This window comes from Convolutriloba macropyga, chromosome 2 (assembly GCF_964194025.1).
Source record: "Convolutriloba macropyga chromosome 2, txConMacr16.3, whole genome shotgun sequence".
Taxonomy (NCBI): Eukaryota; Metazoa; Xenacoelomorpha; order Acoela; family Convolutidae; genus Convolutriloba; species Convolutriloba macropyga.
In genome coordinates, this window is record NC_134469.1 from 48,875,548 (window position 1) to 48,947,636 (window position 72,089).

The 72,089-nt window shown below is 36.5% G+C and overlaps 1 protein-coding gene across 2 annotated transcripts; it reads left to right on the top strand.

Moving 5' to 3' along the window:
* Positions 1 to 5,591: 5,591 nt before the first annotated feature.
* On the top strand, positions 5,592 to 48,130 carry LOC142358722 (macoilin-like). Of its 2 annotated transcripts, none has more exons than XM_075410260.1 (10): positions 5,592 to 5,746; positions 5,955 to 6,096; positions 6,165 to 6,424; positions 10,620 to 10,768; positions 10,944 to 11,587; positions 22,181 to 22,611; positions 22,795 to 23,145; positions 23,392 to 23,515; positions 40,883 to 41,048; positions 47,289 to 48,130. In XM_075410260.1, the coding sequence occupies exons 1-10, from the start codon at positions 5,664 to 5,666 to the stop codon at positions 47,843 to 47,845; spliced, it is 2,907 nt and encodes a 968-aa protein (XP_075266375.1). In that variant the 5' UTR covers positions 5,592 to 5,663; the 3' UTR covers positions 47,846 to 48,130. The 2 variants fall into 2 exon arrangements, with proteins under 2 accessions (XP_075266375.1, XP_075266374.1); XM_075410259.1 differs by having other exon boundaries at positions 5,594 to 5,746; positions 10,944 to 11,632.
* Positions 48,131 to 72,089: the final 23,959 nt, after the last annotated feature.

Sequence of the window (72,089 nt, forward strand, 5' to 3'; positions counted from 1 at the left end):
TTGCCCGCCCCCATTGTTTTTTACGTCCCAATTGCTGCACAGATCTTTGCTGAAATGCACAAGATTTAGTAATTGGCACGTCTAGGACAAATAATATTGAAGGCATCGCAGTCGGAGCAAACATCCACTCATATCGCGGAGCTAATTTAATTGACCTCTTCAATGTAGTCAACCAGTATCCTCTCCTCAATTTGAGATCAGTTTGCATTGTCGCAGGATTCAATGATCACCACAACTCATGCTCTCACCTCATTGAATGCTACCGAGTTCTGTTTGATATCATATGTTATAAATTCCGACTGCTTATTGTGTCACCTAAAATAATTGCCACTTCAAATAATAAAATTGCTAACAGGAAAACATATTTCATGAGCTTGGCTCTGGATCAATTTTTCAATTTTATGCAGTTCTTTTGATCATTTCACCATATTTTTTCTTCAGGAAGTCTGTATTTTGTTGAGATGGAACTAATTTCTGTTTCTACAATAACCATTTGTTTACCTTGTATTAACATAGTATGGTATTCTTTTGCAATTAATTATATGCAAAGTTATATTCATCTTTATCAATAATCTACACTCGGTAAACAGCCTCCTTCTGACAATGTCAGATACTCAAACCCATTGTTCTAAGTGTTATATTCACGTCCGAGGAGGGGGAGTCTGGTGCTACGTTTGCGGTACATATATGCATATCAAATGCAGCGGCCTGTCAACTAAAACGATCACAATCAAAACTTCATTTGCAAAGACAGCAGTGAACCTGCAAAAATTGACCCTCAACAAACAGCTAAACATGACCCATCACCCTCAATTGAGACACCCCCGGAACCATGCGACTTTTGGAAAAATTTTCAAGACGAACAAATAGAAACACTACGGAAAATATACAAAGAAATAGTTCCCTGGAAACCAATTTTTTTACCATTAGCAAATATAAATTACGCTTCAAAGTTTCAGATGTTATGAACATCATTCTCACCAGGACGCTTGAAGATGGGCCTTCTACTAAATGCTCTATTATTTGCAAAATGATAATGCCAAGTTTAGTTCTCGCAAGATCCAAAAGTGAAAAGGATGCTTCAATAACAAAAACTTTATCTAGAAGGCTCGATCTGTGGATCAAGTATAAATTCGACGACCTTTCTATTGAGGCCAAGACACTTCAGGAACGCTTAAGGAAATTAAAAAGAAAACGAGAAGTGGATGAAATTAAAACCTTTCACAAACAAATGGAGTCTGGTGAGATAGGGAAAGCTTTAAGATGTCTTTCAGACAATGCAAAAGGTGGTGTGCTATCAACATCCGATAAATTACTATCAAAGGAAAAACCTGCACCGTAATCGATCTTCTACAAGAAAAGCATCGATTTAGTCAGAAAATTGATCTTAAATACAAAGTAACTGACCTGACAAATTGGGATTTGCCGTTCCATCCTTCTATTTGTGAAAAAAAATAATGGCTCTGAATTAAAACGCGCCGCAAGGAAAACAAATGGCATCCGGTCTTGACGCTGGCGAATGGAGTTGACTTTTGAAATCAAACAAATCCTCCTCAATCGATCTTTGCAAAAGAGTGTCCAGACTTGCAATCAGAATTGCCAGCGAAGAATTAAATTTCTTGAATTTTTATAACGCTTGTCGTCTGATTGCACTAGGTAAATGCCCTCGGGTTTGACAAATTGGCATTTGGGAGCTCTTAAGACGAATTATAGGTAGGATTATAGTGACGTGCTTTAAACGGGATCTACATATACTTGGGGAAGCGCACAAATGTGCCTTGGACAAAATAGTGGCATCGAACATTCTATCCATGCACTCCGGCGGCGCTTTCTTGAAGATCGCTCTGAAAGGATCCTACTGATTGATGCAAGGAAAGCGTTTAATAGCTTGAGTAGAGATTTGGCTCTAAAAAACATCAGAAAGGTTTGTCCCTCAATTTATACAGCAATCAGAAACTCGTATAAGACCCCATCAGACCTCTTCATTGATAAAAGAGTTATCAATTCTCTAGAAAGAACAATACAAGGTGATCCAATAGCCATTGCAATGTACGGAGTTGCTACCCTTCCTCTCATCGACATGCTCGAAGATCAATTTTTGACTCATAAATGGTATGCAGATGACGGTAATGTGGCCGGTAGCCTAAGCTGGTAGATAATTTCTATGAAAATGGCGGTGCTTCATCTCAATAAAAATTTCATCTTATTACAAAACGTGATTTCATCTTATTACAAAACCTGATTTTGTTCAGAAGGCGAACAAAGTTTTTTCGGAATTAGACGATGATGTTATTGAAATTCATCGAGTTCTGGGTTCAGTTATTGGTTCTGATGAAAGTTGTAACAATTTTCTGAAAAAAAAGTCAGTGAACTGCTCTAGCATGCTTGAGAAGCTCGTCAAACATAGTAAGGTGTCCCGTCAGAATGCGTACAAATCATTTACGAACAAATTGCAACACAAATTGATTTTATTGCAAGGATTACTCCAAACGCGGACAGTCTGCTGAGGGAAGCCGAAAAAAAATTTGGTTAAAATCTTATAACTACAATGTTGAATCAGCCCTTTTACAATGACAGATGCCGGCAGGTTTTCTCTCTTCCTCTTAAAGAATTTGGGCTAAACATTCTTCTTCCTGAAGACAGGGCAAACGAATATCAAAGATCTATTCGAACTTTTGAGCCGTTACAGAATCATTAAGCTATACATGCAGAGTTTCTTCAGGAAAAAATCCTTCAGAAAATCAGAAAAGAAAGAGTTCTTATCAATTATAAAGACGCATATTTCCTAGATTTGGCTATGGAAAAAAGAGCATCATGCTGGCTAATGGCACTTTCATTGAAAGATATTATTTTGATTTAACCAAGGGACAGTTTACAGATGGAAATGCTTCTAGATATGGATGGGATCCCGTAAAATTGCCATCAAGATGCGCATGTGGAGAAAACTATTGTAGCGCATGCTCTTCGTTGTCCAAAAGGTGGCTATACGCACATAAGACACAATGACAACTGTGACTCTTTTGCCAACCAGCTCAATGAGGTCTGCGATGATGTCGAAGTAGAGCCCTGTCTTCAGTCTTTGCAAGGGGAAACCTTCGCAAATAGAACTACCACTATTGATGACAACGCTGAACTAGATACCAAAGCTAATGGTTTCTTCGATTCACGCTTCAGCTGAACGTTCTCTGATGTGAAATTGTTTATTCCGTATGCGAAGAGTTGCCCAAGAAGCATGTTAGATTCCAATGAATATCAAGAGTCCATCAAGAAGCTGAAATACGAACAAAGGATTACGATGTCGAGAAAGCCACCTTCTCTCCGTTAATCCTCTAGTGTACAGGAGGAGCTGGTCCGTAAGCATCAAAAGCCATACAGAGATTGCCTTCCAGGATCAGCGATAAGAAAGAAGATTCATATTCGGACGTGATCACGTACATAAGGACAAAATTAAGTTTCGCTCTTTTGCGTAGCTCCATACTCTGCTTCTGTGATGCTCCATGCGCCGGCGCCCTGCAGTAGAAGCGTCAATAGGAACCATTGTAAAGGAAGGGAGGCTGTTGTGCAAAATGATTTATATTTTCTCTAATCTAATCTTGATTCAAAATCACTACACATTATACTTTAATCGCTATTTACCATATCTATTTTGTTTATAATTCTGATGCTTTTTTTCCTTATATTTTGCATCTGATGCTTTAATTTTTGACTACTGTCAGAATTTATAAATACACATAGGAGTTGACTTCCCGCCCCGAGTTGACGGACTACCCTTTTAGAGGAGGGGCTTTCTCTTAATTGACCTTTTTTTACGCCCCAGTTACAAAAAATATGTTGTATAGCTTGTCACTATGTAAGAAAATAGCATATGCTCCTGGGGAGCGTAAAAATAGAAGCTAAGTAAGGTGGGCGGGGGGGGGGGGGGGGTGTAAAACAGAATGTATCACAAATAATATTCTTTATAATAGCTTTAATATTCTGTATGCTTGACAAAATTCTATACTAATTTATACTAATCTTGAATTTCAGCAAGATTTTGTTGAAATTTGCGATTGTTTTCAAAATTTTTGAATATTGTCTTTCTCTGAATTTAACGATATATTACTGGCCAACGAAGCTTTTCAGGTCTTGCAGATTGGCTACTTGACATAACTCCAGAGACTAAAATAAGTTTTCAACATTTTTCAATGCGAAATCTGGAAGCTTTCATTTTAAATTTTGCAATTTTTTGCTAAGTTTTAAAATATCAGTTTTTATTTTAACAAGGCTAGATAACTAAAAGTTGCAGAGTCAAAGCAAGCTAAGGTTATGTTTTATTTATCGCTTCTGTTTGCTGTCAGCTCTGGTTCTCAGCAAGCTAGTGTCCCTGGCCCTTTATTGTTAATCTTTTGAATGAGCTGCATGCAGGTGATTTGAAGTTGTTATAGGTTTACTATTTTGGAGACCTAAAAGTGATAATAGCAACCTTTTTAGTTGGTCATTGAGAAGTTAATCGAGTTTCGGCCTAATAAATGCAAAGTGTACAATGCATCTGGTCTTCAAGTATTGGCGCATCGAAAACATTAAACTAAGGAGTCTCAGACTTAAGGTTGCTTAATACTGAAAATCGAAGTCGGACTTAAACTTAAGTTTGACAAGTGTGGACAAATTTTTTGACACAATGGTGGAGTTCCTTCTACTTTACTTCTGAACTTGGTGTTTTACCATCGGTACTCGGAGTTTTGGAAGAGACTCCGCTCAAAATGTTGCTCTGGGTTTGTAAGCTCGGCTATGTATCCATTTGTTATCAACTTGCGGGTGTCAGTTTAAGTCGTCGCCTTCGGAAAACTTGACATGAAATGTTGGTTGAACGCCACATAAAATTCAAACATTAAGAGTCTGCACAAATTCAATTGTTGAGGATGGGGCAAAACTACTTTAAAAGTTTAAAAGCGATAACTGATTTCCGAGGCTCCACAAACTTCCTTACTTCCATTGGTGTAGTTGATTTTTGACACCTCTTTGAACGTTTCTTGCAATCGTTATAATGTTTTCTGAGACCATTTGACCGTTTTCTTTTGACCATTCTTGACCATGCACTTATTAAGTATTGATTGCTGTGATGATTGCAGATCATAGTTGTCACTATGCTGTGTACTTTTCTAGATTGTCGCGTCCTTTTTTACTGTGCATTCTTTTTATCTGGAATTCAGGTGTTTTAAGTCATAAGAACGATCTATAATAAGCTGAATTAACACCGATTTAAGCTCCTTCGTACCCGCACTTCCGTTACAAGCTACCTTCCCCCGGTTTGAAGCAGGTTATTTAAGCCTCCAGTGCAGAGCAATTTGTTCGACGTGAGTCAGTTTCTATAACCTATGGCGCCGTTCTTCGAGAATGGTCGAAACAATGGAGGTATTCATATTTTCAGGTATATGTTGGAATCAACAAAACCGGAGAAAATGGCAGTAATGCTCGCTGTTCTGTTTCAAAAATCTCATAAATAGCGTGTTTCTTTCATTTTTCGAATTTTCAACATCGAAATATGTAGGCTTTATTGATCAATATGTCGCAGTTCAGATACTGTTCAAATGTCGAGAGCAGCTATTTTTTTTTTAGCATTTAGTTGTTTTTCTCTGGTGAATCGCAAGAATGTGTTTTTAGAATTCTATGATTTTCTGTCTGCGATGATTAAACGAAGATTAGATCCTACAAGGAACAACAAGAGACCCAATCCGCGTCCCAAGAAATCTGAAACTATTTACAATAGGTGAGGGTTGTTGCTTCTTTTTTTTTAAGAAAAATGAAAGTTAATAAGGCCCGTATTCTGTATAAACGCAGCTTATTGTTTTCTCATTGGTAAAGAGTTGTTAACCTTCCTTAGATACTATGCGTTGGAAGCAAAAAAACTAGATATTGTGCGTTTTGAAGCAAATTTTATAATGGTTTTGATATAGTTTAAAATATTTTGTTTACAGCACCCTCTTGTATCTCAAGTTTGTACTGGTATGGGGAGGAGTTCTGTTAGCTGACTTCATGCTTGGCGTGCGATTTGAGTACCTGTGGCCCGTGTGGCTTTTCTTGCAATCCGTACACGACACTTACAAGTATCAAGGCCTGGTATGTATTGTTTCTGTTATATATTTATTCACTTTATGAAAATCATTAACTGTTTCTTGATCTTTCAGGCATTCAGTTTGTTCTTCAGTTGCTTGAGCTTAACTTCGGATATTCTATGTTCGTATGCCATCAAAGACGACTGGATTTTTTTCCTTGCCAGTTCGTATGTTTGGGTGCAATATGTGTGGCATACGGAACGAGGAGTATGCTTTCCCACTATTTTCCTGTGGTTCCTCTTCGTTTGGGTAGAGGCGGCTGTCCGATTAAAAGACATCTCCAAAGACATGAGTCATCGTGTCAATCTTTGTAGACCGTTTGCCGCACACAGGTATTAATAAATTGAATTTTTTAAATTGGTATTGGGGCAATTAAACCCCTGTCAAAAATACCCAATAAATAAACATTTTAATTTTTGGACGAATTATGCCTTGCTTATGTCTTAATTTTCATAAATCTTTAATTTGAAAAAAAAATGTCTCATGAATAGCCCCAAAACGGCACTGAGGATTATTGGGATCATCGTCGTTTCTTTTTACAATTCAGAAAGTTTTATTTATATTGCAGCGTTTTTTCGGCTCGAAGAAGTGAACGATTTTTCTACGACTCGAATAGATGAATTATTATCATATCCATTTTTCAAAATCGGTCCAGTGGATCTGAAACACGATGTAAAAGCCAATAACGCACTTGATGATTTTTTGATGTTCGTGTTGTTGAAACGAATAAAGAACGGAGAGAATAGAGAGTGGTGATTTTGTTCATGCCCGTTTTCGAAAAACAAGCGAGTGTAAGAATTTGCGTTAAGCGAGTGTTTCTTCAATCACGTTAGGCTTTTTTGAAGCGTTTTTTCAAGTTTTTCTAAACACTAGCGTTTTCAAGTTTTTCATAGATCAGAGTTTTCCTAAAACAGGGTTTTTCATAGATCAGAGTTTTCCTAAAACTAATTTAGAATCAGTTGTTTGTTTGGAAGATTTTTGGCTACTTAAAGCATCAATTACAGGTTTAAGCTATTTTTTATTTCGCCTTTTAAATAAATTTTATTTCTATTTTGTCTATTATTTATAGCCGCGAAACGATAGCGGCTATTATTGAGGACATCGTGGTTTTTTTATTCGTCTCCATCTATGATTCTTGCGACCATTGACTTTTTCAATTTCAGCTGCTTCTATAAGGCCTAATCAAACAATATTGTGTTTTATGAGTAAAGCGCATGGCGTTTATGACTTCGACAAATAGTTTTCGTAAATTTTTATTGAATTCTTGATCTTCAAGCATTTGTTGGTTTTTTGTATTCTAATAAAGTCTAATTAATGAAATTTATATTTGTGTATCTAGGGAACTATTAAAATTTATCTTATCCAGATACAATCTTTTTTTGGTAATATTACTCGATAAATATCTAAAGTTAATCATTTAATTTTGATAAAATGACTTTTGGTCAAATTAACTACTTCGATAACATTTGGTATATTCTTTGCTTTAATGGTGACGCAGGAATGAGGCCATTTTTTTCTGTTTGGATTTTTCTATTTCAGAAATTATCAGATTTTAATGGGGCGCTAAATCTTTTTTAAATACGTTCGCCCTCGTTTTTTTGTTGGTTACAGTTCAAAATGATTTCAAAACAGACCTGAATTTTCTAAATTTAAAATTTAATGGTAAAAGGGAGGCCAATGAGCATAAATAATAATTTCAGTGAAAAGCATACGGGTTTATGGTTTGAACATAGTTTGCATAAAATTGTTCGAGAATTAAGTTTTCAATAAAAAATGTTCGAGTTCTGCCTGTATTAAGTGTTAATGTGTAGTCTTTTGATTTAGTCTCACTAATGACGTGTACAACTGTCCTCTAAAGTAGTAGAAAACTTAAATTATTCAGTTTTTATTGTTGGAAACTGATAGTTGTCATGTTTAACGGTTTTAAGAATTTGATTTAAAAAAATAATGGTTTTTTGAGATTTGTCAATTTAGATATCATTTTTGCAATCTTGAAGCGCAGTCTCATTAAAAAGATGGATCGCATTCTGTTTCAAGTGAGTGAAAGTGTAGTCTCAGTTGTTTTAACATTTAATTAAATGTTTTGTGGCGTTGATACTATGAGTTTTCATAAATTGTGTTTATATTGACGTCTTCCAATTTTCAGGTTCTCTTTTGCTGTCTTATCCCATCATCATTTTATTGGCACGTTAATGACAAGTTGAATATCACAATATTGGCGTTGAAATATGGAGCAATTGATTTTATTCAATGTTTTTAGGGAATAGATTTTGATCTTATAGTCTCCGATACCCTTTCCTCGCTGTAGCAGGAGGCACGTGCTAAAAACTGTAACTTAAGAAACACCAAGTCATAATGTTGATTATATAGATGTAATTCAATGGTTAGGAAATGGATGACTTTTTCATGAAAGCAAAAGAAGATTTGTGAAGCAAATCTCACGAAAATTTTAACTGTTGCCAAGGAACAACAGTGGGCAAAGGGTAGCCCAGGCATATCGTGCCAAAGTAACTATAACTCAAGGGTCTTTTTTGAAACCCCACCAGCACTGGCGTTAGTGAAGCAAGCTGATTAGTTTGCTTCTCTGACGTCCGGCCACAGCACCACCCACACTACACATTCAATATTAACTGAAGGCGGAACACCGCACAGTTTTTTTCGGGTGCACTCAGTTTGCTTCACTGACGCCAGTGTTGGTGGTGTTTCCAAGAAGACCCTTGAGTTATAGTTACTTTGGCACGATATGCCTGGGCTACCCTTTGCCCACTGTTGTTCCTTGGCAACAATTAAAATTTTCGTGAGATTTGCTTCACAAATCTTCTTTTGCTTTCATGAAGAAGTCATCCATTTCCTAACCATTGAATTACATCTATATAATCAACACTATGACTTGGTGTTTCTTAAGTTACAGTTTTTAGAACGTGCCTCCTGGTACACTCGCAAAACTAAGCTGATTTCGTGATTTTTGCCTGTTTTTTTTTGTAGTCCTATGACATTCTGGATAATGACAGGTCTCAAAGGTTTTGCATAAAAGTATAATTGAAGCCATGGAATGATTTCAGTTAATAGCTAATTGCTTTCATGACTGAATTTAATTGTTTTGAAAAGGTGTAAACGTATTCTGACCTTGACGTATTCTCATTTGGCTGGGTTTTTTTTTATTTTGATGCTATTTTGACCTTTTCATTAAAGTTTTTCAAAAAAATGTGTAGACATGTAAAAATATAGCAATTTTTTGTTTGACCTTGAAGCGATATAATGGATAAATCAATTATTTTCGAACAACAATTGATTTTTGAAAGTTGTCCATCTTCCTCATTTGGTGGATATTTCAGTCAAAAACGGGGTGGGAACTTTATAATGGCATCTCTGTGGTTTTTTGTTTCAATTTTGAAAGTTTTACAAAAAAAACCTGGCAAATCAGTATGAAAAGCGTAATTACGGGCATAATCTTCAGTAATTCACGGCTGGCTGCGAATAAAGGACCGAATATGAGTTCATTTGCTCCTTGTCCGTACAATAAGGGGCCCCGTAATAATAATGAGATCTTGCTTGAAGCGGATTTAAGATTAATGAATTTTAAGTGGAAAAAAAGTATTCAGAGATTATCAGGTTTGTAAAGTTTTAAAGTTAATGTATCTTTGGGCTTTCTTAAAATCATGTTGGATTAAAAGGTTTTGATCAATTGTGTTGCTAGAGAAACTATTTGAAGGGACACCCGGAAGGAAATCGAAAGAAAGCCAAAAATAGAAAATTGAGTGGAAGCATTCAGATTCTTTAACGGCGTTTTAATCATTCAATGTGCGATGGAAGGTTTTTTCAGCTGTTAGTGGTTTTTAGAACCTGTCAAATCTTACTCTTTTGTGAATTTTAAAGAGAAAAAAGTTCTCTTACATTAAATTTTCTGAAAACATTGTAGCAATTATTTGGGCAAACGTTAGTCTTCTCCGCGATAACTTGCTGCATCTTTTTTGTCTCACTGCTATGACTTCTCGTCCTCGAAGTCTTTTGCACGGGTATATCCCGAGGGCATTAGGTTGCTATGCCTTCCCTAAGAGCTTTGTTAGTCTCTAAGTGAAAGATTCACCGAATCTGCTGCGTAGGCATAATTTTGTGCTTTAAAGGGCATTATTGATAAGTTAGAGCCTTTCGTTTTTTTCTGCTCTTCGCCCTTTTGTGCTGCTCGCCCAGTGAGGCCAGCCTCTCCAATAAGCTAACTACAAACAAAATTTTTAAATGTCATCGATGTATGTATCTATTTTGTCCTTGGGTCCCTCTGGAGTTTTGTATCCCTCGACATCCGTGATGAAAGACAGACATAAAAAAGAAAAAGGGACAAATATCTGGTGTCCTACTTTCTGCCATTTTGAGCAAAACCATTCATCCTGTTTTGGGATTGCCCTTCAAATTTGGGATTGCCCTTTTGGGATTTCATTATTAAAGTTTATCATCACTCAAATGTGCCTCCTCAGGTTTACTTTTAGTATTGGATATCCTACTTTTAGTTAAAACAAGTTTTACTTTTAGTATTGGATATCCTGTAGTGACATTGGGATTTGGATTCAAAAGCTACATCACTTACAAACTGCGACTTCGAAAACAACTCGAAGTTCAGAAAGAAAACGACTTTTACTTTCAACTGCTCAAACAAGCCCTGCCGAAACAACATCCGCCGTGTAAGTATTTTCCAACGTGTATTTCAAAAGGAGCACATACACTAATAAAAAGCAATCGTGTAGCCCAGATTAGAGATTGTTCTTGATGCAATTCAATTAGCATGGTCTTTGTTGCCATTCAATCCAATGTTGATTGAATGTTCTTTTATGATTTTCTCAATGGAAGTTGTTTCAGTTGCCCCTGAGGACTATCCTGCGATTGACGACGAAGGCATACATGCCAATGGCCATATACATCATCCTCCCGGCATTACCCATCAACCCACACCCTGCTGGAACATCGGAGGCAATCGTGATGCAGCTCCTAGCACTGCTGAAACGAGAACCAGGAACTGGGTGCAAGGAATTGCTTTTGATGCAGCGACCAATTCTACAAATCGCAATGTCCGCAATTTATCCACAGACGCTGCTCAAGCACCAGCCTCTAATTCAAACACTACAAGTGGTCACGGGGGAGGCTTTTTCCCATTCTTAAGGAACTCAAAAGCCAGCAGTAACTCTGAAAACGCTTTACATAAAAGCAACAGTCAGGTCAGCCAGCATGGTAGCACGGGAGGGAATGCTGCAAACGTTGTTAAAAGTGTTAGTGGATACACTAATTCACAGAGCCACAATTCCCAGCAGGTTACTTGCAATGGAACAGCCAGCCATACTGTCTCAAGTGGCAACCCTACACAAGTACCGGCTGTTAATCAACACTTATCAAATGGGAGCGCAAGCAGTACTTCAACGCCCAGCACTCTGACAAATGAGAGGACTGCGGCAACAAACACTGCTTCAAATCCAAAAATTCCAGACACCATGAAGGCATTAGCAAAGGTCCTAAACACTTGCTTAACAACATCCAATAACACACTACATGAGGTAACTTTCAACCTCTTCCCATATCCCCAAATCGGGATTACACGAATTGAAACGAAACGCAAGACAAACTATGATTCTTTGTGGGTTTCCAATAATCTCAAAGCAATATGATTGCTATACATGTTATGTTTGTTGCCAACATTTTTGTACGCTATGAAAAACTTTGTAATAATAATAATAATAATAATAATAATAATAATAATAATAATAATAATAATAATAATAATAATAGCCGTGAAACAAAGAATAGGAGATACTAAGGTTATCATTGGTCTATTTTTCAATCTATATTTGTCGGCTGCGTAAATTTTTCTTTTGACGAATTCTTCGCATTTCAGTTTCTCTGCAATTGAATTTTGTAGGTTATTTGTTAAACTCGGTTGGTTTTTCGGTCTGTTGCCTTCAAGTCCAGAATGTATAAATCGAAGAAGAAATTCAGGAATCTGCTGGCTACATTGAAATTTTGTATCCCAAAAAAGATTTTCTCATTAGCATCTGTTTTACATTGTTGACGTGTGACTATTATAAATCTTGCAGCAAGAATTGCACTCCAATGTTGACTTTTTGTTCCCACATACTTGACCCCCTTCTTGGGCATCCCATACAAACGTAAATGTTATCATTTTATTGATGTGTCCAGAAATTAAACAAGTTTCGGAATTTATCGTTTTTGAAAAATGCTCGGAAAAATTTTTGGCCAATTTTATCATTTTGCTCGTTCTCGTTGTTACAATGCTGTTTTCTAATGAATTTTATGAAAACTTGCTCATTTTGTTAGGGAGAAATATGGTTTCTCTGAATATGGATTTTCTACTTTTGCATGATCAAGTTTGACTGCTATACCTTATTAACAGTAATTTGTTGAATTTAAATAAATTAGTTGTAGTAGACAAGAACTCAATTACCTTCAACAGGATATCCAATAATTAAAATAACACAAAAAAGCGTATGCACTTTATAGTTTTAGACTTGTATTAAATCTATTCAATTATATACTATTCAATTTTCTCCTATTCTCTCGTCCTTGTTTTAGTAGCTTGTAGTCACTTATTTTTTAATGTGAGTATTACTCCCACCTTACTGATCTGAACCACATATTCGGGCCCATATTATAGCTTTTTGAATCTTAGTTATTCTTAATAACACTTAACTGCCACTCTCAGACAGCGTACTATTCTTTTGTGGAATAAAGAAGGCAATTTCTGAAAGATTTTTTTTTTGACATCCGATGTGAATTGTGTACTTGTTTATTCGACATAATTCTAAAATTGTTATCTGTGATGCTTAGCCTAACGAATTTGAAAATTTGCTGTTTTCTGATTACGCTTTGGGTGAGATGTTGGTTGATCATTTCTGTTTGCTCAGATAAATTTTCGCTGAGATATTTTACTCAGTTGAACATTTTGTCTCTTAATATAGTAATTTGTAGGAGACATTTGTCAGATTTGACTAAAAGAAAATTTTTAGGCCCTCATCCCCTCATACCACCTATTGCTTACAACACTACGCCCCAGCTGTGTACTACCGAAGCATACTACCAGCTGTAACGGGAATGAACAGGTGGAGACGGGAGGGCTTTTATTCTCTGAACACACCCCTAAAGATCTGCTAGTCTCTAAGTGCAATTCATCAAGGCTACTGCGAATAAATGAAATCGTAGTTTAAGAATTTTTTTTACCGGTTTGGACGCCCTCCCTTACTCCACCGCCCAGGCCAATACTACCAGCCCTCTCCCATTATCCCCCGGCCTCCCCTCAACCACGCGCTCGACCTCCCAAGTTGGCTACCACCAGAGCTAGCAGGTTGTTGAGAGCGATTTGCGCGACGTTATGTTCATTACGTTATGTTTATTAATAGCCGCCGTCGGCCTCTCAACGGCTAATATTTAGGCGCTCTTTTCTTTTAATTCGCTTAATCTTTTAATCACGTTTTTGGTTTTACATGAGTCACGATTTTCACGTTTGACTCCTGACTTTTCTCATTCAATGTTTAAAGTGTATAGATCTTAAATTCTTTCAGGCATTGAATTACGCAATGTATTGAATCGGATATTATAGCGCTCCTATTTTATACAATACAAAGAATTTGACTTGTATTGGGGCTTTGTCTTTTTTAAGATCTGTTTACACATTTTCATGATTTTTCAAGTCAAAATGGAATAGTGATTTTGGTCACGCCGATACAGGAGATGGAGCGAAAAGGCGAGTAATTTTAAAGTAGAGTGAGAAAACGGTGTTTGAACAAAAGTTCGCCTTCTCGCTAGTGGTTTTTTGTTCAAATGGGGGCATTTTAACTTGATTTTCAGGTTTTTTAATCTGATTTTTTTTTTGGAAATGGTTTTCCCTTTTCACTCTTAGTCCGTTCTAGGTCTAGTCTTTTGTTTAGTCGATGAAAATTCTTTGAATTGTTCGTCAGAACTTGTCCTGCTATGTTTTTTAACTTCTTCGAATAAAAATTTATTCGCTCTTTTTTGGTTTACAGCGTGTTAAACATATTGTGTGAAATCTTTTTGACTTCTCTCATTCTTCTAAGCATAAAGGCAGATGTTGCTCCTCAAAGTAATTCATAATGAACGAAATCATAAATAGACCATAAGGCCCAATTTTAGATGCTCGTTACTCGCTCGAACTTTGTTCTTAGTTATCATCTCTACTGGTTATTGTTATTTATAATAGCCCTTGTATCGTCTCACTCCGAAACAGGAGTATGTTCAGCTCAAAATTACATCAAAATAGTTTGCACTTCAAAACTGTCGAGGTAAAATAATCATTTGATTAGTTTTTTCTCTTCTTTCAATCCCAATCCTGTTTACGGATCACAGCAGAGCAATTCAAAATGAACAGAGTCAGTATCAAAAAAGGAAATCATAAATAGAAAGGGTTAAACCCTTGAAGCCCAATTTTAGCTGCCCGTTACTCGTCGAACTTTGTACGTATTTATCATCTCTAGTGGTTATTGGTATTTATAATAGCCATTGTATGGTCTCAGTTGCTCAGCGAAGCAGTTAAACAGAGTCAGTATCAAAAAAGGAAATCTTAAATAGAAACGGGTTAAACCCATAAAGCCCAATTTTAGATGCCCGTTATTCAAACTTTGTTGTTAGATACCATCTCTAATGCTTATTGGTATTTATAATTGCCCTTGTGTCGTCTCACTACGAAACAGGTGTTTGTTCAACTCAAAATGACATCCAAAAAGTTTGCACTGTAAAATTGTTTGTAAAAAAATTATTTTTTCATTATTAATTTCTTTTTTACAATCCCAATCTTGGTTATGGGAATCAACGGCGATTATTTTCCGGAAATCTGCCGGTGCTGTTTATCAATTACTCTCAAACGAATCTTGTAGTTATTACTCCTGCGGTGTTTTTTATAGCTGCGAAGCTGTAAGCTGAGCGGAGCTATATTGCAGTGCTTCTTCTGACGTTCTTCGGTTTACATTTAATCTTTCAGCAAAGATAAAACAGTAAGTTTTTCTGATTGACTTCCTCTCACTATTGGCTTGGCGAGCGTTACGTCATTTCTCACTCTCTTTAATAAAAGTTTTGTTGCACGCACGTCGGACTCTTCTCACTTTTCGTAATCAAAAACGGGATAAACAGGTAACGCTCGGGGGGGGGGGGGGCTTAAAAGGAGACATTAGTCCCTGATGGGAAGGGCAAGGTCTTTCACCCCTCTCCCCCAACCCTCAACCTCATTTCACCCATAATTCCAGCTCTTAACCCGTAGACTCATCACCCCCCTCTCTCTCTCTCTGCCGCACCCTCCCCTATTCCTTCAACCGCCGTGAGTCCTTCTACCCCCTCCAACCCCCACCACACTCCCCTTGAGTTAAGCTAAAGGTAGCGTCCGTGAGATGCAGTTACCTTCAAAGCCAACCGCTCGCCTGTGTTTGAGAGCAATTCGCCCGACTGTCCGGTTATGGTTCTTACAGCTTTTTATCATCCTAGAAACCAAGAAATTTTTCTAACTTTGGTTGCTGTTGAATTCTATAAACATTTTTTGGACTCAAAGATATATGTCTATCAATTTGCAAGAAGTTTCTTTTTGTGGTTTCCTATTGCTTTGGTTAGTTTAGGGCAGCCAATGAAGGAAAATCCTTGGTGGCTTTGTTTTTTGTCCATTATAAAATATTCTTTTAGACATCCGTATCTTACCTAGATTAGTGGCTGCTTGAATTGGTTCAGTTGTGATAATCAGGTGTATATTGGTCCTTATGGTCTGTGAATGCAGTTAACTATTTTAGCAAAACAGCTTTAACCAATGAAGTCGGAAGGCATTAGATTCTGTCCCGATTTTTTAAAGAGCTTCAACAGTCTCTGCAGTGAATTGTAGGGGAGGCAGTTTGTGGGCCAATGGTAGCTCCGAAAGCTTCGAATGATTGCTGTACATTTTTATAGCCTTCTAGGCTATCTGAGATTAGAGTGGTAGCCGCCACTGCCAAACCAAGTCATAACCGATTTTCATGAATTTTCAAATCAAATTGGTGTAGTGATTTTGGTCACACCAAAACTGGGAAAGGACTGAAAAGGCGAGTAATTTTAAAGTAGAGTGAGAAAACGGTGTTTGAACAAAAGTTCGTCTTCTCGCTAGTGATTTTTTGTTCACATGCGGCAATTGCACTCTAATTTTTACTGTTTTTCAGTTTTTTGTTTCCGATTTTTTTTCTTAAGTTTTTTTCCAATACACTCATAGTTCACTATAGGCCTAGTTTTTGTTCGACTCAAATTTTATTTATCGTTAGTGGTTTTTTGTTCACACGGGGGCATTTTAACTTCGATTTTCTGTTTTTTCTGATTTTTTTGGAAATGGTTTTCCCATTTCACTCTTAGTCCGTTCTAGGTCTATTCTTTTGTTTAGTCAATGAAAATTCTATGAATTGTTCGTCAGAGCTTGTCCTGCTATGTTTTTCAACTTCGAATAAAAATTTTGTCGCCCTACTTTGGTTTACAGCGTGTTCACCATATTGTGTGAAATCTTTTTGACTTCTCTAGGCTTTTCACTTTTTTCTCATTCTGCTAAGAGTTTTTTAGACAGAACTTGCTCAGCAGAGCAATTCAAAATGAACAGAGTCAGTATCAAAAAATGAAATCGTAAATAGAAGGGGTTAAACCCATAAAGCCCAATTATAGATGCCCGTTTTTCATAGAACTTTGTTCGTAGTTATCATCTCTAGTGGTTATTGGTGTTTGTAATAGCCCTTGTATCGTCTCACTCCGAAACAGGAGTATGTTCAGCTCAAAATTACATCAAAATAGTTTGCACTTCAAAATTGTCGAGGTAAAAAAATCATTTGATTAGTTTTTTCTCTTCTTTCAATCCCAATCCTGTTTACGGATCACAGCAGAGCAATTCAAAATGAACAGAGTCAGTATCAAAAAACGAAATCATAAATAGAAGGGGTTAAACCCATAAAGCCCAATTTTAGATGCCCGTTACTCGTCGAACTTTGTTCGTAGTTATCATCTCTAGTGGTTATTGGTATTTATAATAGCCATTGTATCGTCTCAGTTGCTCAGCTAAGCAGTTAAACAAAATAAGTAATAAAAAAGGAAATCTTAAATAGAAACGGGTCAAACCCATAAAGCCCAATTTTAGATGCGCGTTACTCGAACATTGTTGTTAGATACCATCTCTAATGCTTATTGGTATTTATAATAGCACTTGTGTCGTCTCACTACGAAACAGGTGTTTTTTCAACTCAAAATGACATCCAAGAAGTTTGCACTGTAGAATTGTTTGTAGAAAAATTATATTTTCATTATTATTTTTCTTTTGACAATCCCAATCTTGGTTATAGGAATCAACGGTGATTACTTTCCTGCAATTTGTTGGGTCTGTTTATCAATTGCTCTCAAACGAATCTTGTAGTTATTACTCCTGCGGTGTTTTTTATAGCTGCGAAGCTGTAAGCTGAGCGGAGCTATATTGCAGTGCTCTTGGTTTTTTGTTTTGTCGTCTGACGTTCTCCGGTTTACATTTGTTCTTTCAGCAAAGCTAAAACAGTAAGTTTTTCTGATTGACTTCCTCTCACTATTGGCTTGGCGAGTGTTACGTCATTTCTCACTCTCTAATGAAAGTTTTGTTGCACGCACGTCGGACTCTTCTCACTTTTGGTAATCAAAACGGGATAAACAGGTAACGCTCGGAGGGCCTTAATAGGAGACATAAGTCCTTGGTGGGAAGGGCAAGTTCTTCCAACCCTCTCCCCAACCCTCCACCTCTTTTTTTCCCCATAATTCCAGCTTTTAACCCGTAGACTGATCACCCCTTCTCTCTCTTTCGCACCCTCCCCTATTCCTTCAACCGCCGTGAGTCCCTCTACCCCCTCCAACCCCCGCCACACTCCCCTTGAGTTAAGCTAAAGGTAGCGTCTGTAAGATGCAATTACTGACAAAGCCAACCGCTCAACAGTGTTTGGGAGCAATTCGCCCGACTGTGTCCGCTTATGATTCTTACAGCTTTTTATCAACCTAGACATCCAGAAATTTTTCTGACTTTGGTTGCTGTTGAATTCTATAAACATTTTTTTGGACTCAAAGATTTATGTCTATCAATTTGCAAGAAGTTTCTTTTTGTGGTTTCCTATTGCTTTGGTTACTTTAGGGCAGCCAATGAAGGAAAATCCTTGGTGGCTGTGTTTTTTGTCCATTATAAAATATTCTTTTAGACATCCGTATCTTACCTAGATTAGTGGCTGCTTGAATTGGTTCAGTTGTGATAATCAGGTGTATGTTGGTCCTTATGGTCTGTGAATGCAGTTAACTATTTTAGCAAAACAGCATTAACCAATGAAGTCGGAAGGCATTAAATTCTGTCACAATTTTTCAAAGCTTCAACAGTCTTTGCAGTGAATTGTAGGGGAGGCAGTTTGTCGTCCAATGTTAGATCCGAAGGCTTCGAATCATTGTTGTACATTTTTATAGCCTTCTAGGCTATCTGAGATTAGAGTGGTAGCCGCCACTGCCAAACCAAGTCAATACCGATTTTCATGAATTTTCAAGTCAAATTGGTGTAATGATTTTGGTCACGCCGAAACTGGAAAAAGACTGAAAAGGCGAGTAATTTTTAAGTAGAGTGAGAAAACGGAGTTTGAACAAAAGTTCGCCTTCTCGCTAGTGATTTTTTGTTCACATGCGGCAATTGCACTCTAATTTTTACTGTTTTTCAGTTTTTTGTTTCCGATTTTTTTTCTTAAATTTTTTTCCAATACACTCATAGTTCACTATAGGCCTAGTTTTTGTTCGACTCAAATTTTCTTTATCGTTAGTGGTTTTTTGTTCACACGGGGGCATTTTAGCTTCATTTTTCTGTTTTTTTAATCTGATTTTTTTGGAAATGGTTTTCCCATTTCACTCTTAGTTCGTTCTAGGTCTAGTAGTTTGTTTAGTCGATGAAAATTTTTTGAACTGTTCGTCAGAACTTGTCCTGCTATGTTTTTAACTTCGAATAAAAATTTTGTCAATCTTCTTTGTTTTACAGCGTGTTCACCATATTGTGTGAAATCTTTTTGACTTCTCTAGGCTTTTCACACGGCTCTCATTCTGCTAATAGTTTTTTAGACAGAACTTGCTCAGCAGAGCAATTCAAAATAAACAGAGTCAGTATCAAAAAACGAAATCGTAAATAGAAGGGGTTAAACCCATAAAGCCCAATTTTAGATGCCCGTTACTCGTCGAACTTTGTTCGTAGTTATCATCTCTAGTGGTTATTGTTAACTATAATAGCCATTGTATCGTCTCAGTTGCTCAGCGAAGCAGTTGAACAGAGTCAGTATCAAAAAAGGAAATTTTAAATAAAAACGGGTGTAACCTATAAAGCCCAATTTTAGATGCCCGTTACTCGAACTTTGTTGTTAGATACCATCTCTAATGCTTATTAGTATTTATAATAGCCCTTGTGTCGTCTCACTCCGAAACAGGTGTTTGTGCAGCTCAAAATGACATCCAAAAAGTTTGCACTAAAATTATTTGTAGAAAATATTTTTTCCATTATTAATTTCTCTTTTTACAATCCCAATCTTGGTTATGGGAATCAACGGCGGCTATTTTCGCAAATCTGCCGGGTATGCTTTTTAATTGCTCTCAAACAATTTTCAACGTAGTTTTTAGTCCTCCGGTCTTTTTTTATAGCTGCGAAGCTGTAAGCTGACCGGAGCTATATTGCGGTGCTCTTTGTTTTTTGTTTTGTCGTCTGGCGCTCTTCGGTTTACATTTGTTCACTCAGCAAAGCTAAAAATTGAAGTTTCTGATTGACTTCTTCCTCTCACTATTGGCTTGGCGCGCGTTATGTCATTTCTCACTCTCCTTAACAAAAATTTTGTTGCGTGATTAGGTTTTGATCATAGGTGACTTACCTCACTCTATAAAATGAATTTGCACTTTAAAACTCAATTTTAATTCGAATTAAAAAAACATAGCAGGACAAGTCCTGACGTACAATTCAAATAATTTTCATTGACTAAACAGAAAAAAACTAGACCTAGAATGGACTATGAGTGAATTGAGAAAACCATTTTGAATAAATCAGAAATAAATAAAAAATAAGAAATAAACAGAAAATCAATGTCAAAATGCCGCATGTGAACAAAAAACCACTAGCGAGAAATTAAAATTTAATTCAAACAAAAGGCTAGGCCTAGCATGAGCTGTGAATGGATTGGGAAAACCATTTAGAAAAAAATCCGATCCAATAAATCGAAAGAACAGTTAAAAATCAGAGTGAAATTGCCGCATGTGAACAAAAAACCACTACCGAGAAACCGAATTTTTGTTCAAACACCGTTTTCTCACTCTACTTTAAAATTAGAGCAAAAAAAAAATTCACGGCACAAAACCACTCGCTTTTTCGCTCCATTTCCTGTTTCGGCGTGACCAAAATCACTACTCCAATTTGACTTCAAAAATCATGAAAATGTGTGAACAGATCTTAAAAAAAAAGACAGCGCCCCAATACAATTCAAATTCTTTGAATTGTAAAAAATCAAAGGAACTCATTTGTTTAAGAAAGGTCCCTAATGAAAAGAATTCTCAACTGTTTCTATCTATATGATACGGCATGCAGGTCTACTCTTTCGCAGCTATTCCGCCAAACTGCTGGCTATGCTATGCTATTCTCCGCTTGACTCGGACTTTTCTCACTTTTCGTAATCAAAAACGGGATAAACAGGTAACGCTCGGAGGGCCTTAATAGGAGACATAAGTCCTTGGTGGGAAGGGCAAGTTCTTTCACCCCTCTCCCCCAACCCTCCACCTCATTTTTTCCATAATTCCAGCTTTTAACCCGTAGACTCATCACCCCTTCTCTCTCTGCCGCACCCTCCCCTATTCCTTCAACCGCCGTGAGTCCCTCTACCCCCTCCAACCCCCACCACACTCCCCTTGAGTTAAGCTAAAGGTAGCGTCTGTAAGATGCAGTTGCTGACTAAGCTAACCGCTCAAATCGTTTGAGTGCAATTCGCACGACTTTTGTTGGTTATGGTTCTTACAGCTTTTTTATCATCTTGGACACTAAGAGAAATTTATCTAATTTTGGTTGCTGTTGATTTCTATTAATAATTTTTGGGCTCAAAGATATATGTCATCAATTTGCAAACAGTTTCGTTTAGTGGTTCTCTGTTGCTTTGGTTACTTTAGCTCAAAATAAGGGAAAATCATTGGTGGCTTTGGTTTTTGGCCACTATTTTAACATATTCTATTAGATATCCGTATTTTGCTTTCATTAGATTGGTGACTACTTCAATTAGTTCAGCCGTGATAATCAGCTGTATATTAGGGTTTTTATGGTCTGTGAATGCAGTTGACTAATCGAGCAAAACAACATTAACCAATAAAGTCGGAAGGCATTAGATTTAGACCCGGTTTTTTAAAGAGCTTCAATAGTCTCTGCAGTGAATGGTGGGGGAGGCACAGTGTGTCGGCCAATGCTAACTCCAAAAGCTTTGAATCATTGTTATGCATTTTCATAGCCTTCTAGGTTCCCCTGCGACTATTTCTGAGAATCTGTTGATGATGTCTCGTTTAAGCAATCTGAAGCTGAATCAAAGACTGAACAAAACTTGTTCAAGTCGGTAATGCTTACTGATAACCTGAAAAATTAGGTTTCTAGGTCTAATGCTAATCTGTATCAGAACTAGTCTATTTCTCTTTTTGAAAGCAGGATTAAGCTTAACCCGAAATTTTGTGCTTGCCATTCCAAAAGAATCAGCCGTGCCTGTTGTCGGGCATAGGGATATTTTGAAGCTATTTGTGATATTGAAACTTATTGAATTGGTGTCAGTAGTTAGTTAGTTTCCTTTCCCTTATCACCCAAAATGAGTTTTTTCGGCTAATCTATTGTTGAGCTTATATTTGCTACTGGAGAGCTGTAAAATACTGTTTAGAAACTTCACGGTCATTTATCGGTACTTTTTCCCCAAAAATGACAACATAAGGATAATGAGCGACGGCGTACCTTTAAGAGGTACATCCAGATTAAGTGACTTTCAAATAGTACTGACAAGTGGAGCTGCAGATAATCGTAAGAAAATGTTTGGTGTAAATTGTTCTAGGTGAGTAAACAGCCACAGACGAGTGATTTGTCAAAAGGCGACGAACCGGCGTTGACAGTTGGAGCGCAGTTTCAGGGTACTTCCAACAACAATAATGCGTCGGCAGCTCCTTCCACTGTCAGCTCTGTGTCTGCGAAATCATCACAATCCAACAAGAAGGACAGCGGAGGCAAGAAACTTGGAGGTAGCAATAGTGGCTCCAATACGGGTGGTTCGAGTTCTAGGAAACAGCGAGGCAGTGCTGGGAACTTTTCAGCAGCTGCTAGTCCGGATATGAAGCTCAGTCAGAATGGTTTGGTAGGAATTGGCACTACTTCACAGTCTGTGTCCTCTTCTTCAATAGCCACGTTGATTGAGCCGAACAACAACCTCATCTCGCCTACTTCTATCGATGCCCTTGAGAGCTTGAATGACGTCGAAAAAGCACAAAAGTAAGCATTTAATTATGCGCAGCAAGTTAAAATAATTATAGAACAATAGAAGTTTTCAGAAGCGTAAAAAGTTTAAATTCCTCAAATCGGAGCCATCAGCTCAGTGGAGTTTGTTCAATTAGTTGCCACTTTTGATCTTTCGAGAAATGTTGATGGAAACTAACTCGATGATGGCCTTTGTAGGATCGAGAAGCTAGAAATAACGGTGAAGTCATTGACTGCGGATCTTTCGGCCAAGAGTCTTGTGAATCAAGAGCTGTCGGCCAAGATATCCTCTCTGACATCGAGCGAGCGACATTCTAAGCATGAGATAGAGCAGTTAAAGTGTGACAAGAAAGGGTTGGAGGAGCGAGTGACAGACCTGTCTCTGCAGAAGGTGGCTGCCAACACTAAAGTCGAGACACTAGAGAAGAAATTGGAGACTGAGAAGAAAGCCAAAAGTGACGCAGAAAGGCGAGTGCTAGAAGAGAAGACGCGTGCGAAGCGCACAGTTGAAGAGGAAGTGACCAAGTTCATGTCAGACATGGCCAAAAAGTTAGTCACTCGTACCATACTCGTTCCATGTAGTTCCCTTCATATTGCATCCTTAACACGCATATGTTATAGCCACTAAGGTTTAGCTTATCCACGTTCTAGTCACCAGGCCATTTGATGAGAATGCGAAATTTAATCAAGAGGAGCATTGTACATGCATGTATTTTGAAGTAATGCCCATAACTGCAATTCATCTAAGGTACATTTTTGGGAATAGGGTTTTAGATTGGATTTTGGTGCTTGCAGGAACGAGTGCACATCCAGCAATTGTAGCAAGAGGGCCAAAGAGTTAGAGGTTGAAAAGAATCAGCTGCAGATTGAATTGGCTAGGAAGAGCGAACGGATGCAGAACGTCGAGCAGGAAGTTGAGGTATGTTACCTCCTCGCCGCAATCATTGATCTTTTGTATCAACTCTTATTTGAATGTTTCACTAACCTTAATAAATTACTGTAAGCTAAGAAGAGTTGCGACAATTCAAAAGAATGTGAGTTGGAACAATTTTGATTAATAGGCTCTCTGTATGGCTCGCATCTGCTCTAATTTTGGGCCCACTATCGTTTACTGGGGTTGTTGGGCGCATTACTGATCGGAAACGACTAGCACAATACACTTTCAGCTCTGTTTCAGCTCAAACTGTTTTGTACGAACAACCGCTAGCTAAAAACACGCAAATTTATACTAATTTTCACAATTTTTTTCAAGCTTTTTGAATTTTTTTGTCATTTCTTGAGTTTTATCAGCCCTAGGTGTCAAGGAACCTCCTCTAGGGTTTGATAATAGGCTACTGCATAGTTTCTACATGGAACGGAATGTTCTAAAGATTTTAATGTCACGAATTTAAGCAGTTTTTTAAAAAATGTTGCAATTTTTTCAAATTTTGTGAATCTTTTAATTTTTGAAAATGTTTTTGTCACCATGGTCTCAGGGACCTCCTCCAAGGTTTGATAAAAAGCTGCTGCATGGTTTCTAGAGTTAATGGAATGGTTATCAATTTTTTAATGACTCCAGATTTAGCAACTTTTGATAAAACTTTTAATAAAACTTTTTTTAACAGCCGCACAGCGATAGCTGGGGCTATTATTGGCCTTCTCTCGTATTTTTTTTTATTTCGTCGTCGGTATTTTTGTTACGATCATATGACGTCACAACCACTTCAAACTGCTTTTTGTTCATTCGTTCATGCAACTGAAGTGCGTGTGCGACGTCATTTTTTGCTCTTAGTGGAGCGAGTTTTTTTGTTCATTTGCGTGATTAAATTTTTGGTCACACCTGACTTACCTCACTCCCAAAAATGACTTCCTAACTTTGAAGTTGACTTTTATTTACTTTAATTAAAAGAGATAAGATCAAATGGGTGTGTGTCACTCTAAATGAAGGTTATGTGAGAGCAGCTAATAGAGGCAGCAAAACATACATATTTTAAAACAAAATATGACATATCAGCCTTCAATGAAAAGGCGAATTTTTTGGTCTGTCTTTTTCATTGTTTTTTTGAGACTGCAGATCTTCGAATCTACTGTGGCTATTTTCTGGCAATCTGCCAGCTATGTTCAAATTTTTGGAAAATTATTATCATGTTCCAAGTTTATGGATCTTTATGAGCCAGTGAAACTATTCTGAGCTTGGAATAATAATACTGGATAGTCTCTTGAGACAATGAAATGCATTTGAAGATATTAATATCTTGAATTTTAGCAAGATTTTGTTAAAATTTGTGATTTTTTCAAAATTTTGGATATTTTTGTCCTTTTTAACGAGTTTAACGATCATTACCAATCAACAATTTTCAAGTCTTGAAGATGGATTACTTGACAGAACAACTCCAGAGACAAAATGTTTTTGAACATTTTTTCACTGCGAAATGTGGAAGCTTTTTTTTGAGTTTTGTACTTTCTCTTTTCTGTTTGATTTAAATACCAAAGTGGCTAGAAAACTAAAAGTTGCAGCGTCGAATCCCATCATGGAAAATATACCTAGCTGTCGCTCTTTCTCTCTGTGTGTGTGTGTGTTTCAGTTAGGGCTTCTTTCCTTCTCTTTTTTGTCCATGTTTTATCTCTCTCACACTCTGTCTCTCTCTCTCTCTTTCCTTAACTCTTTTTTTGTTGATGCCGCACTTCAGCTGCTGTTATGTGGCGTGACGTCATCTTCTATTATCCTCATTAACGCTGAATAATAGTAGAAATGTTTTATCATAATTGAACTAACTAGCGTTTCTAGGAAATCATTGTTAAATGCTCTCAAACGCAGTTTGTAGCAAATATATTAGTCCTATTTTTATGCAATTTTTCGCTTGACCGACTTTTCGTCCTCAAAAAGGGGATAAATAGGTAGCGCCCAGCGGGTATTGAGTGCTCTTACTGCTTTTCAGCTCTGTTTCAGCTCTTTCAGCACTTTTTTTGGAGACCTATATTTATGGTGTGATGGGCGGAAGAGAGTTTGAAGACACCCCCACTGTTGACCCCCGCCACTATTGCCCCCCCCCCCCCAATATTGACCACCCCCCCCTCTTTATCAGCCCTCAGTGCACCCCCCCCACCACAACAACCACCGTGGCTACGTTCAAAAACCGGTCGCTAAAAACACGCAATTTTATACTAATTTTAACAATTTTTTAAAGCTTTTACAACTCCACAAATTTTAGCCTTTTTTTGAAAACTTGCATTTTTTTCCAGTTTTTCCTTTTACATTTATTGTCATTATTCAGGTTTTCCAGCCTAACAAAAAATCTCCGTTAGGGATTGATAATAAATTACTGGAAAAATGATTTTTGGCCATGGATTAGTTTTCAACTTTTATTATCACAAATTTTAGCAGTTTTTTCATTCAACTTACAATATTTTTTTCAAGTTTGAAATTTTTGGTCATTTTTGATTCATTGAAATTGCGGTGCACGCACAGCTGCACTCAACTCACGCCCCTTCGATTAAGCTAAAGCTAGCCTCAATAAACCGTGGCTAGCTTCTGACGAAGCCAACCGCTCTACGGTCGTTTGAGGGCAATTCGCCCGACTTTTGTTCATCTGATTTTTTCTTAATGGTTTTCCTAATCAAATCATTGTCCATTCTACTGAATTGCGTGCGTGACGCCATTTTTTTTAGTGGGGCGAGTTTTTTTGTTCACTTGCGTGATTAAGTTTTTGGTCACATGTGTCTTACCTCACTCTCAAAAATGACTTCCTCACTCTGAACTTTCTTTAACTCAAAGAGATAAGGTCAAGTTGGCGTGGGTCACTTTAATTGAAGGTTGTTTGGTAACAGCTCTTAGAAGCAGCAATGAGGTTGACAGATTCTTAACCAAAATGTAGCATCTCAGCATTAAATAAAGTTTTTGTCTGTTTTGTTAATATTTTTTTGAAAATGCTTATCTACAAAGCTGTTGCGGCTATTTGGCTCTCTGCCATCTATGTTTTCCGGTCTGATCCAACTTCTTGTGTTGTATTGGAGGAGTCGGTAATTTAGCCCAATAGAAATAAATGTAAGTTTGTGTAGAGCTGGACAAAATTATTTCCATTGAAAGGAATCTCGATGTGCTATCTAGTATACTTTCTGTGGCAGCAAACCGTACATAACAGTAATTTCGTATGCTGACTGGCAAAACCAAAAGTGTTTAATTGCTCTTGAACGACGTTCATAGCAATTATTGTAAACGTGAAACGTGTGTGTCTTTTTTTATGCAAAATTTTCGCTTGACGGTTTTGACTTTCCGAGTGACTTTTACGCCCTTGACTTTTTGCGTTTCGCGTGATCTAAAATCCCATCTCAATCGCAACTTCAAGCAGCTGAACTCAATTGGCGGGAATTTAATACTGAAAGTCAAATGGTGCCATTTTTCACTTTAAAGCTTAATAGTGGTATATGTTAACCTCTAATATGGTTATTTGAAGCCCACTATTGATTTCCTTAGTCGCACATAGACCCCCCCCCCCGACTGAAGCAGGGTGCAATTGCTTAGGTCTCCCACTAGTCGTTCGAGAGCAATTCTTCCGACGTTTAGTCGGTTAAGTTTATTTTTACGTACATTAAGGATCTTCAGAAAAGCAGGGCTTTTAAGGGCAGTGAATTGAATCTGTTAGGTGAGTGATCTCCTAACCGACCGGCCGGGGACCATTTTTTAAAGGGCTTTTTGAAAGTAGACTTGTAGAGCAAAAAATGGGTTCACCCTAATGGTACGAAGTAAAAAAAAATTAAAAATTATGCGCCAATGTGTGAAAGATTTGTAACAAAAACAAAACGTATAATTAATTGCCGCCGTCAGCTTCTCAAAGGCTATTATTTATGCGAAGTCAGGGTTTTAGTCAAACTGGAGTACTAAAGAGATAGGAAAAATTGATTTAAAGTTTGAAGAGTGATTAATTGCTCTCGAATGAGAGCGAATATTTTTTCAAGCTGTTTCAAAGGAGTGAATGTGGCTTTCTACTGAGGCGTAAGTGAACCTGTTAAGTTTTATTCCAGTGATCCTGTTGGTGTTAACTCAGACGATACGTGTTTTTATGAAGTATAAGTGATTTTTTCAGTTTTGATAGAATTTGTCAATTGCTCTCGAACGAAGTTTGAAGCAATTATTGTAAACATGTTGGTCTTTTAAATGCAAATTTTTTCAAGCTTCACTTCATATTGAGTGATTTCAATTACTCTTTCTGAAATTAAGTTTGTTGCTAATATAAAAGTGATTGTTAGCGGGTGAGTTGCAACGTTGTTGTAGCCTAGTGGTTAACATGTCTGATTGCTAGAGTGGAGGTCGGGGGTTTCGAATCCCTATCAGGGCCGAGTTTTTGCACCCATAAAACATTTGTAAGCAACCCCCCTTAAATTGAATCCCCCCGCCTGTAGTTTGAGAGCAAATCGCCCGGCTTTAGTCGGTTTACGTTTTCCTTCGGCGCTCTTGATCTGATCACTATTATAATCTATTGGCTTTCGAAAAATGTTTTTTTTTGTTTCAGTTAATAGCTATTTGTGTTTGCCCATTTTTGCACCGTTTAGAATGTTTTTGGGCATAGGATTTGTCCTTACCGTACTTATAATGGCAAACTAGTTTCTAATTTAAAATTTTTTGACAACAATAATTTACAAATGGTCAAAATTTTTATGTAGCTGTGTTTAATAGCCGCCGTCAGCCTCCTCTCAACGGCTATTCTTTAGGCGCTCTCCTTTTTTTTTAATTCGCTTTACCTTTTGATCGCATTTTGGATCTATTCTGTTTCGCCCCCCCCCCAGTGTTTTTTATGACCCCCAGTTACAAATTATATGTTGTTATATAGCACGTTATTATGTAAGAAAATATCACGTGCGCCTGCGGGCATAAAAAAATTATGCTCAGTAAGCGGGGGGGGGGGGGGGCAAAACAGAATAGATCCCACATTTTTCGTTTTACCCAAGTAACGATTTTCACGTTTGACTTCTGACTTACTTCACTCACTGTTTCAACTGAGTGGATTTTAAATTATTTCACGCATTCAGTTACGCAATGTGGTGAATACTGTTAAAGTCAAAAGATCAAAATAAAAAAAAAGACGGGATAAACCGATAAAGCCCGATCATTAAGCTATTGAGAATTAGGTTATCAAAGTTCATCAGCATTGTTTGCTTGCTGACATCGGTATTAAGCCTATTAGCTTTCAGTTTAGAAGCTGAATTAAGTATAGTTTTAGAATCGAACTGAAACTGCAAGCCAAATTAGAAAACTTTTTGACACTAAAAAAATAGAAAAAAATTTGGTCAATGTATCTTATTTTTTTGTTTCAATCCCCATGTGCATCACGCGCGTCAACGGCGGCTGTTTTCCGGCAATCTGCCGGCTATGTTTTCAAATTTCAATTATCTGAGGAAAAATGCCTGGTAAGAAGTATCGCTGGCAAAAGAAACCTTCCTAAAAGACTATACCAGCGTATTAGATGCAGTTCTAAGATCTTACGATGTAAAGACTTCAGGAACTTTTTTCCTAAGAATAACAAATAATGAGAATTGTAGTACTACATAGCGCGTAAAGTGGCCTGTCAGATTATGAAAAGATGAGGTGTTAGTCTTTTCGGTTTAAAAATGTCAGTGAAAAAGCGCTAAAACTTTGTTTTCGTCTGCGTGATGGTCAATTAGTTAAGTACATACGATGAGTCATAAATGAGTTTATTGCTGATGGTTTGAATGACTTTGACTGCTTTAGTTTTTTGTTTTTAGAGTTTTCGTGAATTGCTGGATTGCCCGTTTTTGTTGCTGTTTGCTGTCTTAATAGTTGCCAATCAGACTGACGTAATCGTTGCTGATGAGACTTGAATTAATCTACTGTTTTGGATTCCCAGTTAGTGCTTTTTACGACTTCGACACATATTTTCAAAAATGTGAAGTGAATTGAGTCTGTCCGTCTGTTTTTGTTACTCTTTCTTTTCAGGTGTTTTTTTCAAATGAAAGTCTTTTAAATTTGTTTCCTTGGTCTGTGATTAATTTGTCATTAATTCACTGTCCCGCTGTTTTTTCAATTCGTTTTACGTTTCGATAATGCTTTTCGTTTTACAATAGTCAGGACTTTCGCGCTGGACTTCGGAGTTATCTCACTCACTTTTTCAATTGAATGGATTTTGAAATTTCTTACTCCTTGAATTATGCAGTGCAGTGATTACGGTTCAAAATCGACAGAAACGAGATATACCGATAAAGCTGACCGATAAACCTAAGACTTAATATTAGACATTAAGTTATCAAAGTTCCTTAGAGCATACTGCTAACTGGTATAAGTAATAAGCTTAATTGTCCTGATCGTAGTATGCGTTCAAAGTTACAAAATATAATGGATGCAATCAAGGGCTAAATCAATTTAAACGGGATCTGCCGATAATTCCCGATTATTAAGTTATCGTATTAGGTTAGGAGTTCATTAAAGAAGTTTATCGCTGGCATTACTATAATCTCAATAGCCCTCAAATAAGAAATGGAATGAAAGAATAGTTGTGTAATCTAACATAATCTGCTTCTCAAATTAGAACACTTTTTGTCACCTAGAGAAAGTGTGAAAATAATTACTGCTCTTAAACGCAGTTTGAAGTTTTTACTGTAAAGGCGTGGATCTTTTTAATGCAGAATTTTCTTTTAGAGCTTCAAATTTCCGTGTGAATTTTTTAATATGCTTGCGTTTTTGAGATTTGCATGATCCGCTTTGCTCTCTCATTCTGTTATTTAAGTTGCTGAACTCAAGTTAATTTTTAGAAGTCAAATGAAAAGCGTGCTGAATTCTTCACCTTTTTTAACTTTAAATCTTTTAAGCACTAATAATATCATTTGCTGCCCTTTGGTAAACCTAATCTCCCGCTTCCCGCAATATTCAATGGGTTTGAGCGCCCATTGGCCGTTCGAGAGAAATTCAGTCCTCATAATTGGTTATTCATGGCTGCGATAGTTGAGCGAAGCTATTGGTGGCGTTTGCTTGGTTTTACTTCAATCTCAAGAATTTTGACGCAACGATATGACGTGCTCATTTCAAATCAGCGTTTGTTCCTTATTCGTGTAATGTTCTGACTAAATTGGGTGCACTTACTGGAGTGAGTGTTTTGTTCATTTTGCGTGAATAGGATTTTGGTCACACACGACTTTTCCTCTTTCTCAAAGTGATCAATGCTAACTGAAATTAGGGGAATTGAGGTCACACAAGGTAATTTAAGGCTAATTGAAGGTTATTTGATGACAGCAGTACAGTATATAAGTCTAAACCACATGCAGCCATTGCAACAATTTTCGTAAATTATTTTTCCAATTTTTTTGTTCTGTATTGAGACAACGGGTCCTGGACGCTTTCGCAGCTACTTTCTGGCATTCTGCTAGAAATGGTAGGCAGCGTCCCCATTGTGCTTGGATAACTATGGTATGACAAGCTTGGACACTGTTTTGTAAAATTTCCGAGGTAAAAAACATTTTGTAATAAACTGAATAATATTGATAGAAAACTCATTGGTTTTCAATTAATAGCCGCTTCAGACATTACCTTACACTTGTACGACGCAAAATTGATTAAATATGACATGTTTTTTGTGTCATTGTGTTTCTAAGCAGCACCAGAAGTGGGGAGAATAGATTTATTTTTTACATTTGGAGAAAATTGATAAACCAGACGCCACCAAATGAGAGTTTCTCCCGTTTTCGCGAATGGTCGTTTCAGGGTTATTAGTTATCCACTCTATTCAAATAAGCTTATTAGCAAAAGTTTTACGCCTTAGTCTCAATGATTGCCTGCTCGACTTGAGACGTGATTATTCTTTTAATTAAAAGTCATTCCTTCTACTCTGCGTTTTCGAATATAGCTCGGTGGTCGTTTGAGAACGTTTTGCGTCTGTGGCATCAGATTTTAGCTATCTCAAATAGCTTTTGGCAATGATAATTTTCATGAATATTATTGAGACTACCGGTCCTTGACGCTTTCGCAGCAAACTTATGGCAAAATTGCTAGCAATGGTAGGCAGTGTTCCCATTGCGCTTGGATAACTATGGTATGATAAGCTCGTACTTTGTTTGGTTAAAATTCCGAGGTAAAAAAACTACTAGTGTAGTCATAACGCCTCTAATCGAAAAAAGGTATGTTGTTTTCTCATTCTCTCTGCGTAGCTACGGGCCCTGTTGTGCTTTTTGTTCACAAATAAGTTTTCAATGTCTTCGGTTGTCAAATTCATCATTTTTGACAAACAAATATAAAAAAGTATCTTTCACTTCTTTTTCTAATATCTCAATTTAAGTTAAAATATGACTGACTTCTTAAAGCCAAACCTTCAAAAGCTCTTTTCTCGTTTCGAATATTTAGGTGGGGTAAGTAAAATTATCGTTACACATTATGAGTGGCCGTCCTAGATCCATTCAGCTTTTTTCCTCTTCAATTTGGGCCAATATTTTGGAGTAAATTGAATAGTATTGATAGAAAAGTCACTGGTTGTTAAATAATAGCCGCTTCAAACATTGCGTTACACTTGTGCGACGCGAAATTGAATAAATTTGACATCCTGTTTTAATCATTGTGTTCTAAGCAGCGCCAGAAATGGGGCGACAAGGCTTTTTTTTTACTACATTTGGAGAAGATTGATAAACCAACCGCCACCAAATGGTAGTCGCTTGTGCTCTTACGAATGGTCGTTTCACGATTATTAGTTATCCACTCTATTCAAATCAGCTTTTTAACAAAAATTTTTCACATTAGTCTCAATAAATGCCTGCTCAACTCGAGACCTGACCATTCTTTTAATTAAAAGTCATTGCTTCTAATCTGCCTTATTCAAAAAATATAGCTCGGTAGTCGTTTGAGAACGTTTGGCGTCTGGTGCAATAGATTTTTTTCTATTGGAGATAGTTGCTGGCAATAATGATTCCAATGAATGTTTTGGAGACTACGGGTCCTTGTCGCCTTCGCAGCAAAATTCTGGAAATCTGCTAGCAGTGGTAGGTAATGTTCACCTTGCGCTTGGATGACTATGGTATGATAAGCTCGGACATTTTTTTATAAAGTTTCGTAAGCAAAAAATTACTTGTGTGGTTATTACTTCTGTAACCAAAGAAATTACCGATTCTCTGCGTAGCTACCGTACCTGTTGTGCTTATTGTTCATAATTAGGTTTTCACTGTTTTCGGTTATCTTTTTCTGTTTTGAAAAAGTTGGCAACTATTCCCTCTCGTGATTAGCAGAATTGCAAATAGTTGGACAGTCATCAAAGTGTCTGATTCATCATTTTGGACAAACAAATATAAAAAAGTATCTCACTTCTTTTCTTAATATCTCAATATAAGTTGTAATATGACTGACTTCTTAAAGCCAAACTTTCAAAAGCTCTGTTCTCGTTTCGAATATTTAGGTGGGGTAAGTAAAATCAACGTTACACATTATCAGTGGCCGTCCTAGATTCATCCAGCTTTTTTCCTTTTTAATTTGGGCCTATATTTTGTAATAAACTGAATAATATTGGTAGAAAACTCATTGTTTTTTAATTAATAGCCGCTTCAGACATTACGTTAAACATTTGCGAACCGAAAGATAGCAAATATGACATTTTTTTTAAAATCATTGTGTTCTAAGCAGCGCCAGAAATGAGGCGACAAATTGTTTGTTTTTTTACATTTGGAGAAGATTGATAAACCAACCACCACCAAATGGTAGTCTCTTGTGTTCTTAGGAATTGTTGTTTCACGATTAGTAGTTATCCACTCTATTCAAATCAGCTTATTAACAAAAATTTTTCACATTAGTCTCAATAAATCTCTGCTCGACTTGATACGTGACCATTCTTTTAATTAAAAGTCATTGTTCTAATCTGCCTTATTCAAAAAATATAGCTCGGTAGTCGTTTGAGAACGTTTTGCGTCTCTGGCAATAGATTTTTTTCCTATTGGAGATAGTTGCTGGCAATAATGATTCCAATGAATGTTTTCGAGACTACGGGTCCTTGACGCCTTCGCAGCAAGTTTCTGGCAATCTGCTAGCAGTGGTAGGTAGTGTTCACATTGCGCTTGGATGACTATGGTATGATAAGCTCGGACATTTTTTAATAAAGTTTCCTAAGCAAAAAACTACTTGTGTGGTTATTACTTCTGTAACCGAAAAAAGGTAATTTTTCTGATTCTCTGCGTAGCTACCGTACCTGTTGTGCTTATTGTTCATAATTAGGTTTTCACTGTTTTCGGTTATCTTCCGTTTTGAAAAAGTTGGCAACTACGCCCTCTAGTGATTAGCAGAATTGCAAGTAGCTGGACGGTCATCAAAGTGTCTAATTCATCTTTTTCGACAAACAAATATAAAAGTATATTTCACTTCTTTTCTTAATATCTCAATATAAGTTAAAATATGACTGACTTCTTAAAGCCAAATTTTCAAAAGCTCTGTTCTCGTTTCGAATATTTAGGTGGGGTAAGTAGAATTATCGTTGCACATTATCAGTGGCCGTCCTAGATCCACCCAGCTTTTTTCCTCTTCAATTTGGGCCTATATTTTGTAATAAACTGAATATTATTGGTAGAAAACTCATTGTTTTTTAATTAATAGCCGCTTCAGACATTACGTTAAACATTTGCGACCCGAAAGATAACAAATATGACGTCTTTTTTTAATCCTTGTGTTCTAAGCAGCGCCAGAAATGAGGCGACAAATTGTTTGTTTTTTTTACATTTGAAGATTGATAAACCAACCGGCACCAAATTGTCTCTTGTGTTCTTAGGAATTGTTGTTTCACGATTATTAGTTATGCACTCTATTCAAATCAGGTTTTTATCAAAAATTTTTTACATTAGTCTCAATAAATGCCTGCTCGACTCGAGACCTGACCATTCTTTTAATTAAAAGTCATTGCTTCTGATCTGCCTTATTCAAAAAAATATAGCTCGGTAGTCGTTTGAGAACGTTTGGCGTCTGGTGCAATAGATTTTTTTCTATTGGAGATAGTTGCTGGCAATAATGATTCCAATAAATGTTTTCGAGACTACGGGTCCTTGACGCCTTCGCAGCAAGTTTCTGGCAATCTGCTAGCAGTGGTAGGTAGTGTTCACATTGCGCTTGGATGACTATGGTATAAGCTCGGACGTTTTTTTTATAAAGTTTCCTAAGCAAAAAACTACTTGTGTGGTTATTACTTCTGTAACCGAAAAAAGGTAATTTTTCTGATTCTCTGCGTAGCTACCGTAGCTGTTGTGCTTATTGTTCATAATTAGGTTTTCACTGTTTTCGGTTATCTTCCGTTTTGAAAAAGTTGGCAACTACGCCCTCTAGTGATTAGCAGAATTGCAAGTAGCTGGACGGTCATCAAAGTGTCTAATTCATCTTTTTCGACAAACAAATATAAAAGTATATTTCACTTCTTTTCTTAATATCTCAATATAAGTTAAAATATGACTGACTTCTTAAAGCCAAATTTTCAAAAGCTCTGTTCTCGTTTCGAATATTTAGGTGGGGTAAGTAAAATCATCTTTACACATTATCAGTGGCCGTCCTAGATCCATCCAGCTTTTTTTCTTTTCAATTTGGGCCTATATTTTGTAATAAACTGAATAATATTGGTAGGAAACTCATTGTTTTTTAATTAATAGCCGCTTCAGACATTACGTTAAACATTTGCGACCCGAAAGAAAACAAATATGACGTTTTTTTAATCATTTTGTTCTAAGCAGCGCCAGAAATGAGGTGACAAATTGTTTGTTTTTTTACATTTGGAGAAGATTGATAAACCAACCACCACCAAATGGTAGTCTCTTGTGTTCTTAGGAATTGTTGTTTCACGATTTGTAGTTATCCACTCTATTCAAATCAGCTTATTAACAAAAATTTTTCACATTAGTCTCAATGAATCTCTGCTCGACTCGAGACGTGACCATTCTTTTAATTAAAAGTCATTGTTCTAATCTGCCTTATTCAAAAAATATAGCTCGGTAGTCGTTTGAGAACGTTTTGCGTCTCTGGCAATAGATTTTTTTCCTATTGGAGATAGTTGCTGGCAATAATGATTCCAATGAATGTTTTCGAGACTACGGGTCCTTGACGCCTTCGCAGCAAGTTTCTGGCAATCTGCTAGCAGTGGTAGGTAGTGTTCACATTGCGCTTGGATGACTATGGTATGATAAGCTCGGACATTTTTTAATAAAGTTTCCTAAGCAAAAAACTACTTGTGTGGTTATTACTTCTGTAACCGAAAAAAGGTAATTTTTCTGATTCTCTGCGTAGCTACCGTACCTGTTGTGCTGATTGTTCATAATTAGGTTGTCACTGTTTTCTGTTATCTTTTTCTGTTTCGAAAAAGTTGGCAACTATTCCCTCTAGTGATTATCAGAATTGCAAATAGCTGGACGGTCATCAAAGTTTCTAATTCATCGTTTTCGACAAACAAATATAAAAAAGTATCTTTCACTTCTTTTCTTAATATCTCAATTTAAGTTAAAATATGACTGACTTCTTAAAGCCAAACTTTCAAAAGCTCTGTTCTCGTTTCGAATATTTAGTTGGGGTAAGTAGAATTATCGTTGCACATTATCAGTGGCCGTCCTAGATCCACCCAGCTTTTTTCCTCTTCAATTTGGGCCTATATTTTGTAATAAACTGAATATTATTGGTAGAAAACTCATTGTTTTTTAATTAATAGCCGCTTCAGACATTACGTTAAACATTTGCGACCCGAAAGATAACAAATATGACGTCTTTTTTTAATCCTTGTGTTCTAAGCAGCGCCAGAAATGAGGCGACAAATTGTTTGTTTTTTTTTTACATTTGAAGATTGATAAACCAACCGCCACCAAATTGTCTCTTGTGTTCTTAGGAATTGTTGTTTCACGATTATTAGTTATGCACTCTATTCAAATCAGGTTTTTATCAAAAATTTTTTACATTAGTCTCAATAAATGCCTGCTCGACTCGAGACCTGACCATTCTTTTAATTAAAAGTCATTGCTTCTGATCTGCCTTATTCAAAAAAATATAGCTCGGTAGTCGTTTGAGAACGTTTGGCGTCTGGTGCAATAGATTTTTTTCTATTGGAGATAGTTGCTGGCAATAATGATTCCAATAAATGTTTTCGAGACTACGGGTCCTTGACGCCTTCGCAGCAAGTTTCTGGCAATCTGCTAGCAGTGGTAGGTAGTGTTCACATTGCGCTTGGATGACTATGGTATAAGCTCGGACATTTTTTTTATAAAGTTTCCTAAGCAAAAAACTACTTGTGTGGTTATTACTTCTGTAACCGAAAAAAGGTAATTTTTCTGATTCTCTGCGTAGCTACCGTAGCTGTTGTGCTTATTGTTCATAATTAGGTTTTCACTGTTTTCGGTTATCTTCCGTTTTGAAAAAGTTGGCAACTACGCCCTCTAGTGATTAGCAGAATTGCAAGTAGCTGGACGGTCATCAAAGTGTCTAATTCATCTTTTTCGACAAACAAATATAAAAGTATATTTCACTTCTTTTCTTAATATCTCAATATAAGTTAAAATATGACTGACTTCTTAAAGCCAAATTTTCAAAAGCTCTGTTCTCGTTTCGAATATTTAGGTGGGGTAAGTAAAATCATCTTTACACATTATCAGAGGCCGTCCTAGATCCATCCAGCTTTTTTTCTTTTCAATTTGGGCCTATATTTTGTAATAAACTGAATAATATTGGTAGGAAACTCATTGTTTTTTAATTAATAGCCGCTTCAGACATTACGTTAAACATTTGCGACCCGAAAGAAAACAAATATGACGTTTTTTCAATCATTGTGTTCTAAGCAGCGCCAGAAATGAGGTGACAAATTGTTTGTTTTTTTACATTTGGAGAAGATTGATAAACCAACCACCACCAAATGGTAGTCTCTTGTGTTCTTAGGAATTGTTGTTTCACGATTTGTAGTTATCCACTCTATTCAAATCAGCTTATTAACAAAAATTTTTCACATTAGTCTCAATGAATCTCTGCTCGACTCGAGACGTGACCATTCTTTTAATTAAAAGTCATTGTTCTAATCTGCCTTATTCAAAAAATATAGCTCGGTAGTCGTTTGAGAACGATTTGCGTCTCTGGCAATAGATTTTTTTCCTATTGGAGATAGTTTTTGGCAATAATGATTCAAATGAATGTTTTCGAGGCTACGGATCCTTGACGCCTTCGCAGCAAGTTTCTGGCAATCTGCTAGCAGTGGTAGGTAGTGTTCACATTGCGCTTGGATTACTATGGTCTGATAAGCTCGGACATTTTTTTTATAAACTTTCCTAAGGAAAGCACTACATGTGTAGTTATTACTTCTGTAACTGAAAAAAGGTAATTTTTCTGATTCTCTGCGTAGCTACCGTACCTGTTGTGCTTATTGTTCATAATTAGGTTGTCACTGTTTTCTGTTATCTTTTTCTGTTTCGAAAAAGTTGGCAACTATTCCCTATAGTGATTAGCAGAATTGCAAATAGCTGGACGGTCATCAAAGTTTCTAATTCATCATTTTTGACAAACAAATATAAAAAAGCATCTTTCACTTCTTTTTTAATATCTCAATATAAGTTAAAATTTGACTGACTGCTTAAAGCCAAACTTTCAAAAGCTCTGTTCTCGTTTCGAATATTTGGTTGGGGTAAGTAAAATTATCGTTGCACATTATCAGTGGCCGTCCTAGATCCCTCCAGCTTTTTTCCTCTTCAATTTGGGCCTATATTTTGTAATAAACTGAATAATATTGGTAGAAAACTCATTGTTTTTTTAATTGATAGCCGCTTCAGACATTGCGTTAAACATTTGCGACCCGAAAGATAACAAATATGACGTCCTTTTTTAATCATTGTGTTCTAAGCAGCGCCAGAAATGAGGCGACAAATTGTTTTTTTTTTACATTTGGAGAAGATTGTTAAACCAACCGCCACCAAATGGTAGTCTCTTGTGTTCTTAGGAATTGTTGTTTCACGATTATTAGTTATCCACTCTATTCAAATCAGCTTTTTAACAAAAATTTTTCACATTAGTCCCAATAAATGCCTGCTCGACTCGAGACCTGACCATTCTTTTAATTAAAAGTCATTGCTTCTAATCTGCCTTATTCAAAAAATATAGCTCGGTAGTCGTTTGAGAACGTTTGGCGTCTGGTGCAATAGATTTTTTTTCTATTGGAGATAGTTGTTGGCAATAATGATTCCAATGAATGTTTTCGAGACTACGTGTCCTTGAGGCCTTCGCAGCAAGTTTCTGGCACTCTGCTAGCAGTGGTAGGTAGTGTTCACATTGCGCTTGTATGACTAAGGTATGATAAGCTCGGACATTGCTTTTTAAAATTTCCTAAGCAAAAAACTACATGTGGGGTTATTACTTCTGTAAACGCAAAAATGTAATTTTTCTGATTCTCTCTGCGTAGCTACCGTACCTGTTGTGCTCAATGTTCATAATTAGGTTGTCACTATTTTCGGTTATCTTTTTCTGTTCTGATAAAGTTGGCAACTATTCCCTCTAGTGATTAGCAGAATTGCAAATAGCTGGACGGTCATCAAAGTGTCTGATTCATCATTTTGGACAAACAAATATAAAAAAGTATCTTTCACTTCTTTTCTTAATATCTCAATATAAGTTAAAATATGACTGACTTCTTAAAGACAAACTTTCAAAAGCTCGTTTCGAATATTTAGGTGGGGTAAGTAAAATTATCGTTACACATTATCAGTGGCCGTCCTAGATCCATCCAGCTTTTTTCCTCTTCAATTTTGGCCTATATTTTGTAATAAACTGAATAATATTGGTAGAAAACTCATTGGTTTTTAATTAATAACCGCTTCAGACATTACGTTAAATATTTGCGACCCGAAAGTGAACAAATATGACATCTTTTTCAATCATTGTGTTCTAAGCAGTGCCAGAAATGAGGCGACAAGGTTATTGTTTTTTTACTACATTTGGAGACGATTGATAAACCAACCGCCTCCAAATGGTAGTCGCTTTTGTTTTTACGAATGGTCGTTTCACGATTATTAGTTATCCACTCTATTCAAATCAGATAATTAACAAAATTTTTTCACACTAGTCTCAAAGAATGCCTGCTCGACTCGAGACGTGACCATTCTTTTAATTAAAAGTCATTGCATCTAATCTGCGTTATTCAAAATATATAGCTCGGTGGTTGTTTGAGAACGTTTTCGTCTGTGGCAATAGATTATTATCTATTGGAGATAGTTTTTGACAATAATGATTCCAGTGAATGTTTTCGAGACTACGTGTCCTTGACGCCTTCGCAGCAAGTTTCTGTCATTCTGCTAGCAGTGGTAGGTAGTGTTCACATTGCGCTTGTATGACTAAGGTATGATAAGCTCGGACATTGTTTTTTAAAATTTCCTAAGCAAAAAATTACATTTGTGGTTATTACTTCTGTAAACGCAAAAAGGTAATTTTTCTGATTCTCTCTGCGTAGCTACTGTTCCTGTTGTGCTTATTGTTCACAGATAAGTTGTCACTGTATTCGGTTGTCTTTTTGTTTCGAAAATGTTGTCAACTATTAACCATAGTGATTATCAGAATTGCAAACAGCCGGACGGTCATCAAAGTGTCTACTTCATTTTTGACAAACAAATATAAAAAACTATTATTCAGATCTTTTAATATCTCAATCTAAAAAAAATATGATTGACTTCTTTGAGCCAAACTTTCAAAAGCTACATTTTCGTTTCTAATATTTAGATGGGGTAAGTAAAATATCGTTACCAATTTTCAGCTGCCGTCCTAGATCCATTGAGCTATGTTTCCTTCAAATTGGGCCCTTATTTTGAAATAAACTGAATAATTTTGATAGAAAACTCACTGGTTGTTAATTATTATCAGCTTCAGACATTTTGTTACACTTGTGCGACCAAAAATTGAACAAATATGACATCTTTTTTTAATCATCGTCTTCTAAGCAGCGCCAGAAATGGGGCGACAAGGTTTTTGTTTTTTTTTTTTTACATTTGGAGAAGATTGATAAACCGACGGCCGGCCACCAAATGGTAGTCTTTTGTATTCTTACGAATGGTCGTTTCACGATTATTAGTTATCTGCTCCATTCAAATCAGCTAATTAACAAAAAAATTTCAAATTAGTCTCAATGAATGCCTGCTCTACTCGAAACGTGACCATTCTTTTAATTAAAAGTCTTTGCTTCTACTCCGCGTTATTCAAAATAAATAGCTTGGTGGTCGTTTGAGTACGCTTTGCGTCTCTGGCATTAGATTTTTATCTATCGCAAATAGCTTTTGACAATAATGATTCCAATGAATATTTTTAGTGGTATAATTACTGCTCTGAAGCTGTACTGTTTTTGTTTAGACTTTGCGAGTACTTCGCGACGAATTAACAGAGAAGAGTCGAGAGATAGCGAGAGTGCAAGAGTTGAACAGCCGGCTGGAGAGCAGTTTGAGCATGGAAAACAAGTACAAGATGGAGCTATTCTCTGCCTTGAACGAGTGTAATCGCAAAATCAACAGCTATCAAAGTAAGATCTATATGGAAATCGGAACACATCTCAATAAACAGTTCCACTACGCCGATTGACTTTACTGTTCTAAGATATCAATTGAACCTTAAAAGCTGAATGCGATGATCGACTTCTATTAAATGTCTTAAGACACCAATAACAGTCATTCTATTTCAATTTTTGTGTCAGTATAACAATATCTGCTTGTTGGGTTTACCTGTAGCTGCATAGTATTTCGATTTCGGGTTTTACTGGAGAATAGGCTACTCAAAGGAAGTTCTTAACGATTATTTTCGTCATGATGATCTTTGTTTATAGCTGCAATTTTTTTTTTCACGTCCGACAATTTGACTGCGCTTTCCAGTACTTCTTCTCTTCGGAGCTATTAATATGACGCATGTTTTCTAATGGCGCCTATTTACAATTGATTGAACTAATCGACGGGCAGCTAATGCTTTTTTAATTTTGACACTATTTGTCATAAAAAATTATTTAAATTTTGATTTTTGCCCCTTTTTTATTTGTTGTCTCATCACCTAGTATCGTCAATGACAGTATTATTGGTTGTCATTGAGGCGTAAGTGAACCCAACTAAGTGTTTGAGTATATGGCTGTGGTTTTCAAGACTTTGACACTTGTTCTCAAAATATATTTATTGTATTTATATATGAATTTGTTTAGATACCCAGGTAAGTTTTTGAGGATATGTACATCACAAATTTCGGCAGCTTCTTATTAGTTTTTCATTTTTTACTGTTTTTTGGAATACTTATACTTTTTCAATTTCTTTTAGATTAAGGGTCAAAGAGACTTTTCTGGAGCTCAAAATGTTGTTAATGGTTAGATGTTAGCATAACAGAAGCTATTTTGAAACTATTTTAGAAAAGATTTTTAGCACCTATTTTTAACTCTTGAATTATTCTTCTGCGTTTGGTTCAGTTTCTGTCCTGTTTGGCTTGTATATAATCCAAATTAAATAGACGTTCGTTAAGGTTGATAAACCGCTCTTGCAGGACATAAATTCTTTTAATTACAATTTTTCACTTTATATTTTTGGTACTGCAATTATAAACGCGAAAAATGATACTAAATGCTTCAATTTTTTCATGTTTTGTGTCATTTTCTGAGTTCTTCCAGCCCTATGGGCCCGGAAACTTCCTCTTGGGTTTGTTTGATACTAGGTTTCTGCATAGTTGCTTGTGCAACTTGATTGGTTTTCAAAAAAAAATTAATGTCACGAGTTGATATTTTCCGATTTTTATGTTTTTCCGAGATTATCGAGCTTTATGGGCCAGTGAAACTTTTTAGGTTTGGGTTTGTGGATAGTTTATGATATCAATGAAATGGTTCTGAAGATATATATTATTATCACAAATTTTCTTTAATAGCAATTTTTTAATTTTTTTGAAAATTTTCTTGATCTATGAAGGCCAGTGAATCTTTTGCAGGTCATGCAGCAGATGGGCAGAAACAATGCAGATTATCGAGCTTTATGGACCAGTGAAACTTTTTAGGTTTGGGTTTGTGGATAGTTTATGATATCAATGAAATGGTTCTGAAGATATATATTATTATCACAAATTTTCTTTAATAGCAATTTTTTTAAATTTTTTTGAAAATTTTCTTGATCTATAAAGGCCAGTGAATCTTTTGCAGGTCATGCAGCAGATGACGAGAAACAAAAATTGCAACAATAATAATAAACAATAATAATAAGCAACAGTAATATCGCAAAGTTTACTACAAACTTTGCAATTTTTATTTAATTATTTGTTATATATCTCTAGTTTTTCTATCTTTAGTGGCCAATAGACCCCTTTCAAGGCATGCGTTAATGGGTATTTGTAAATGGATCAAATTTGGCCTTGAGGTTGAAAGCTCCAGAAATTTTCAGAAATTATTACTTGTTTTTAGTGTGCTGATTATTTTAGTTTCTCTGAAATTTTGAGACTGTTTAATAGCCGCCCCCATCTTCTCAGCCGGCTATTTTAGCGCTCCTATTTTTTTTTTACTTCGTCGAACTTTTTTCGCTTTACCTATTTTGCCGCTTTTTCGACATTTTGCGTGAAATCTTTTTGACTTCTCTAGGCTAGTTTCAATCTTCTGTCATTCTGCTCAAAGTCTTTTTAAACAGCAGCTGCTCAGAAAAGCAATTCAAAATGAAGAGAGTCAGTATAAAAAAATCAAAGTCAGAAATAGAAACGGGATAAACCCATAAAGCCCATTTTTAGATGCCCAGTACTTGAACTTTGTTCTCCTAAGTTTTAGTTACTATCTATAACGCTTATTAGTATTGATACTGGACCCAGGAGTATGTTCAATTACGAAATGACATCAAAATAAATCGCACTTAAAAACGTTTTTGTACAAAAATCAATTTTTGTTGATTTTCTTTTCTTTCAATCACAATAGAGTTATGGGAATCAACGGTGGCTATTTTCCGGCAATCTGCCGGGTATGTTTGGTTTTTTGGCTTGCAATGGTCAATTGACCTGCTGTTCAGGTACAATATTTTTCTAGGTTTTCTTTCATTTCATCGGATTGTATTTCAAGACTTGTCCTGCTATGTCTTCACAACTTTTTCCATGACTTTGAGGACAATTAGAGCTCGGTGGTCTTTGAGTTTCAATAGAGGACCTCAGCTTTTTCAGTATCCTTTAAGCTGTTAAATGTGCCGAAACTGTTTAAGGTCTAAATTCTAGGTGAAAAGATCAGTTTTTGCTGGCTTTGAGTCCTGAATGCAGCATTTTTTTCCTTGTTTTGTTTGTCATTTTGGTAATTTTAACGGCTTGTCAGAGTTTATATCGCTATGATGCTATGCAAATTGTCTTTTTATGCTATTCTTTGTTAATTTCTTTTGTTTATAATAACTTTAAAATCAGAGTCAAAGCATTTTTTGTAATTTTAGGTTTTAAATGTGTCATTTTTTAAGTTTTTTTAGCCTCAGGGGCCAGGGAACCTCCTCTAATGTAAGGGTAGTAGGCATAGTTTATTGCAACAGAATGTTTTCAACATTTTAATATCACAAATTTTTTGAAAATTTTTGCCATTTGAGATTATTTGGCCCCAGAGGAGAGAGAACCTCCTCTGAGGTTTTATAGTAGGTTACTGGATGTTGTTCACTATTTTTTGATATCACGAACTTTTGCAATTTTTTGATAATTTTCAATTATTTCAAATCAAATTTTCTGAAATTTTTATACTCGGAATTTATTAATCTTTATGGTCCGGTTGAATTTTTTGGAGCTTGAAATTGGGTCACTGGATAGCTTCTGAAGACAATGAAATGGTTCTGAAGACATTAACATCTCAAATTTTGGCTACATTAGAAAATTGCAATTGTTTTTAAGTTGAAAATTTGTGTCAAGTTTATCGATCTTTAAGAGCCACTGAAACTTTTTTAGGTCTTGCAGAAGAGTTACTGGACAGAGACAAAAATGGTTTTGAACATATTAATGTTGCGAAGTTAACAAACTTTCACTAAATTGTACTTTTTTTTAAATTTCAAAGTGTTTTCATATTTCTCGAGTTTTTAGTGTCGAATAAAACCCTTTCAAGGCTTCTGCGTGGGTTATTGTCATATTTATCGACTTTTTCGTGGTGAATAAAAACCTTCCAAGGCTTGTGCGTGGATTAGTGCGTCAAATTAATGGGATGAAATTTGGCCTTCAGGGTGAGAGCTTCAGATTTTTAGCAATTTTTCAATTGATTTGCTGGTCAGATAAAAGTTCTAAATTTTTCATTCTGTTCCTGAGATTTTTTACGGGATTTTCCAGCTATGTTTGGCTTCGTCGTCTGACGCTCTTTTATTGTTTTACATTTGTTCACACAGCAAAGCTGAAAAAGTCAATTTTTCTGAATGACTCTTCCTCTTTATAACGGCGTTTGCGCGCGTGACGTCATTCCTCACTCTCTTTAGCAAAAGTTTTTCGCGTGATCAGATTTTGATCACAAGTGAGTTACCGCACTCAATAAAATGACTTTTGCACTTTAAAACTTAAGTTTAATTTGAATTTGTTTAAGGTCAAAGGATCTCTTATGTGCAGTAAAGGTCCCTAATAAGAGGCTTCTGCGGGAAAATTCAACAATCTTTATCAATTTATCGCTGAATAATTTTTACCTGGCTTTTTTTTAGCGGAGGCAATTTTTTTTCAATTTAGATCTGTCTCTGTTTCTATCTCTATTATACGACACGCAGGTCTATTTTTTGGCAGCTATTCCGGCAATCTGCCGGCTATGTAAGGTCATTTGCGTGATTAGATTCTGATCATACGTGACTTACTCATTAAAATGCCTTTTTGCAGAAGGTCGAAGGAACGCATGTTTGTAATGGCGGTCACTAATAAAAGGGCTTCTGTGGAATGATTTTCAACAATCTTTTTTGATTTATCGATTCTACATAGCTTTTGGAGCGGAGTCGATAACTTTTTCAAACTTAAAATCTGATTTTTTTCTATCTCTATTATACGGAAGTCTATTTCTTTCGCAGCTGTTCTGGCAATCTGGCGGCTATGTTTAAATGCATTTTTGCGGGAGACATTTTCCACTTCTTGATGTTTTTCCTCACCAATTTTCTTCAATTGAAAAATTCTTACTGTCTATAGGCAGTGTTTTAGAGGAAAGTGTTTTACTGTCTATAGGCAGTGTTTTAAAATCGTGGCCTGTGTGGTGCTAGGACAATAGATCGAAAGACAACATATCGAAAGCAAAAATTGGGACAATAGATCGAAAATTAAATTATTCAAGTTGCGTATTGGCCAATCAGATTTGAGCGCTCATTTAATATACACATATAACATCTTCTGTTGTGATAATTTGTTCGGTTGTGATAGATTCATATCAAGTCCCACGGGTCGCTAAGGCATGGCCATGGCTCGCGAGGCGTGGCCATAATGTGGTAATTATATTGCGGTTCGCAAATAATGCTTAATTTCAACCAATAAGAACAGAGATTAATTTTTGATCTATTGTCCCAAATTTTCTGTTTTCGATCTGTTTTCCTTTCGATCTATTGTTCGTTCACCGGCCTGTGTTGGTCTATGTTCAGTTCCTCTGCCTTTTTCCTTTGTCTTATTTCCTTTGCCTGTTTTGCTTTTCTCTTAATTTCTGGTGGAACTATTTAATGTTCGTTCTATGGACTTTTGTTTCTAATAGCAGAAAGTTGTGCCGTGTTGGTAGTCAGCGATTGAGCACAGAGACTTTTCGTATCTTGTAGGGAGATTTTTTAAAAAAAACTGTCAACAGATTTTAAGAACTTTTGTTAGCTTTTTTGGTTCATGTCTGGGATATTCTTGGCCTATCTTGTTTAATTTGTCTTGTATTTTATTTAATAAAGTGTTTGATACAGGAGAAACGGTATCTTAATTTCTGTTGAGAATAATTGATTTAGGGTAGCATTTGTAAATTAGATATTTTTTTTTGGGAGCGAATAGTTGAATGGATCGAGTAGGTTAATTAATTGATTATTTGGCTGCGGCCTAAGTAAAATTTACTTGGGGTCAATTCTGGAGTCTTCCTGCTGTTCTTTCAAACATCTCCGTATATATTTTGATTATTTTAGCAGTCAAATTGGAGAGGTTTGAGTTTGATCTCGCTAAAGCAGAAATTGGAGCGAAAAAGTTTATGGTTTTTCCTAGCTATTTTTTTCACCGTAATTTTAAAACAGAGTAAGAAAACGTGTTTGAATAAATTTACGTTTCATGAGAAAAAATTTTTCATGTACTGCAATTTGACATCTGTTTCCACTGTCATTTCTCGATTTTTTCACGACTTATTTTAATAGGTGATAAATGTGTTCGAAGAGTGCATACTTGCAACTTTTCAAATCTCTCAATTGGCAGCTAATGATTTGGTTGAGTTTGACAATATTTGTTCTGTTACAACATTTGTGAATCTTTGAGTTTTGACGGTATTCGTTGTTTTTTGATCGGGCGTGTATCTAAATTACTTTCAAAATTTTTCCTTGTCAATTTGAAGTTTGTTTTTTATAAAATTTCGTGAATTACAATTCAAGGTCTGTACTATGTTTTTCAATTTAGTCCTAGTGGCCATTGCCCTTCGAACTGAAGTTGGCTACATTTGTGCGAAACCCAACCCACCGACCGTCGGGTTGTCCTATTATTTTACACGAGAAATCCAAACGTGTTTCCTAATGAAGGTGATACAAGTGACCATTTTCACAACGAATACCAAATTCTACAAAATCCAAATTATGTACAGATTTTCGGAGTTGATTTTTGAGTGAGTTGAATGTTTCAGTGGAGATTTCACAGAAGAACAAAGAGATAATGGAGCTTCAGTACCGCAACAGTTTTGCCTCTCCAGCAGCTACAGGAGACAGTAGGTATCCCCCATTCATGCCTCTAGGGGCAGGAGGCCCACATTCCTCGGGACCACCCCCGCCACCACCACCCACTGCCCAAATGGGAGGCCCACTCAATGCACCTCCCGGATCCAGTCCAGGGTTGGGTGCCTCATTGGCTGCGTCTCAAATGCAAGAGGGGGGACCCTCCGTAATGGCGGCAGCACCCGGAACTGCGCAGGCAACAACCGCACCATTCTTCCTTCCGCAACAAATCCAAGCACACGTCACTAGAAGTTCGCCCATCAACCTGAGCAATTTGAATCCAGAGGCAATGGTCTACAGTCCTGTGAGTAACGCAGCAATTGTGTCTAGTGTAGCAGGTGTCGTTCAGAGCAACAGCAACGCCATTCAGACATCGGGGGCAGGAGGTACAATTGCACCTGTGGTCTCAATGATGAATAATGCAGTAGGCAACGCTGGTCCAAATGGCGCTGGCCTGACTTCCGACTGACTTATCTGTCGTAGCCAGTTCAAAAAATATTACAAACAAGTCCTAACTAGACTCACATCTGCTCAAAACTAGTTCATACTTTGAGTGTTGATTCAATCCGTTCCAAAATGATCTCATCAAATCACAAGGTTTTAATTACGCCAGCATGATGCTAAAACAGTTTTGTGAGAAATCTCTAAACCAATATTTTCTAGAACTGGTACATGAGACCATGATTCGTTATTATTTAAGACAATTTTTGTTACGCTGTTCTACTGCAACTTTTCCTTAAGGGAGTCATTGCAGAATTATGATTAGTTGGCCATAAAGGTCATGGTTGCTTTTTCAACTTGCGTACCTTGTTTGTATACAACACAAAGTTGAGAAACATCTTTAAATTCTCAAAAATAGTGCTTGCTTCACCTCTATGCGAAAGTAAACTTTGAAGCAAATTTTTAAACGAATGGTTATTCAATGTGTGTCTCTATGGTTTCGCAATGATGAAAACGTTTAATTAAATGCGCCCAATGGAATTTCCATTACGATTGCACGGCTAATCAATGCGTCTGAAAATTTGAGCGATTTGGCTTGAAATTGCTTCCTTTCAGAATTTGAGCCGCTAGCCTAAGCTGCGTTGGTTTACTTCTGAAAGTCAATGACAACTGCTCCAAATTTGGTTTCCGTTTTCACTATTTATGCTTGTCTAAAATAATCCCTTAAATAAATTTGTTGAAGACAAATCAGTCTGACTTTACTCAGGATTTAACCATTCTCCCCACCCCGCGAGAATATAGTGAAAAGTTTTGTTTTCAAAAAGCTCCCTCCAAAAAAGTATTCGCACCTCCTATAGAATAAAAAAAATGTAACCTTGAACAGCTGGCAGAAATGGTGCTCTAACTTTTAGAGGGTTACCTCGTTTTGTTGGTCAAAGACACCGATTTTTACTGCTGAGAGCAAGAAAGAAGACTGAATCCAGAGTTACTTTGTTTGCGCATGTTTGTTACTGTCGTCCGTGATCTCTATCCACAGAACAATTCATAGTGTTCTCGATAATTCACAGTTGTTGCTGATGGGTAATGTACTCTTTTGCTCTTGATGTTTAATCGGCCCTATACCTCTTATTCCCAGCAGTTCGAAAATTTGGAAAATTTGCACATTGTTGGCGGGCAAAATAAAATAGTGTAATTGGTCTTTTAACTCGCTCGCTTTTGTGCTCTCTTGTACTGAAAAGTAAGCCCGCAACTATCGGCGTAGCAGTGCTGCAGTTTTTGATTAAAAAAACAGGCGGATTTTTATGTCAGCGTACCTAATCAAAGTGGTTTTAATTTCCAAGGATGAATTGATCTGTTAATATGCCTGAATCACAAGCGCTGAATATCAATTCACTCGAAATTCAATGAACCTTGTAAGTGATGTCAGTGTTAATTTTAATAAAACCGATACCGGAAACTTCTCTTTTCAAGAATATGAGCTGCTGGCCTGAGCTGCGTTGATTTACTGCTAAAAACGGCGCCAAAGTTGGTTTCTGTTCTGTCGTTCTCTGTGCTTGTGTAAAGTAAGCCCTTATATCATCAATTGAAATACCTTTGTGGGCCGTTGCTGAAGATAAATGTCTGATTTTAGTCAGGGTTTAACCCCCGCCCCACGAGAATATAGTTAAAACTTTTGTTTTCAAAAGCTCCCTCCAAAAAGTTTTTTGCACCTCCTTCAGAATAAAAAATATTGTAACCTTGAACAGCGGGCAGAAATGGTGCTCTAATTTTGAGAGAGTTGCCTCGTTCTCTTGTTCAAAGACAGCGTAAAGAAGCAATTGATGAGTGGATTTGAACGAACGATCACTAGCTGCAATACCTCTAGCTAAGTAATATCAAATAGAAATTATGCTCTTCTGAAAACATAGTTTACCTTTTTAAAAAACGTGCTTGTTCTTATCACACAATCAGAAGTAAAAAATTATTTTCACTACTAGAGCTAATTTACCAATTTATCTAAGTCTCAGTATTATTAATATTCAATAGTTATTATACTGTATCAAACAGAACGGGCTTTTACGGATCACGCACTTCGGGACCCCTGCATGTATGCCGATCTATCTAATAAAATGAATAAACAATCCGAAGGCCAAGATATATGCCCAAGACCTATTTGCGCTAATAAGTCTCAACTAAAATTCAAATGGGTTGCTGAAAAGTTCAATTAGTCAAATAGATCGTTTAAATAAACAAGCTTACACAGAGCAGGAATTAGTCGGGTTGAGCTGTTTGTTGGTGATGTTGTTGTAGCGTTGATACTTATTTAAATTTCTCGTGGATATTTCTTTCAATCTATCTTGTAGGTATTGTGCGCTCGAAATGTTGTCAAAGTTATCTTTGAAAATTTGATGTATTTCTGTTTGGAATATTTAGATTTAGTTTAGCAAAAACGAAGCAGTTGTCTGCTGCCGATTTTTTGCTCTCTTAATATTTTTTATTCCGTCCCACTTTGCTGAGATTTTAAAAAATCCTCTCAGCTCAGTTTGGGCCGATAGGGAGCGAATCACAAACTCACGTTCATAGTGAGGCGCTTCTTTTTTTCCTATTGGCCGAGAAGGCAAGAGATTTAACTCATCTCTCGGATAAATAAGTGAAACTCAAAAAATAATAATAATCTAAAAACAGAGCATCACGTATTGATCTCGTAGGCGCCTGTTTTCTGCCTTTCCTCTCTTCGAAAACCGCAGCAATTATGGTTTTCATGGGGGCTTTATGAGAATCTATTGTCTTTTCTCCTGAAGCAATCTGCTTGATCTTTATTGAAACTGGGGGAAAAGATTGCATTGCAACTGTCAAAAGCAGAAGTAATTTAAATCAAAAGTAAGTGCGGTGATACAGGCCGCCTACGCTTAACAACGCACGTTTTCTATCCTGGATATAAGCGAGGAGATCCAGGTCTAAAGTTGTGTTAATTTAAATAAGTCGAATGAATTGTTTAAACTTATGTACTGGTAGTCTTAACGAGCATTATTTTATTTAGCGCGCAGTGAAAAACTGGTTAATTAACACACTAACGCCTAAATACGTTCGCTCCAATGCGGGATTAATTATCCGTTCGTTTGTAACGGCTCTCGTAATGCTACAGCTCACCCCGGTTTTAGTAGTAAACAAAATTTTAAAAATTATCATACATATAAAAGTTTAACGGAAAGGCAGACAATTTTGTAGTGTGAGTCAGTTTGTTTGCAAAATTCTTGTCGTTACTGACTGGATTTGAAGTCATGTGGAAGAATTATGCAATGCTGGAGAGGCCGTCCAGGTGTATGAAACCGCAAAAAGCGATGAGGATGGTTGCGCGTTAAATTAATCGCAAAAAGTGATAATGGTTGTTGTATATAAAACGAATAGCAAACGGCGATAATGAAGTTGAGATGAAAAATAAATCGCAAAATGCGATAGAATTTGACTCGTATAAAAGCAATTGCAAATGGCGATGGAAGTGTAATATAACTTAGATCTCAACGGCGGCTTGTAGCAGCTAGAAAGACAAGTCAATCGTCGTTCGGAATTTATTATTGGCCCAAAAGTATCAAGGTGAGTTCATTCATATACTCAGTGAAAGGATTCCTATCAATTTCAAACTGTTTTTGTTTTTCATCTGCCAGAGTAAAGACTTCCTGGATGTCTTGTGTTTCAGTATCGGAGTCTTTTGGCGATTCCTGTCGGACAGTCAATCGTTTAATTAATCGTTTTTGTTTTTGCCTCTTGTTTAGTTCTTTTCTAATTCATGCGTCAATTTTTTGATGTTCTCAACCAATTTCTTGTTTTCACTGCCTAAGTTTTGATTGGCTGACGTGACCTCGAGATGTTTCTGAGCAATTGTTTTTCTGATCTGCTTCAGGTTGCTGTCGTCACTTTTCTGCATCTGTTTTTTCAAAACGTACTGGTAGTTGTCGTCTTCCGATGTCGTCTTTTCCTTCTCATTGTTTTCCCTTTGTAATTTTTCAGAATTTCATTTGTCATTGTTATAATTCTGTTTCTTTGATGTATGATTCTTGCCTGAACTTGGTGTTTTCGGAAATAAGGGATTCTTTCGTAATTTCCTTGTGATGGTCTTCAGTTGGTAGAAAGGCGGTGATGGCATCGTAGGGCACATCTGCGTAGTCCAATTGATTATTTCTGTTATTGTACGTTTTTGAGGTTTTTCTCGGTTTTTGATTCTCATGCATTTAGGTCGCGGTATAAGGAGAATTCTGGTACAATGGGCAATTCGCTTGCTTTCATAATGAAATGATTTTATTTGCACTTCGCTGCTATTCGGTATATCTAGACAGTATTTATTGTTTGTTTTGTCACCGTCAGTTAGCAGGTAGTCGATGTTTTGACAGTTTTTGATTTTTTCTACATGACCATTTTCTTGGGTGTTTTAAGCTGGTCTCTTTCGGTTGACTTTCCAATTGTTTTGGGGGATCGTACTGACTTGAATTGGATGGAAGTGTCAAGCGTGCGCCAATAGGCTGGAAAGGAGGGGGTGTGACTGGTTGTGCGGGTTGTTGTTGAGTTGACTGGTTTTGATTTGAGATAATTACACTGCAAACTGATTGTTTGCTGGTCATTGTGCTTGTAGGGAATCTAAAATTATATTGGGTTATTTCCCCTGTATCATTAATATCACACATTATGGCTTCTATTTCTTTCTGCTAAATTATTACTATAGAAGACTTAGAAAATAGAAAAAAGTGTTTTAAATGCATTTTTTATTTTAAGTAAATGAATGAAAAGTTTTAAGAAGTGTTTTTGTTTTCCTAAATGCAAAGTTTGTTTATTTTTTTAAAATTGTGGAGAAGAGGGTAGTAAAAAAATTTTATACTTATGCGAGGTGGGCAGTCCTGGCACGAGTTTGTCTTTCTCCATTGCCCGGAGGTGTGATTTTTAGGAGTGCGTCACACTAACACTGCTGCAATGACCCGTGTAGCTGGGGAGACTAAACTTGCTGAGCTGAAAAAATTTCAAGAATTTTTGTCGGAAATTTCAATTTTGTTTGGGTTCAACCGAAGATAAAAGCCCATGATAAATTTTTTTCCTCAAGGAGGGAAAAAAGTGGTTGAAATATGGCACATATGATGAAAATATTTAGGCAAATAGGCATGAAAGAGCTGATTAAATGGTGGAAAATTGGGCTAGACATCCTTACTTATGTAAGGTCCAGAAACTAGGGAGGACAGGCTGGAGAAACTGAGGTAACCCTTGCCCGAGGAAAAGGTGGAAGAAAATGTTGTGACTCGAGTTTTGGTTTATTGAATAACGTCGTCTAAAAATGTTTGCAAATGGGACATTTTTCTGCTTATTGATACATACTCAACAGAATCGATGTTCGTTATGTTGGGAAAAATGGGGATGTTTTGTCACTCCTAATTCTGTTTTCATTTTTTGCATAAATTGCATCGGAAGTAGGATGTGAGCAGGACGGGGAGACAAGGTCGCAGTGAGATGGGGCATTTAGGGTTTGGATATCTTTTAAAGGGCCTTTCTGCAAGGAGCACATACATAATGAGAACTTTCCGTGGGGAATTGTTTGTAGTTTTTCCACAACGACGGTTTTGCGTAAGCATATTGGGCAAATATTGTCCTTATGGGGGTAGGGCCAGCGAAAATGGTCAAGGAAGGATTGTGAGAGACGCATCAAAAAACAGTTTTTACTTAATTAAGACCAAAACAGGAAAATCCGAGGAACTAGAATAGGACAAGGTTAATGAGAACCGATATGACAAAAAAGATGCTTAAGATTAGTATAAATATTTCTGTTGTATAGGTCTAGGTTGGTCGACTGCATTTTTTCAGACCAATGAGTAGTGTAGGACCAGGCTGAAGAAAATGACTTCCTCTTGGTCAATTTTTGGACGCATTTTTGCTTATGCGGATGTTTTTTTCGCAAAGGGGACATAAGCTATAATCTTTTGCGCAGAATTTACAAAAGTTGAAGGGCTTATGATTACTGTGATGAAACGTTTTTGCAAAAGTATTGAAACCTTGTTTGTTTGCAAATATCACAATGAAACCAGTTAAAGATAGAAAAGAAAACATTTAATTGAGGGCAAAAGTCATAACCCATATCTCTTATAACATATTGATAACAGAGCAGACACATCACATGGGGTAGTTTATTATGGAGGTTCTCGTGTAGTTTCTTGAAAACAATTGGTTCGCGTCTGCAGCATAGGCAAATTAATGTTACCGGTTTGGATATTTCAGTATTGGTTTCTTTTTCAACTGTATTCATATTTGAGAAAATTTTTTTGGAGGTAATTATGTTTGAACTGGTTGGGGTATTTGTTGTGGAATATGTTGGGATTTGATTGCTTGGTCTATTACCAATAGAATTATCAATATCAAAAAGTTGAAAGGAATAATTACAACCACGAGGAAAGTTAAAATGAAAAAGGCTGCCGCAATAATAATGAGGGCCATTAATAAGAAATCAACTAATGTGGGTGTAAACATTGTGAAGGGTTTGTAAAGTCAGTTTTGAATCGGAGATTTTACAATGGGTTTTTTGAATGAATGGTCTGTTTACACAAAAGGCATTTTGTGGTGGTGAAGTTCAAACATTGACAACAAATTGATTTTCCAGGGTGTAAATCTATGAGGTGTCCGTGACAATAGGATTACTTTCAGATTTCTTGACATTTCGGTAAATGCAATAATGGTCCATGGTTCCTGTGCTTAGGAACATATAGGTTTTCTGATACATGCTTTATAGTGCTTGAAACAAAGAGTAAACCATCTTTCCATTTTAAGACTTTTAACTTCCTAACGAACGAACAAAATCATCTTGTTTTTGACGATTGGTAGAAAAAGAGGGAAAAGAACAAACTCATTTGAATGCAAATGAATTAACAGGAAAGGAAAAAAGAAAGGATGAAAATAATGAGCTGGCAGAAGAAAGTTTTGTGTAAAATCAATTACTTTACTGAAGAGCGCTCAAGTTGACTGGGAAGTGCCCTTCGATATTAATGCTGGCTAGGAAGAATTCCCAGTGCATCATTCCCATGATGACTTCAGCAGAACCCTCGCATCCACGTTCGTAGTCTGTATAATAGATATTGAGATACAGGGTTTGATCTCTTCGGTGGGTGTTCCAGTGAACGACCTACCGAGGAACTCTACTTTCACCAGACGGTCACTAAAATGGAACAGCAATATAGAAGATCTAAATTAAAAGGGATTTTAGAGCCATTCAAGTCTTGGGACGAATTTATAAAATGTCCAATATTGAGAAGATGGTGTTAAGGTAATAGTGCCATCACTCAAGTGTCTTAATGGAGTATTAGTTGTGGGATTACTTTGTTAAATTTGGTCTTGAGAAATGATTTTTCAAAAAATTGAATTGGTACAACACAATTTTGGTACGAGAATATAATTGCTGCTTTTAATTGTTAGTGGTTTCCAACACTTCAGTGATTGAATCGTTTTGACAAGAATTGGTTTTTGGCAGATCAAGATAAATATTGAGGTACACAGTTTGGATTTTCTAGAATGAAGAGAAAATTTCCAATGGACTGAGAGAGGGTTGATGCTTAAACAAAATTTTCCACTTAAGATTTCTTCGAGTGTTACTAGCATGGTAGGTACAGGAGTTGGGTATGCATCGAAAGATCGTTGAATTTTGTGCAACTCGACGAATTTATTGTTAACTGCAAATATTGTTGTCTTCAACGGTACTTAAGTAATGTAGATTGGATGTTGAACTTCAAATATTGAGTTTTGTTTGTAAGCTTAAAAAATGGTGAATTCTGCGAACTGAGGATGGGTAATGAGGATAGTTAGTACTCTGTAAATATTTGTCCTAGTCTCTTTCATGAAAGTCATTGTACTTATAGCAGAGACACGGCTAAGAGCACAAATTTGTGATGTCCGATTCTGACTTGTAAGTTTCTTTTTTGTGGATCATGTTTGCTGGTCTAGTTCCTTGGCAAACTGTTAGGATCAAATTGTGCTAAATACTCGAAATAGTTCCAATACACCGAATGAGGGGTTACACTGATACTATCGGTTTCCCAAGTGTCCCAAAACTCGAATTTTATGACGATTTGAGGGAAAATGTCCCCGTATTTTTTTTTCAAATTATTTCATTTCATAGATTGTTATAAGTTGATCTTGAAACAGAAATTACATTAATGCAGGCGTTTAAGTTTTGAGCTAATTTTTTGTTTTTCATTTAAAAGCTATCACTTTTCATTAAAAGTTAAATAAACCAGAATGGTATGAAAAAGCAATGTTCCTGCGGAAAAGACAATCGTAGAGGTAAAAGTAATCTGGCAAATTGTAGTCTATTGAAGAGTTGACTTCAAATAGTTCATGAGCAGTTGTTCTTGGTACAATTTGTATTGATGTGTGCTTACTTGCAAAAAATAGATGATATATAAGTTGTCATTTATTGCTAAAAGCAGGATTATTTGTAAAACGATTGCTTATGATAGATAACCAATCAATCGGATTCCTTTTTAGCAAAGTCCGAATAGGGTAAAATATAGGTAATAACTAGATGAACACAAATGCGACTAAATAGTTGAAAATGGACCAGAAATAAAAAGAAACTACGGATTCGGCAAATTTGTCTCAATGTTGAGCTCACAAGAGAATTCAATATCTAGTAACATTTTTCTTCAGATGCTTTGAAACAATTTTGTGTTCGGTTCCAATGTTTACAAAAGTAATTTTGTTACCAATCAGGGCTCATAACAATAAGAAGCATCGTATCTTTGAATGCGGTACGTTGTGATCAATTAGAAAGATGCAACTCTTATAGTCACACTAGTTCCTAAGGCAGAAATACTTGATGATAAAATTTGTCCGGTATACTGTCCAAATCAAACGAATAAAGCGTTAGTCTGTTTAATGAATTTAGCTTGCATAAGAAATCATCCTTGAGTTGTATCTACATAAGACATTTTTTAATTGGTAGGGCTTAATACAAATAACTTTTATAAATTTTGGGACAAACATTTTAATATTATTTTTTATTTTATTTTTATATAAAAACCTTGTGTACGTCTTTGATCACAGCTTTAAGGAGTTGCCACCACACTTCGAATGGTAGCATCATTTTGTGATTGTGCTTGATGTGACTCGAGATTTGTGTATGCTGATTTATTATTTTCAGTATGACAAAGCTCATCAATTTTAGTTTCTCTTGGTTGATGCTCAACACACTTGCAACTTTTTTTCTTTTGTGCTGTAAGCATAATAATTACTAAGCGGTAAAAAGTGATTGGTGCTCTGGAGCCGATGGTTTGGTTTCGTTAGAATATACCGGTGTGAAGAACGATAAGATCCAAAGATAAGTTGCTCCTGATCGAATTTTCCAAAAACCCCTTGTTTTGTTGGATATTTTGTGGATTTCGAAAGCTCTTATGATAGTTACAATTACATCAGTTTTTTCACTGGATTTTTTTCACAAGAAACGAGGAAATTAAACTCAATTTTTTTCCAGATAGAGAGATGATTCCAAAAGTGCCTTTGAACTGGTCTGTAAAAGTGGTGAAAGCAGAGAGTATAGATAAGTTTGTCTATTAATGCCCATCGCCGACGCATAGATATCTTTTGGTGAATAATCTAGGCTTCTTCCTTCTAGAACTTCTCTTGAAATTTTAACTGATTTTTATGCTTCTGAATGCAAGATATTGTCCCAAATTGATTTAAGTTGATTTGGTGTGTAAATTCCGACGCGTTGTGATTCGTAACCGGTGAATTTTTGGAACAGAACTAACAACTCTTGAAGAGAATATTGTTGGCAGTTGTAAAGGAACAGGTGCTGACATCAAATGGTACCATGAATTTTCATTATCAATATATAATTGGTAGGCATTTTTGTAGCCTCCAACACAATCTAGTTCGTTTGCAAATAGATATGTTTGTCGAGTAATCGGGTTGACGAACATTGTCCTGTCATCATGGTGAATAGGAATCCTATCATAACACTGTTCAAGAACCTTAAGTGGCGAGTTTCGTTTTGGACAGTCGTACGGCCAACTTATGCTACCATATGTGTCTAAGAACATCGAGCGGTTGCCGGTAATCATGTATTCAGCCAAACGTTTATTTTGGATAGCCTGTATGAGTATTATTTGTTTTTGAGTTCGAGCAAATTTGCATTGCTCCATGACCAAACCTTTCCTTGCTTGTTTTATTTGCATGTAGTTAGAATATATAAAATCCAAATTTGCATTTAGTTAGGATATATAACAAAATCCAACTGGTCAGCCTTCAGATGACCATTTAGAAAGACCTTGTTCCTGTCTTTTAGGGTTGGTTCCGGTATTGTTTCTGTAGCTGGGTAGTACTCGACTAGATGATTTCTATGAGCAACCTTCCTGGTAGACGGGTTGTTAAAGTTTTTTCATAGTTGACATTGGTTAATTTTTTGGCTACAGTATAAGGGCCTGATCTTAGCTCGTGTAGTTTTTTTGACGTTCCTAACTCAATTTGATGATTTTCCATTCAAACTTTTGTCCAATTTCCAGCGGCTTACCTTGTCCAATTTCCAGCGGTTTATTCCTGTGTTTGTGCGCGGTAATTATTTTCTAAGCTCCATTTATAAGCGTTATTGTATATTTGCTTAAACTGATTTTCTTGCACGAGTAATGAATTGTCAATGGTTGGTTTTAGAAGTTTGTCACTTTCTGTGTTTTTTGAAGTTTTCAAGGTATGCCTGTGAAGAGGCAGTTTTTTGCAAAACTCGGAAAAGCATGTGAATTCCGTAGGAGTCCTAACTTAAGTAAAAGTAGTATTTGTGGTTTTTGTCCAAGCAAAATTTCATAAGGTGAGATTCCAGTACTAGCATTTGGAAAAGTGTTATGAGAACAGGCAAATTTTGGTGCCAATTCATCCCATTTACCTCGAGCTTGTTCGAGAAAAATTGAGAAATGTGCTCCTTTGTTTTGTATCTCGAGTTTACCATTGCTCCAAGGCGCATAAGAAGTTTGAGGTGCGGGTGTTTTGCCTAGTTCATGAATATAACTCGCACAATCCTGGTTCATGAATGCCGAACACTTATCGTACACAAGTTTTTGTGGTATTCCAAAAGACAAAATGAATTTTTCTTAAGCTTTTATGGTATCTACATCGTCCGTGGAACGTACGGGGTATACCTGAAGGTATACCTGAATGAAACAAAATGAACCGACAATATTTAGACTATGATGTTTACGAGTTCGATTTAAAGGTCCCTTGTGATCAAGGTGTGGACCGTATGGAAGGGGAATGGACTGTATCAGTCCTTTTTGAGAGGTGCTTCGTGGATGTCTCTCCGTTTTTAAGACAATCCATTTATACATTCCGGGCCAATAAAAAAATCTTTTTACGTTAGCAAATGTTCTAGTACTACATGACCTGACAGTTCACAATGTGCCAACGGAAATGCTCTAAAGTACAATGACAGTGGTACACAAATTTTTAAATACTCAATATCTGGTTCGTCGGTTTGTTGCTGAATACGTAATATGTTCCCTACAAAACTCAATTTTTCAAAGATATCAATGGATGACATTATGGCTTTAGACTGTCGGAACTCACTTTTCTTTTCATCTTTGGTATTTTTATCCTTAATTGACTAATTTGTTGTGTCACTGGGTCTTTTAATTGTTCTTGACAAAGTACTGAAGTATTTAAATCAACTTCCTTAGAGAATGTTGTAAGTTTATCGATGAGTTCCCTTTCATCTTTAATTTTTGAATTTTTGGGAAATTTTTCAGCTAATTAGGTTTGATTCATACATGTACTATTTTTCACAAGAAAGTTTATCGTATTCTATCGGTAACGTATACTCCGAGGTCGTTGTATTAGTTTGATTAATGTAGAGTTTGTCAAAATTTAAGTCCGGTGGCTGGTTCTCATTGAACAACTCAAATTCTGAAATTGGGTCAAAGTTTTGTTCGGTTATCTCTTCCTCTTGGTAGGAAGGGATTTCGGTATAGTGGTCAGACGTTTCATCCTCCTCCTGTTCTGATACAGGGGTTATATCATGTTTGCGGTGACGTCTGTAGTGGTTAATTGATGAACCGTACGAGAAATCATTTGCTTGCTTTTATTTTGGGTGTAATTTGTTCTTCGGCCAAAAATTGGATAAAATATATGCTATTTAACGTTCACGTAGTGCGCATTTGTCGTTATGCTATGCGTTAAAGTATTCCGATCGGATAGAAAGACAAAAATTCAGGCGTAATTCTTTCCTCGGGGCGCACCAGTTTTCAAACAAAACGCGCTATTACGAATCTCACACTTTTAGGGATCCTTGTATGTATGCCGATCGATCTGATAAAAGAAATGAACAAGTCGAAGGCCAAGATATATGTCCAAGACCGGTTTGCGCTTAGAAGTCTCAACTAAAATTCAAATGGGTAGCTGAAAAGTTCAATTAATTAAAGATTGTTTAAATAAACAAGCTTACGCAGAGCAGGAATTAATTGGGTTGAGCTGTTTGTTGGTGATGTTGTTGTAGCGTTGATACTTATTTCATTTTCTCGTGGATATTTCTTTCAATCTCTATCTTGTAGGAATTGTGCGCTCGAAATGTTGATTAGTTATCTTTGAAAATTTGATGTGCTTGTTTGGAATATTTAGATTTTGTTTAGGAAAAACAAAGCAGTTGTCTGCTGATGAATCTTGGCTCTTATTTCTTTATTTTTTTTCTGTCTCGCTTAGAGAATTTATAAAATCCTCTCAGCTCAGTTTGAGCCGATAAGGAGCGGATCACAAACTCACGTTCATAGTGAGGTGCTTCTTAATTTTCCTATTGGCCGAGAAGCCAAGAGATTTAACTCTTGATCTCAAGGATAAATTATTGAAAAAGATAATAAAAACCCAAAAAGCTGAGACCATCAATTATTGATCACGTAGGCGCCTGTTTTCTGCTTTTCCCCTCTCCTAAAACCGCAACAGTTGTTGTTTTCTTGGAGGCTTTTTATGAGAATCAATTGTCTTTTCGCCTGAAGCAATCTGCTTCATCTTTATTGAAATTGGGGGAAAAGATCTGCAATGCAGGGGTTAAAAGCAGAAGTGCGGTGATACAAGCTGCCTACGCTTAATAAACCACGTTTTCTATCCTGGATATAAGCGAGGAGATCCAGGCCTAAAGTTGTTAATTTAAGTCGAATGAAGTTGTTTAATAACTTATGTACAGGTAGTCTTAACGAGCGTTAGTTTGCTTAGCGCGCAGTGAAAAAATGGTTCATTAACACATTAACGCCTCAATACGTTCGCTCCAATGCGGGATTAATTATCCGTTCATTTGTAACAGGTCTCGTAATACTACAACTGGTATTTAATTAAGGATGAAATAGAATTAACTGCAATGAATGGAAAGTGATGCATCACAATTGTAGGTTTCTTGCCCAATTGAAATCACTTTGGGGAACCTTAAATTTATTCAGTATAATTATGCATCTTCCTGCTGGTTGGTGTTGAATTTGCCAATGTTTTGCAATAATGGAGGTAATTTGCTTCTAAAGTAGGTATTTACTGCTGAGAGCAAGAAAAAAGGCTGAATTCAGAGTTAATTTACTGTCTGCGCTTGTTTGTTACTGTTATCCGTGTTTTCTCTTGGGTACGGCAAGGCTAGTTTTTCTCTAGAATCAACGCATTGTTAAAAATGTAACAAGTTTTTTTTCTATCTCTGACGTAGTTAGATTGTAGTCTCGACTATGATTCCTCTTAGGCCATTTGGAAGTTTTGTTTTTTCAAGCGGCATGGATTGTTTCTGGATCTATCACTCATTGAACGAATTCTTATTAGAAGTGAGGCAGCCGCTGTAGCTCAGTTCATAATGTTTTCAATAATTCACATTTGTTCCTGATGAATATTGTACTGTTTTGCTCTTGATGTTTATTCGGCCCTATACCTCTCATTCCCAGCAGATCTAAAATGTGGATATTGTTAGGCGTGCAAAACAGTATAGTTGATCTTATTATTATCGATCGTTTATGTGCTCTTGTACTGAAAAATAACCTGGTAACTGTCCTCGTAGCAGTGCTGCAGTTTTTGTTTCTACAAAAAGGGGGGATTTTTATGTTAGCGTACCTAATCAGAATGGTTATAGTTTCCAAGGCTGAACTGATCTGTTGACATAATGCCTGAATCAGAAGCGCTGAATATCATTTCACTCATTAGTCAATTAACCTTTAAGCAACGTCAGTGTTTATTTTAATAAAATCGATACAGGAAAGACTTTTTTTAACAACTTCAGACGGCACGTGTTTGGTCAGTTTCAAAGACTTATGGTGTTTAATTGCTCTCAGAGGAAATTCATAGCAATTATATTAGTCTTGTGTTCTTAATTTTTTTTGCTTGACCCAGTTTTTGTCTAACCTTTCATTTTTTCCTGATAAGGATCGGGATAACTGGTAACTGGCCCTTATAGTCTCAAGTGGTTGAGCCTTTTTCTTAGAGCCTTACGACTTACTAGTCTTTAAGTGTGCGAACAATCAAAAATGTTGAAAAGACGATTTCATGATGTGATGAGCGGTTCTTAATCTCAGTAATTAAGATATTTCAGTCACCCCCACCTCTGTCCCCACCAGCACGCCCCTCTCGTCCAGCCATCCTCTCGCCCCCTCATCACTTGACCCCTTCCCCCCTTTGCGACTCCGCTCAACCCCCCCCCCCTTCCGCCTGTCCCACTCCGCTCAACTCAACCCCACCCTTAATGGAATGCTACCATTTTTACATCTGGTATAGTGGGGACTCTATTTGCTAGATCTTAACTGCCGCAGTAGGAGCCAAACGGCTTTTGATTTTGTGACCCTTTCTAAGTGCTGGAATAAGTTTCATCTGTCATTTGATAAGAACAAAATGGTTAGATATAAAGATCAATTAAGACAAATAATGAGAAGGGATAGAGCACAATTGTTGTTTGATCTTCCTATTCAATATCAGGTTTGGGGTCTAAACTTTCTCAGAAATAATGAAAGTTCTAACTACTGACATTCTGCTGAATTGCTAAAGGCGGACTTAAAATTCCTGCTAGGAATTCTTATCCCGCTTAGCGGATTATGGTTTCGCTCTTAGAGCAGAGATGAGTTAGAAATTTTGAACCTGTTTTAGAGCGCGGATTGCGCTAGTTGATTTTCGTGGCTGGCTACGTCTCCTGGCTCGCAAGTGTCTTAGTTGCCACAACACGTTTAGTCATTGCGAGTCACTTGACAAACTCCGAAATAATTCCGAAGTCCTTTGCGGAGCCCACTTTGATTCATCTTTTATCATTATGCTCCAGGCGGAGTAAGGAAGGCCTCATTAGTTGTTTTTCCGTTACTGTACGCACGTATTAATTGCGGCCGCAAATTTAGCCATCATAGCCTAGGCAATAGTGTATTCATTAATGCAGCAGTTTGCGTATGAATATGTATGAATATCTTATTTTGCTCTGTTTTAAGCTTCTTTTAGTGTTCCCTTCAGTTTGATCTAGATCCAAAGCGTTCAAAAAGTCAACGGGCAAACATTTATAATACTCTTGGCTGTAATTATCCAATAAGCAATTTACAGCTCGCCCCAGTTTATAGAAAATAAACATTGTGCTCTATCGTATAAATTTTGAACGAAACTGTATAATGTATTAGGGCTATCTACAATCTACTTTAGACTCACCGGTGGAACCTGAGTGTACATTTGTTGCAACGCTCTTAAAGACCGTAATTACGAAGTTATACAAATGACGGTTTAAAGAAAAATTACACTTGTAGTAAGATAAATCAAACAGAAAGGCAGTTTACGGTAGGAATTACTAGTGGATTATCTATAATTATGACTGTCAAGATTTAGCAAAGCGCAGTAGTTCACATGATGTACAAAAACTGTTTATATTTAAGTATAGCACAGTCTGTTTTTGTTGTCCTAGAGTAAGAAATTATTAAAAACTTATGAAACAACTTTACTTTACAAAAAAAATATAAAGAATTAAGCTTTGAAGAGAACTTTTCAACTATGTTTGTAAACGAGGAGTTCGGTTATGAAAAGTTACAGGTATAGGTATAAAATGAAACCTAATTGTATTACCAGAAAAGAAATTCTCTAGAAGCTCTTTTTTCTCAGTTCTAAATTTTTAGTAAAATCCTAAGCTTTTGTTAGATTCAAAACGAGTTTTTGATTTTTCAAGCAGCCCCTGTTGTTGTTTAATTCTTATCACGAGTCTGTGATTCGTTTAACGTTTTTGCTTGGGATATGGTCGATCGCCTCAGGTTACTCCAAAAGTCTTGAGATGCTGGATGGGGAATCCCAAAGCTGTCTTCGAAAATTATTGTATTCCACAATTAACTGGTCTGCTGAAATTGTTTCTTGCTCTGTACAATCATTGTTGATAGGAAATTAATATTTCAAATGTTGCCTCATTTGTTTCCTTGTGTCTTGTTCTCGTAACTTCTGTTGCTGCATTTTCTATTACAGAGTCCCAAGATTATTAGGCTAGGCACTAAGGAGAAATTCGGAATGACTGGCAACAATTCCGTTAGTTCCTGATTTGTGGTGTAGGCTTTTTACATTGCTAATATTGGTTCTTTCTGGAAGACATCACTGATTATCATCAGAAGTCAACGAATAATCCAAAGAAGTAACGAATTTAGGGTTTTTGTATCTTTCCCGTAATCTAGTCAGGATTCTGCCAAAGGAAAAAAGGAAATTGTTTTTCTTTTTAGCAAGCCATCGTTTATAATGTGTCGTAGAAGTGGTTGTGCTTGTTCTTTTTCTCTTGACATTGCTGTTGTCGTTGCTGTGCTTCTAGATATTGTCGTTCTCTCTGCGGTTGATGTTGTTGATATTGTCGCCAAGTTTTGTCTTTATTGTTGCTGGGGCTGCTGTTCAAGCTGATGTTTTCTTTGTGGTTTGTGTACATGTCCTCGTTGGCGATGATGGAATGCTCTGGGTTTTTTTTGTTTTGCGGTGGAAATTCGGCCGACCCGTTGGTGAGTACATCATACTTCTATGCAATTTTAACTCTAATGTGGTTAGGATTTTATTAGCCCAAACATAATTACCACACTAAGGCTAAACCGATATTATTTCAGCGACCTTAATCAAGTACTAAAATAACTCTCACTATTTGCTCACTATATACTTTATCATTTCCAAACCTATATGAGATGGCTAAAAATAAAATGATTAAGTTTAAAGATTAATTAAGTATCATTTTGAAATGATAGAGCACAATTTAGGGTATTGTTCTACGTTAAGAGTATGGTGTGATATCTGATCTTAATCAAGTTATTAGATCCATCTTACTGCTGGATGTGGATATTACTCTAAGTTTTCATTTAATAAAAAACCTGCAGACTTAAAATTGCTGCGGATATTTCGCTTAGCGGAATGGAAGATTGTTTGCTCTTAGAGCAGAGAGAGATTGAGAATTAAGAATGAAAGTTTAAGCTTCTTAAGTCGCGCTGTTGAGTTGAAAAACAGATTTTCCTCAGCATCAAGCTCTAGGCTCGTGCGTGTTTAAAACTGAGTCAACACATCTTTCAATCTCCGAATCAATTCCTAGGTCATTTGTGGAGACAACTAATGTTCGTCTTTTAGTCATTTATTTGTTTTAATCTTGCTGCTATGAAGAGCGGCCTGGATTGCTTCAGTATCCTTTACTTAGTATTCATAGCAATAGCTGCAGTGAAACAACCGCCATAGACTAGTCAAGAGTGTATTAAATAATACACAGCAGTATTGGCGTATGAGTAATACATTCTTTTGCTATGCACATTTCAAGCAGCGTAGCTCACTTTTAATTTTCACCTCAGTTTAGACTAAGTGTGAAGTGTCCAAAGTCCACGGGTAAATAATTATTATGATTTTGTAGTATCAATAATTGCGCGGCAATTGTCAAATTATCAATACTACAGCTCACCCGGGTTTAAAGAAGAGAAACCTTGTGCTCTATCGTGTAAAACTTAATTTAGAATATGAAAAAGGAAAATTGCTTCTTACAAAAGAGTTGGTCGATGAACAAAATAATACGATAAGTACTCAGTTGGAAAGGCTAGATTATAAGTTTCAAGATTTTTACCTGTAAGATAAAGATTGATATTACACCGGTTATGAAACTAGTATGCGGTAAATGTAATGCGTTACAAAATTGTGTTCTTCCAAAGATAGATTACAAGAGATTACACAAGGTAACAGTTATACAATTGTTAAATACGATTTCAACAAAGGTAGAAAAGAAACCTAAGATGGACAACACATGGAGGGCGAGAACCGGAATAATATTCATGCATTCTCAGCTTAATATTGAAACAAATTTACAAATTTTGGTTTATAGTGAGAGTCTGGCTGCAGAATTATTTTTCTTAAGTTCCTGGTTCTCTTGTCTCAATCTCCTCAGTTCTAACGCCGTCTGTTTTTTGGCCCCAGTAAGAGCTTCCGCTTTCCTAATCAACTTTTGTTGATTCTCGTATTTTCATTGTTTGGCTCGCCAGGATGCCAGTTTTCTGAATTCTTCTTCTTTTGCACTGATTTCGAGGCGGTCCAGTTTTATTTGGTGCTTACTTAATGATGACCCCGAGTTCAAAATTTTGAGCCTGAATTCACGGTTTTCCATCAGTGGTTGGTCAGAAAAGATTTGTTTCTCTTGGCGCATCTAACGCAGGAAAAGCTGTAATCATTTCGAAAGGAACGTTGTGGCGAGTATTGAATGCCTTATTTTCAATTTCATATTTTTTCTCTGTGTGACTTCTCGGTTTCTGAGCCTCCACAGGTTTAAAGACCAGCCAAGAGAGAAGTGTGGTTTCGCGGGACGCACGGACGAGGGGACTGATTTTTTCCCGTAACCTTGTTCTGAAGGCACCACTTATTGCTTTCTGGCTTAATGGAGCAATCAAGCATCTTGATATCTGTTTTGTATATTATTTATTACGAGAATTATTTTTTTGTAAGGACTTGTTCTAAATTTTGTTCAGAGAGCTTTAAACAAATTCCAATAAGATGAAAATCCTGGGATTGTGATTGATCCTTGGTCCCAAGAATCGAAAAAAGTCAATAAAAAGTTCTTAAATGGGGTTGTCTGGGGAAGAGTTTAGTAAGCGAGCGTTTAATCTGATGAGGTACGTTGACAATTAACATTTGAGTACGTTGTTACCGTGTTGGCGGAGTTCGAAATGCTTGCATTGGATTTTCAATACGTTCGCTTATCTGAAATGTCTAACGAATTAAGCAAAGTAATTAAGATGTACATGATGGCAAATAAAGCATTCAGTTCGCGACGGAAGTTTTGAAGATCGGGGTGCATCGTTTTGTAAGAGAAAGTAGATGTTGCTTCCTAAATCCAGGAGACCATTTTCACAAACAAACAAAAATTCCTTAAGATTATATTTTTCATGGTCTGAACAAATTACTATGTCTACTAAGGCAGAAATTTGGTTGTGCGATAATTTCAATGTACTAGATTTTCATAAGCAGGTATAAAAGAGTAATTTATATGTCCATAAAGTTTGTAAAATTTAATATCTAACTTTTATGGTACTCAGATTCGAAAAGATCATTCAATTTTTCCATCTCAGAACATAACACTGAAACAGTTAGGTTAGACTGAATAAATTTGAATTAAGTGAGATAAATTGGGTATAAAAGGACAAATTGGATGACTTCGTTATGGTGGAGCAGTGCATTCACTTCATGTTACGTTGGAACTTTAGGGTAAAGATGTGGTACTTCTAGCGTAGGAGTGCTGGTGCTTCAGGGCCAGTGAGTGGTGACAATTTTTTTATTGTTGTTATGGTATTTTATTATCTGGTGTATGTTTGGGACATCGACTTCTTTTTTGTTCATTGTTTGTTTTGATATCAGAATTTTCATCATCTTTGTTTTTGATGAATTGATGTTACAATAGAAAGTAGGAAATTGTACGAGGCTCCTGATTGTGTTTTCCAAAAACCAAAATTTTTTTGACTGTTTTTGTTTTTCGAAAGCTCTTAGAAAAAATGCCAACATCGATCAAAAACTTATTAGCATTCAAACAAAATTTTTATGTATCCGCAAATTTCTGCGAAGATACTTGTAGAGTGACCGAGGAAAAAAGATGCTGACAACATTGAATCTGAATATAGGCGATTATTAAGACTTTTGGGGCGATAGATATCGGGTTGACTATTGTATATGTGTAAGTTGTGAAGCACTGTTCTAGAAATCTTTTTCAAAACTGAACTGGAAGCAGATTTATGCAAAATTGTTCGGCAAAAATCGTGTTAATTCCTGCACGACGAGAATCATAGTCTGGGATTTTTTGTGTGTATCCCATTTTTTGTGAAGCAAAAACAGCGGATGGTTTAGGGGGAACTGCCGCTGGCATGAATTGATAACAAGAATTTTCTTGTCTAAGTCAAGTTGAAACAAATTTTTGAATTTATCTGTACAGTCAATTGGAGATGTTTGGCCTGTTATAGGTTTAACAAACATAGTTTTTTCCGTCATAAAAGATTGGAATACGGTCGTAGCAGCAATCAAGTACTTTAAGAGGTGAAATTGTCTTTGGACACGCAAATAGGAAACCTATAACAACCTCAATTTCTAAGAACCTTGAACGATTTCTTTTTAGCATGTATCCGGCCAATCTGTTTTTTTTTCTCAAGACAATGCATTAGTCTTCTAGGTTTGAGTGCGTCTGAGCTTGCCCTTTGTGTAAACCCGAGAAACAAAATTCGGTAAATTCCTGAAATAATTGTGAACCAACACCTATTGATGATGCATCTACTTTGACAGGAAATGGGTATCTTGTGTCTGAAATTGCTAAGACAGTTTCTTCACTTCTACAATCTTTTATTTCTTCGAACAATTTTTCGTTTTCATCTGTCCATTGAAATGTAGTTTCTGTTCTTATCAGATCGTAAAATGTCTTACTATCTACCTGAAGTTTTTTTAATGTACATGCCATAGAATCCTAAACAACCTAGGACTCGCCTTTCATCTCTCTTATTCTCTGGTGTTTTCAAGGCTTTCAGATCTTTGACTCTTGTCTTCACTGGTTGAATTCCGTCTTTTCCTACGACATGTCGTACAAATTAAACTTTACGCAAAAGTATTTTTGTTTTTCTCAGTTTGAGCTTTCGGTCCTGCTTTGCAAAATTAAAAGATCATGGTTTTTTATTATTGAGTACATCTCTTCGACTGTCTTGCATGATTGTGCCATCGATATAAGTTACGGCTTATCTATATTTTTAAGGGCGCAAAGTGGAATGTCATTATCCTACTGAAAAAGTTTGATAATCAGCAAAGTACGTAAAAAACACGCTGGAACGTGTATTGCTTTTGATCTATTACGAAACTTGTCTTTGGTTCTCTTCTCCGTTAGAGGGACTTGATTATATGCATTGCATAAATCGCTTGTATTGAAGTAATTTCTGTTTAATCTTGTTGGTAAAGAACCTATTGGATCTAGAGGCCATGGGTATCTACTCAGGTCTGTTATTGATCTTGCGACTATCACTAATTTCAATGTTTCCTTTTGGATGAATGATTACTGGTTTAATAAACGATGATCCCATTTCAGTATCGTCTCAAATTTCTCGAATTATTCCTGCTTTACAGAACTCTTCTAACAAAATTTCTATTTTTTCTTGTTGATGCGATGGTACTCGGCATGGTCTTCGCTTAGTTAGGGTTGAATTTGGTAGAAGCTTTACGTGAAGTTTTTGTTCTCTTTTTCCAACGACATACTGTTGTTGAGAGTAGACGTCTTTATATCAGGCAAGATGTTTCATTAGATCTAGTAATTGTGCATCATTAATCTATGATTGGCTTAAGTTAATTTTTGTAAAGAAACCCACGGTCTGATTTGCGGCGTGATTCAAGTTTTTCTTGTCTTTGAGAAGGTCGAATTTCACTTTCAAGTGTTGCTTTTTGCTGTTTGAGATCTTGACTGAAACCCGTTTCTAACTCATGGTTGTCTGCAAAGTCTTTTTCTTGCTTTTTTTTCTGATCTTTTTTCAATATATTTGTTTTGTCTATTTTCGGATTTTAATTAAACGCGCGGGATTAAACGCACAAAGTTGAGAGCTTCCAACTCCTCTAATCAATCAATTCGTTTAGATTTTTCCTAAGCATTTTCAGAGTGTTCGCTCTATCGTCAGCCACAACTTAGTAAATTTTTAATGCTCAAGCTTTTATCGCTCGAGCGCACCCAAATTAACTTCAGTAAGGCTGAATACTGATTAATCGATCTCTCGCTCTACAAAACTGCAACCTTCCATACAATCGAATTTAAACTCACTCACTGTTATAACTTTTATACTGAGTGAGTCACTTTTATAGTGAGCCGTGCAAACCATCTGTCGTGCAACACATTTTTAGCTTTTTAACTCTTTATTGATAGCCTTTCAATTTCAAAAATGCCAGTGCCTTAATACCATGGCGCGTTAAATGTCATCATGCACATAATAAATGTCAATTAAAATGGCGATGGCCGAAAATTTTGATTTTGGTGTATTTGCGGACCGTTTATGCGCTATCGTGGTTTCATAAGTCAGTTTGTGGGTGCTTTTCGTTTCCCGGCCGATCGGGCACAGGCTCGTGGCCTGTTTACATACTATGATAGATTGTATTCGTGTTTTCCCCCAAAGTTATCATTTCCCCCGCATAAGCGTGAACCTTATGAGGGGTTATCAGGACCAGTTTTTGTATGTGCAAAATATCTTTAGGGTCACCCGGGGTGCGTGCCCATAATTTCCACTTGGTATCATCATACCGGCTTTGCTAAAAGGGGGTGGACAACTATTGAGTTCCAACTTAAAAAGTTGACCAAAATTTAGTTGTAAATGGAATGCCGTTCAGTTGTAATGGATAACAACGAATATCAATCAATTCGTTTTTACAGGATGCTTTCAGCAAATTCTAATTAAATGCTTCTGAGAAAAGAAAGAAACATTCTGAAAAATTCGCGAATTTTGTAGTCAAGGATCAGTTATACCAGGTAAATCCGTTTTAGATGACAATAACATTGATCCTAACATTTCTAATGGCAACTGTGAGTGTAATCAACACGGCCGTGAGATAGAGCGGAAAATACGAGAGGAGTACAGTATTAAAATAATAAGTACGATTCGTCGAAAAATTATGGCGACATGTCAATAATGCGAAAAGCAATTCGGAATTCGCCATGCCGGTCCTGTGGCTCATCTGAAACATCAGCTTATATCGCAAATGTTCAAGTAATTGGGTCTGTTGTCGAATGAAAAAATTCGCGATCTTTTTGAAGCGATCCGGAAGTAAATTAAACTGTTTTTAATAAAATTAGAGTATACTATCCAAGATTCTTGGATATGAGTTTTCTGGTGATTGTAGCTCCGATTCCCTTGACGTTCTCCAGATATGTATCAAGACCTTAACTACTGGTCGTCACACCTACAATTATCAGTTCAAAAGTACCTATTATTGTCTTAACATAGCCAAATGACAAAAGTTTTTTGTGTTTGTGACAAAACAAAGCCATGTTATCAGTAATTTAATTTTAAGATACGTTTTTTACAATTAGTAGTTAGTTATGGGTAGTGATTGTTGTCACTCTCAAGCAGTAAGGCGGCGGATGAGAAGGTTTCAGGCACTCATTGTTTTTAATTGCTCTCAAACGAAGTATGTAGCAATGATATTAGTCCTGTATTCTTTTTATTGCAATTTTTCTCTTGATCGATTTTTCGTCTGACCATTTAAGCTTCTCGTCCTCAGAAGACGAGAGACTAGTTAAGACCTGAGGTCGCTAAGTAGCTGAGCAGCTCTCTTTAGAGCCTTATGTCTTACTAATCTCTAAGCATTTCACCAAAACTGTTTTGGAGACATTGGTGTGAAAATGGGTTCTTGAGTTTGATACCCCGCCCATGTCACCCACCCCCACCTCCGCCCTCCCCATTGTTCCACTCGTAAACAAGCTTATCCTTGATTAACGCAATTGTGAAAAATGTGAAATGCAGATGGCAACGATTGTTGAGGTCAGACTGTTTTCTGGCTCATTATTGTTTCTGATGTTTAATAGCCGCCGTTAGCTTCTTCACGGCTATTTTTAAGCACCCTTTTTTAAAATTCAGAGAATTTGAATTGTTTTCTGTCTATTTTTTAAGATCTGTTCTCAGTTTTTTCCACTTCTTGTCAATGAAAAGTCAAATTAGAGTGCTTTTAGTCTCTCTCTCTCTCTCTCTAGATCAGCTTGAAATAAGCTGACATATTTGCTAGTTATGTTGGTTTGTCGACAATCTGCATCCACTTATTCTGTTTAGTTCATTTTTACAATTTTGAAATCATTCTTTGGTTTTGGGCGAGGTTTTAAATGAGAAATT

What these genes read in the sequence shown, in the direction of transcription:
- LOC142358722 (XM_075410259.1), top strand. Translation starts at nt 5,664, where the DNA reads ATGATTAAACGAAGATTAGATCCTACAAGGAACAACAAGAGACCCAAT. An exon ending in TCTGAAACTATTTACAATAG is followed by an intron (nt 5,747 to 5,954) that starts GTGAGGGTTGTT and finishes TTTTGTTTACAG; the next exon opens with CACCCTCTTGTATCTCAAGT. An exon ending in CAAAATCAACAGCTATCAAA is followed by an intron (nt 41,049 to 47,288) that starts GTAAGATCTATA and finishes TGAATGTTTCAG; the next exon opens with TGGAGATTTCACAGAAGAAC.